General features: G+C 47.5%; 1 protein-coding gene across 1 annotated transcript; it reads right to left on the bottom strand.

Moving 5' to 3' along the window:
• Positions 1 to 11,997: 11,997 nt before the first annotated feature.
• On the bottom strand, positions 11,998 to 68,837 carry Nsg2 (neuronal vesicle trafficking associated 2). The gene is made up of 5 exons (XM_041676576.1): positions 68,628 to 68,837; positions 67,570 to 67,720; positions 53,004 to 53,087; positions 16,294 to 16,404; positions 11,998 to 13,817 (listed from the first exon to the last, which is right to left on the bottom strand). The coding sequence occupies exons 2-5, from the start codon at positions 67,696 to 67,698 to the stop codon at positions 13,626 to 13,628; spliced, it is 516 nt and encodes a 171-aa protein (XP_041532510.1). The 5' UTR covers positions 67,699 to 67,720; positions 68,628 to 68,837; the 3' UTR covers positions 11,998 to 13,625.
• Between the last annotated feature and the right edge of the window lie 3,252 nt (positions 68,838 to 72,089).

Here is a 72,089-nt window from a genome sequence, read left to right as displayed (position 1 = left end):
TATGTGCCATGAATGCATAGTGCCCATGGAGGCCAGAAGAGGGTGTCAGAGCCCCAAAAGCTGGAGCTATAGTTGGTTATAAACCATCTGAGATGGGTGCTGGGAAACAAACTTGGGTCCTCCAGAAGAGCAGCAAGTACCTAACTGTAGGTGGAGAATGCTCATTCATTTCCCGGCTCCTCAGACCCAAATAACAACACAGAAACTATATTAATTACAACGCTGTTTGGCCAATAGTTTAGGCGTATTTCTAGCTAACTCTTACATCTTAAATTAACCAATTTCTATTAATTTGTGCATCACCACGAGGCTGTGGCCTGCCGGTAAGGTTCTGGCTGGCTGTTTGCGTTTTTTTTTTTTCTCCTTCGGCAGCTACATGGCATCTCCTTGACTCCGCCTACTTTCTTTCTATATCTCTGTTCAGATTTCCTGCCTGGCTTTACTGAGCCATTGGCCGAAACAACTTCTTTAATAACCAATGGTAATAAAACATATCCATAGCATACAGAGGGGAATCCCACATCACCTAACCTCTGAGCCATCTCTCCAGCCCAGCGCCACATCTTAAAAATGAGATTTACAGATTAATCATCATGGGTGCTCCTGTGCACGGGCAGAGGTCAGGGGCAGATAATGATTATAGCCTTTCCATTTAGTGTGCAATAATAGGAAAATGTACAATGGGTCATTGTCCCATGCAGTTAGGAAGAAAGGGCAAGTGCGTGGAGCCCAAGTTAACTTACCAGAGTCACCAGAACAAACACTGCTGATGTTGACATCAGTTAAACAGGAATTCACTGAGCCAGTTCTCCCAATCAGAGTGCAGAATCAGGCTGCCTGCAGGGGCCTTTTCTTCTGAGGATGGTGAGGCAGGATTTATTCCACCTCCCCTCCCCACAGCTTTAGGTGGTTTCACAGCAACCTTCAATAAATGTTGGGCGTGGAGGCTGTGCTGGTTAGGTTTTTATTTATTTTATTTTATTTATTTATTTTTGTCAATTTGACACAAACTAGAGTCATCTGGGAAGAGGGAGCCTAAATTGAGGAAAAACACCTCCATCACTGACCTATATGCAAGTCTGGGGGCAATGTTTTGGTTAAAGATTGATGTGTGTCGGATCTAGGCAGGTGATCTTATGTTCCATAACAAAGCAGGCTGAGCAAACTATGGAGAGCAAGCAGTAAGCTGCATCAAGCCTCCAGGTCCCTGCCTCCAGGTCCCTGCCTCCAGGCCCTGCCTCCAGGTCCCTGCCTCCAGGCCCAGCCTCCAGATCCCTGCCACCATCTAGAATCCTGCCTCCAGGTCCCTGCCTCCAGGCCCAGCCTCCAGATCCCTGCCACCATCTAGAATCCTGCCTCCAGGTCCCTGCCTCCAGGTCCCTGCCTCCAGATCCCTGCCACCATCTAGAATCCTGCCTCCAGGTCCCTGCCTCCAGGTCCCTGCCTCCAGATCCCTGCCACCATCTAGAATCCTGCCTCCAGGTCCCTGCCTCCAGGTCCCTGCCTCCAGGTCCCTGCCTCCAGATCCCTGCCACCATCTAGAACCCTGCCTCCAGGTCTCTGCCTCCAGGTCCCTGCCTCCAGGTCCCTGCCTCCAGGTCTCTGCCTCCAGGATCCAGCTTTCAGTTTCTGTTCTGACTTGACTCAGTGATGGACTGTGATCAGGATTATGTAAGTCAAATAAACCCTTTCCTCTCAAGTAGCTTTTGGTCATGGTTTATCACATTGAAACTGAACTAAGACAGGTAGCAGAGATATTATATTACCCCAGTGTCTGCCTTCACAGGGAATTTACTCCTTCTTTCCCACTGTCTTTTTTTTTTTTTTAAATGAAGATACCATATTGTAACATGCCTGATAGTGGTCAAGATATTCTCAAGAGACAGTTGTGTCCCTAGTTTTGACTACCAGACACTTGAAACAATTGACTCGAGAAATTGGAATTCCCCTAAAAATCTCATGCTGGAAGAAGAGAAAACCAAAAGTCTGGGCCAATGAGTGGTGGGCTTGTCTCCTGCAAAGAGATTTGTAATTTAACCCACCATCTCACAGGAAAGTGGAGCCAAAGGAAGCAGCGTGCCCGTGATAGTGGACCACACCTTGGCCAGCATTGCTTAGATGCACCCAACTCTGGCCTTCTGCTCAAACCTAAACTCATGTCAGGACCCCAAATGAAGTATGGGAAAGGTCAATGGACCAAATGATCGGTTTGAGGGGTCGATGGATACTTCTGTGTCTCTTTTCCCAATGTAGCCACATTAAATGAATCACCTTTTCCTGTTTTTCACCATTAATTGGACTTTTAAAATTGAGTCATTTAAGATGGGTGCCAAGCCTGGCTTGTTGGGGCACAGGCTGTGAATCAAGTCCAATAACGCTATATGCTAGCCCACTCTAAAGCCCCACTCTGGGATGCTGGGGGGTCAGCATTGCAGCATATTTGTTTTCAGGAGACAGAATTCGGCTCACAGCAGAACCAGGAGCTCCAGCTGAGGCGTGACTGAGTTTCCAGCAGTGTGTCCTTGAGAGGACACCCACGGACCAAATTTGCCGTCGTAAAATTCTATGTAAGGGGTTATTCTTCCCTTATTTTCAGAGGACTCTGAATCCCCAAAAGCGTCTGTCTACTCCCTCAGAGGAGCCTCCAGCAGTTCTAGAAATAAGGTAATGTGCTTATGTCCGACAGAGGAAGAGGCTCAGGTAGAAATGGGGCCAGCCTGAGAGCTCACAGCCAGAGCTGCGACAGCTGCGTCTGTCTGCCTCCAAGTCCAGGCTTCTCTGCATGCTACCAATTAGCTAACAGCTTCTTCCTTTTCTCTTTCAGGAGATCACTCATCTGAATTGTGGGTTTTTTTTCTTTTTTTAATTAATTGGGCAATTTGCATAGAAGGGAATAAATTACTGACATAGAAAGGCACATTCTCCTAATCAAATGTGTTTATTTAAAGCTGCAGGGGAAAATCTGGTAGGGAGAGAAGTCAGTGATGGTTGTTGGTTCTGGAGGGGAGCAGGGCTTGTGGGGGAGGGGTGCTGGGATGCCTGAGAGGAAGAACAGGTGGGCAGGCGTGAGCGTCACAGCAGGGTGCAGGGCACTTGGCCAGGTCCCGGAATAGCAGAGCAGGTTACCAGTGCTCTGCCTGCCTCAACCTTCATCTTTGAACATCTGTGAAGCAATGTAACAACGCCACTCGGGATGGGCGAGCGCTTGCCTAGGGTGCACAAGGCCCTGGGGTCAGTTCCTAGCACTTTAAATCAATAATAATTAAAAACAACAACAACAACAACAATAATAACACTGGCAGCCTGTCAAACCCAGTGTGTGGTGATGTCATTAGCCAACTTAAATGATACATAAATAAAGCATACTTTTTGGGGGGGAATAGAACGAAGGTTTGGGGGAATGTGTGAAGTTTGAGGTAACAGATGAGAATTTCTTTAGACATAACCAACAGAAAGAAGTTCATGGTTGGGACTCCCATGAGAAAGAGCAAGGCTGCAGTTAGACAGTTAGGGATTATTATTGGCAGAACTATTTTTTTTTTAACGCATAGGTTCAACCATCCATTTTAGGAACTAACAGGCAAGCAATTCTGTGTCTATAAATAGACCGCTAGAACTCAGTGACAATGGCTACAGAAGACCTGGGAGGTCGGCAGAGAAGAGCTTACCTGTCTGAGGGGAGAATTTCAGAAAAGCAGTGAATTTTAAACTGAATCCTGATTATGAGCTCAGATGTGATTGGTAGATTCCACAGTTTGGAAACTGAGGAAACCCTGGGATAAATCTAGCACAGGGAAAAGTAGATCCGGGCCTTGTGAGTCAAGCCATTGTTAAACCAGTTCTAGACTAGATCTAATGTCCTGACGGAAAATAGGGTTCTGTTGTACGTTGTCAAGGTAATTCTGCTATGACAAGCGGACCCAACATCCCACTAAGCCTCAGGTGGACAGGTGGCTCTCTTCGACATGAGCATCCAGGGACCCACGTGCCCTTCATCATGTAGCTCTGTCATCCCAGAAAGCCCCCAGCTCCTACATGTCGAAGGATGGACCGATCAGTGAGGATGAGCAGAAAAGCCCACTTTCCTGAAAGAGCCAACCCAGACACGATGCATTCCACACCCACTCACAAGCGGGCAATGATGACTGGCATGCATGAAATCGTGGACACGAGAGGCAACCTGGTGACAACTCCCAATATGAGACCGGAACATGAAAGACTGGGGACCTGGCAAGCTCTGTCAGTATTAGCAACAACTGAGTAGCAGAGGGAGCATTGAGCACCGTGTGTAGCACAGCGTAGAGGGCCCCCGGACGGCAGCAGGGCTCAGTGGGCCTGGGCAATGTGACTGATTCTCTGAGTGGCTCCTGGGTGCAGATAGGAGCAGCTGGGGGTATGAAGGCCAGCTACCTACAAGTCAAGCTTGACAGCTGCCACACAGTTTATTTGGAATATGGCACCTGTGCGTTCAGAAATGGGTTCCATGTGGTACAGGACAGAGGAGTCGGGCACAGTGAATAAAACAGAAACAGGCAGGGATTATCCGGTCCCAACTGCGGGAAGTGAAGATGAGGTGGTCCTGCAGCAGGGCCCTCAGGAGTGAGAGTTGAAGGAGGCAGAGAGAATCTCTAGTTACCCCACGGGAGTGGCTGCTGGAAACTACAGGGATGCCAGGGCACCCATGGTGCCTCCTCGGAGTCTGACATCATCGGGGGAGTCACAAAGGTCAGCAGAGCTCAAGGGTCACATGTTCATTCTCTAGCAGTGTAAGATGAAGAAATCCAGGTACCTGAAACAACTTATATCTAAACTAGAAGTGAGTTAGTGTATTGTAGGTAAGACAGCATCACTTCCAACTGTCAGAAACAAGAGACAAGCAAGCAGAGAAGGAACACTAGGGTGTTCACTAAGAGAGGTCAAGACAGACTTGTGTGTTCTTGAGGCAGATGAGAATGGATGAGCTAGATAGATAACAATGGAAACACACATGCACACGCACACACACACGTGTGCGCGTGCACACTCCATAGGTTATGCCAGTAGGAGCTAAAACCAGCATAGCTCTGTACTGGCGAGCGTGTTTACACCTAAATCTTGGTTTCTGACTTTCTTGCTGCAATACAAGCAACTAAGTCTTCTTAGGGACACAACAGATTTCGGGACAGGGAAAGGGAAAATATAAGATGAGCCTGCAGTATCAAATGAACTGAGAAAATGAGTCCTGGAGGTGTGGCTCAGGGGCAGAGCACTCACCTGGCATGTGTAAGGCTATGGGTTTGTGCAAAATACACACACACAAACACATATACATACACACTAGTATACATACATACATGCTTGCATGCATACACATATCAACACATATGTGTACATACCTATACATTGACAATACAAGCATGCGTATACACACATGTACAAATATAGACAAATGTATATGTATAAGCATGCACACACAATACATACATGTATGCATCTATATACTTATGTTTATATAAATATACATGTGTAAATACATACATCTGTATACACATATATACATTCACATATACAATTACACATACAAATGTATATACACACATATACACATATTTATATGTATATACATAATGCCATGTGGGATTGCAGGGCACATCCTGCATCTGAAAAAGGATCTTAGTGGAAAATCTGGTGACATTTGCATAAAGTCTACATATTTATTTTAAAAATAATCTATGTGAACATCGTTTCAGGATTTATGACTGTGAAATAACATTTTAATCTTACCATTAAACATTATACTTCCACACAACTAAACTCAGGAATAAAAACTGTCCCTAGCGATGGGAAATGGGGCCACCCCTGGTTCCGACAGGCTGTAAGTGGGGACCAGGGAAGGGGCCACAGCTGTAAGCTTCCTAAATGCAGACAGGAAGGAAGCAGTTTCTGTTGTAGGGCCTTCGAGGCAGTTAACATATTTAACCCTCAGCAGCCCTGCAGGAGACCGAGGTGCTCATACATAATTCCAGGCTACAAGCAGGGAAAGCCAGGCAGTGAGAGGCCTGACAGTGGAGGCTGTTGGTTGTGTGTATGGTAGGTAAACCGCTAAGCGTCCTTTCATGGAATTCTCGTAAAATGAGGCAAAAGCAATTCAGATCTCCACTTGAAAGATGAGACTGCTGCTCTCTAGGGAGAAGGGGCTGGCAGATACAGACTGCTTGCCTTCCCCTCAGGCCCACTGTGCTGCCAGCCCCCTGTAGGCTCCACCGGGTACCCAGCAAACGGCTCACCAGGAACCTCAAATGAAACATAAATTCAGCTCTTTCACAAACTCTATTCGTGATCCCTCTGACTGAAGGCAGAGAAAGACAAAGACTGACAAAGGGGAGACCTCGGAGAAGGTGGAAGGAGACGCAGTAGGATTCCAGAGGGCAGCCTGGCCAGTGGAAGGCAGCTGTGACCTACTGAGCCACAGGTCTGACTTCCTGGGGAGGGAGAGACCCTTTCTGACGAAAGGGCAGGAGTGGGGATGGGGGGTAAATACCATGCTATGCTTGACTAGTCTGACATTGATGTTGCCTTGGAAACCAGCCTTTTCCTTCAACCGTTCAAGCTTGCTAATTTTGGAGGCTTCTTGGAAACATGATGAGGAATTTATCTCCTCTTCTACACAAGTCCCCAGTCAGATTTGAGTGGACTGTGGGGGTGGCACGGGGGATAAATGGATCCATGGCAGTTCTAAGAGGTGGTCTCTCAATTCCCCCCCCCCCAGCATCTCCCTAAAATAACTCTGTCCTGATCTCCTGCTGGGGCCCCCTCCAGCGTCATTATCTCTTCCCCCTGCCAGGCAGCAATTACCCACTCACTTGGCTTACTCCCTGGCTGTCCTCCAGCCTCAACTGTGAGCCTCAGGGAGCAGGATAGCTTCCTTCCAGGTTGAGGCTCTGCCTGTAGCACTCACTAGGCTAGGGAAGAGATCCCCGCAGCACCAGTAAGAACTTCCCCCCCTCTGCATCTTAAAGACGCTATTCCAGTGACTTCAGAGGGTGTCTCTGCAGAGCCTCACTCCCAAATTCTTTCTTCTAGCTGGAACCTGTCCTTTACAACCTGCCTCTCAGGCTGCCGCCCACCCTGGGACATTTAACCCACTCTTAGGGAACTCAAGTCACTGTCCCCACACAGCGGAGCTCCCCCTCAGAAGAGGTCGTGGTGTTGATAAATAGATTGAAAAGTGTGCAGAGGCCACAAAGGGAGTCTCTTCCACTAACCTAAGTCCTGGTTTTTTGATCATTGCTGGCTCAGCAGGGCTCTGTGAAAAAGGAGGTTTTCTTGACTAAATCTTTGGTTAAGTTCTTCTCACTGCTCTGGCGCTTCTGCTCATCCAGGGGTTATATTCCCTTTATTCTGATGAGAAAATTATAACCCCACTAGGAAAAATCTTAAGGTCACCCCTAATAATCAAGATCCCATTGCCCCTCCATTGCCTCTTCTCTGTCTTTTCTCCCATCGTATGCATATTGCATGTGGCAGCCAAGGTGGAGCAAAGATAACTTCGGTGGTTTCTCTTTCTTCTTTCTGGCTTTATTTATTATTTTTTGGCAATAGAGTAGCAAATCCACTTATGATAGAATGTTTGAACATGTGCTCATTAAATCTTTAGTTGATTGTGTAGCTGAATGATGCATCTGGTGTTTACATGTTGGCTGTATGGATCCATGGCCTCTGTCAGTGGGATGCCAGCTCACAGCCCTGCCTGGGCCTCCCAGGCTCACTGTTTCCAAAGATGGGCTGGCTACCCAGAGCTCTGGGGTATGAGTAGGGTTGTCTCTGCCCTGGGCTTACAGCTTGCACAGCCCCTGAGGGTTGGGGCAGGGCTGCCTTCCTTCTCTCTTCTAGTCAAGCCTGGCTGGTCCCAATCCCCCAGTTTTACGATCAGTGTAGTGTGCCTGTTTCCAGCTCTATCTGGCCCGTCCTGCCCTCCTCCCCGAATGGCCTGCCATCTGAGGCAGGAAGATGTGCGGGCACAAACTGCACAGCGTCGAGATGCGTAGCTGCTGCTGCTGGAACGGTGGTTAAGACGGGAGCACTAAGATGCGTGGGTTGGAATCACAGCTCAAGCACTTACCACAACACCTCACACAAACGGCTTCGTTGCCTTTGCTTGTGCAACAATGACTGCCGATGGCAGGGATGTTGAAGGTAGGGGAGGTGCCTTCCTGGAACTGCCGAGCACTTAGCACTTGGCACAGCAAAGGGCCTTTGCTATTCTTAGCGTTAAACACTTAGGCTGAGTTCAAGCTAAGAATAAACCAGTTCGCTTTTTGTGAGAGCCGCAGTTTGATGTTCTGAGAAATGAGCAGTAATTGTGTCTGTGTTGCCCGGAGTCTGAAACACAACAGAACTAGTTTGGGGCCAAGAAATCAACCAAACCTAGATTTAAACCCGTTTGTCTACTGGGGCCCAGGGCAGCCTCTCCTTGCCTTTGAGCTTCAGTTCTTCATCTGTCTAATGTGGTCAATAACTGTCATCTAAAGCGGCTAAGACAATAGCGGCATTGGTGTTCTCTGCCTCCTTCTGCTGGCTGGCAACCAGATGCATCGTAGCAAAGGCACCAGCAGACCCCGCTTCCGCCACTGTCTGTTTCTGTATCTAATTTTTGTCTCTAAACTTCAGGGTAGCGACATGTGTGGTAGTATATGCTATGGTTTGAATCTGTGACCCAAAAGTATGTGTCGGAAACTTGGTCTCCAAAATAACATTGTGGGAGGCGGATCCTGGTGAGATGGCCATGGGGACTCCAGCCTCATCAACAGGTTAATGCTGAATACGAGTGAGGGCTTGCTCCTGGAGATGGATTCCTTGCTTTCTTATACTGACTCTTGGCCTTCCTAGAAGGAGTCGCCCACCTTCTAGTTCAATCACTTCCAACAACCAGACCTGTGAGAAAGAAATTTTATTTCTATCTAAATTACTCAGTCATGTCAGGACCTCAGTACAGAGCCAGGCCCTGAGTATCATTCCAGGCTCTCAGTGTAATGGAAGGAACTTAGTAATGTGTTAGGATTTCAGTATCTTATCATGCCCCACTCAGTATGTCAGGACGTCAGGATGGCATCACTTTAGGCCTTCAGGAGCCATGTTAAGCCCTCAGCAGCATGTTAAAACTTCAGGATCATGGCAAGCACTCCATGTCAGTATCATGTTAGGGTCATACTATGGCAAGCACTCCATGTCAGTATCATGTTAGGTCATACCATGGCAAGCACTCCATGTTAGTATCATGTTAGGTCATACCATGGCAAGCACTCCATGTTAGTATCATGTTAGGTCATACCATGGCAAGCACTCCATGCCAGTATCACGTTAGGTCATACCACACATCCAGTAACACCAGGACCTCAGAATCTCTTCATATCCTCAACATCAGGTGGGACCTCGGTGTCCTTCGATTCATGTCATCCTCAAAACTGTCAGGACTTTGGTATCATGTCAGGCCTAAGTACAATGACAGGACCTCAACATTATGTGGGATCTTAGCAACACGTCAGGCAATCTGGATCATGCCAGTGCCTCAAAATTACGCCTGCATCCTGTGAGGCCCTTAGCATCACATGTCCTCACTATGATGCTGTGACTTCAGTGGCGTCTCAGGATATGAGCCTATTAGCAGGCCCACAACAACATGTCCTGATATTAGCATCTCTGTTACCGTGGGAGTTCCTGAGCATTATGTGAAAATATCAGTGTTACCCATTCCCCTTGCGTTATGCTATTTCCTATGTATCATGCATGATCTTGTTAGCATGTTGGTGTCAGATTCTTCTATCAGAACCTCAATGTCGTAGCAGAACCTCAGCATTGTGTTTGTCAGTCAGGATTCTATTAGGTCCTCAGCCTCATGCCAGGTCCTCAGAAAAATAGCGTTAGTCTAATGTCATGTCGGAACCTGTGAATTATGTCAGGATGTCAGCAGCTTAGTAGGTCTTTAGCATCATAGTGTTGTTCCAGACCTTGACATCACGTCTTCACCTGTGTCATGAGTGGATCTCTCATATCATGTTAGGTCTTCTCTGTCATGACCTGAGTGTCATGTTAGACATTCAACATTTTATCAGGGCCTTAGCAATGTGTCAGGACTTAATTTCATTGCAAGCCTTCAGCATCATGCCAGACGACTGGTGTCATGTCAATCCTCAGCATGATGCCAGACCACAGTGCTATGTTAGCCCTTGGCATGAAGTCAGGACCTCATCACAAAGCGTGGACGGTGGCACCATGCCTTCCATCAACATGCAACCTCAGCAGAATGGGAGGACCTTAGCATCATTTCAGATGCTCAGCATCATGCCAAGGCTTCTGTATCAGGTCAAGCTTTCCCTGTCAAGTCTAAGATCAACCATATCAAGACCTCAGCATCATAGCAATATCTCAGCATTGTGTCATTTTCTCAAGGTCATGTCAGGTCTTTTGCATCATACCAGAAACCCAGTGTATCAGGCTTGGATACCATGTCTGGCTCTGAAAATGATGTAATCACCAATTACACCATGGTATGTACTCAGAAACATGTCAGTGTGACATCCACACCTCAGTGTTAGGTATAAGCCTCAACATCACGTCAGAGCCTCACTATGAGGACTTCACAGTCTCGTTAGGACCTCAGGACCACATGAGGTTCTGAGCATCATAGGTGGGCCCTCATCGAGGCACTGCCTCAGTACTGTGTCGGGTTTTCTGTGCAATGCCAAGGCTGCAGCATCATATGAGCCCTTCAGAACCTGACTGAACCTGAGTGCCACTGCAAGCTATTAGCATATATCAGATCTTTCCACAGTATCAAAACATCTAGTCCTCAGGATCATGCGAGGCCTTCGTCATCGTATCAGGACCTCAGCACCATTATCAGTTCCTTGCTGTCAGGTCATGACTTCAACATCATGTCAGACTTCAGCTATCCTGCCAGTCTTTAGGTATCATGTGGGTACTTCAGCTTCACGTTAGGCCCTTGGTATGACACAAGGCATTATGTCAGACTCGTGGTGCCCTGTCAGGTTCTCAGTACCACGTTACAGCTTCAGCACCAGATACCACCTCAGCATCATTTCAGTTCCTGTAGGAAACTCACCAGCTTGTTAGGACCTCGACATAATATCAGGCTTCCAGTTTCATATAAAGACCTCAGCATCGTGCTGGACCCCAGCATCATATCAGGGACTCAGCATCATGTTACTGCATTAGTACCATGTGGACACAGAGCATCATTTTATGTCCTCAGTATACGACAGAACAGACCATCATGTGTGGACATCAGCGTGACATCTGGACATGCTGTCACTGTCAGAGCTCAGCGTCGTTTCAGGACCTTATTTCAGTAACCTATCAGGACGTCAGTATAGTGCTGTGACTTCGGTATCATGTCGTCAGCCACTCACCCCCGAGTCAGGCCTGCAGCATCCTTTTGGAAACTGAGCAGGTCCTCAGCATCATCTCAGAACTTCAGTATGTGATTGGGTAGCGAATACAGAGTCAGGCTCTTGCCAGCATGCTGGCTCCTTACTGGCATGTCGGAGCTTTAGTATGACGACACGGCTGTAACCTCAGGTCAGCTTTATGTAAGAATCTCAGCATCATGTCAAACCCTCTGCATCATCAGGATCTCTGTGTCATGTATCATGTCAGGCCTTCTGAGCCAATCAGAACAGCGGCAGCACACCATGACCTCAGCATTATCCGCCTCTTGGTGTTACATGCTCCGTATCATGTCACACTTCAGCATCCTATTAGCTCCTTAGAAACACATCTGGACCTCTGCCCGGTGAGGACCTAGTGCCATATGACACCATCATTAGGGTCTTAAGGCAATGGTTACTTTAAGGTGGAGATCCCCCAACCCGTGCCCCCTGTGCCTCCTCCCACCTAACAGGGCACTCTGCTCCTGGCCTCCCAATCCCCTCTCCTGTACCCCCAGCCTCTCCATCAGGCTCTGAGGAGAAGGAGAAGCTGTAAAGGACAGTCAAGACGCTCAGACACATCTATGTTTATTTTTTTTTTCCTGTCAGAAAATCTCAAGAATTACACCAAAAAATACTTCAGCCTCTGCTACCTACTGACAAAAATACACCACAAAATTATAAAGCGCTCTGTGGTTTTGCTAGGGACAATTTGTTGATCCGCTTCAGATGACGAATGAATTTACAGGTGACTCAAGGTGATGGGAGGACGGGCGGGGGGAGGGAGGAGGGAGGAGAAATCAGATGAGCCTGTTTGGCAGGATAGCTTGAGCTACGCTACTCCTGTTACCCAGCTGCTGTGTAAAATGATTTCAGCAATAAAGCAAGCCACAAAAAGCACTCTTACATGGCCTGTTGGAGAGGCACTGGGAAACAGAAACACATGTCAAATGAACAATTCTCCTGGCCAGTTCTGGTCCTCTTGGGCCTAGAGCCAGCACCTCCGCGGAAAAGGGCCTTCTTGGAATTCTCCTGAGAAGCAAGAGGCTCCGGCTAGCTTGCCCTGTGCCCTGGAATGGGAAGCCTAAGAATGCTGGCCACGCCCCTCCTGCTTCCCCCCAACCCCCATCGGTGTTTCTGGAACCCAGCTGGGGAGTTTGGGTGCACATCCTCTGTCAACACAACGAAGTGAACCGAAGACAGCCACCTTCTCCAGCTTCTTTTAGAAATGACCTGCCACCATTGCAGGCCCAATCTTCAGATTTCCTCCTGGCTGTCTCTTGGATTTCCTGGCTAGGCTCCCATGGTCGCTGCTGCTGTCACGAGCATGTTGGGAAAGAGCGAACATGTGAGACCTAGGTGCCTGAGCTTCTAGCTGGGCCCAGGGGCGACCCGCCTGTGTCCTTGCCACCCCTCTTCCTTTCTCTCCTTTTCCACCCCTGCCATCTTGAGAACACAGGCAGCGTCTAGGGATACACCTAGAAAAATAAAAGAAAGACAACATCTACCCATGTCTGTGTTTGCTGATTCACAACAGCTGCCCTGTGAGCTGCCCTGGGTGGAGCATGGATGCCTCCCCCGTGGCTTTGTGCTCCTCTTGCAAACTCACCACTAAGTGGTACTCTAGGCATTCCTGGTTTAGAAACGCCAGCGTCACCTTTCTCTCCAATTCAGCCTTCTCTGCCATGCTGTGCTCCTCTCCTGCAGACCACAGGCAAACCAAACGGCCCACTCTTTGCCACACAGATACTCAGTCACCCACACTGAAGCCACCGGTGCCTTGTCTAAGAAGCCCAGAGAGGCTGTGCTCTTTCCTGCTCTGCTGTGTCTTCCACACAGAGCCTGTTTCAGGTGCCTTTTATTCATTTTCTCTGGTTCCCCTTCCTGTCTCTAAATTATCCTAACAAAGAATAAGCGGGGGCGTTGAAAGTGTCTTACATGGGAACAATCAACACGAAACATGCCTTTGTACACGAGCCTGACTTGGGTACGAAGGAACAATACGAAAGGACAAAAGGAAAGATCGATTCAGACGACTCCAGTGCACAATATTTTCAGGGGGTTCTCCCCAGACCCCATCCTGCCCCGCCCCCACCCCGTACCCCAGCAGTACAGTGTTGTCTTGTAGCTTCAGCTTTGCCTAGCCAGTCGGGGGTTCCCCTCTCCACCCACCACCCCCATCCCGGCTGAGGCGGGCCTCTAATGGCCCTGGGTCTTGGGCGGCTTGGGCTCGTGGATGACGGCGGCTGCCGACAACCACGGCCCGATGGCCCGGGCAGTGCTCTGCTTGGCCACACTGTAGTGGCTGATGACTGTGTAGAAGCGGCTCCTGGAGCTGGGGTCCTGGGCTGAGTAGTAAGCGTCCAGCGAGGCCGGGATACAGCGCTTGTGCTGGGGAAGAAAGAGATACGAGTCAAGAGTAGCCGGGTGGGCTGCTGGCACCCACGGACCCACAGACCCACGGAGACACTGCTGCCCTGCACCGGAGTTTCAGGTTCATCCAGATGTCAGTCACACCACAAGAGACAGTGCTCCTGGGCTTGGCCTCAGCAGACCTTCCCCAATTATACCATTGCCGTCTTCAGAGCAGAGGAGATACACCTACTGGTACTGAGGTAAGATCAGACTCATCTGCTTGATGACCATACGGCAATAGTAGTTCTTGGTAGCACGACATCAGGTCCTCTTACCTGGTCCCAGTGCCTGTCTGGGCCACTGTCCAGAGATACTGACAATTTCCCGTCCTTTGTTTAATATATGCATTTCTTTTCTCTTATCAAGGTTGTTGGTTCCTAACATTAATATGAATTTGCATTATGCATTTGTATTATTCCACCATATATAGGATAATCATAAAATACTACCAGTTTTAGCACTCATAATGAATTGTGCATTGAACGGATGTTGCTATGTCTTAATGTCCTGGGCATTTTCAACTGTCTAATGGTACTAATGTGTACCTAGATAATTCTGTTTCTCGATCTAGCACAGTAGCCAATAAACTGCACAAAATGGTCACTGTTACAAAGTAGGCCTTGTTCCAGGCGGTTTTGGCCAACTGTAGGCCCGTGTAGAGTTCTGACAACCGATAGGTCAGATGCCCTTAAAGGCCCTCTGCCCTCATTATGGCTCCAGCCTTTGCAGGGTTCTCCTGTTGTCCCCACAGTGAGCCGAGGAGCAGCCACACAAGCTAGGGAGATTCTGCAGGCAGTGGCTATTTGAAATACTAGCTTTCTTGGCTGAGTCTCTCCACTTGATACAGAACTAGGTTCTTTGCTTAGCTTGTTTTCAATCTGCTGGGTTTGCTTTTTCTTATTTATTCATCAAACAAGTCAACAATTTATGTATTTTAAGGAAAATATACAGTGAGCTAATTCTGGATGATATTGCATCCCTCCTTGACTCCTTCCTCCTCTCTGAGTATCCATATTTGATATTTTAAATGTTTATCTTTTTAGAATTTAGAAATAAGCCTCTTTCACCTCCCCACTTCCACGCACAGGGAGAACTTTCTTCCTTTGTTTGCTAATATTATCTTGGAGGGGAATCGATGTCACGAAGCAGACAGCTTTTTCTCGCTGTCATACTTCTGAAGGGTCGCCTTGTGTGGAGAAAGCAGGGTCTGTTCAGCTGTCTCCGACGCTTGCTGTCACTGTCTCCGCTCCTTCAGAACCTCAGCTTTTATCCAACAGGAGCATCACTCCATGGAGACACACAGCGACATCAAAAGACACACACTCTCAAGTTGGAACGGCTCTCATTTGATCCCCCACTTTAGAACAGCTTCCTAGCTGTGAGGCATTGGGAAACCCTCTTAACTAAATACCCCCAATTTCTGTTACTTCTTATGGAAAACAGGGACAAAAATAATCCTATTTTCAGAACAGTTGTGTGACTTTGTAGAGATGATGTTTATGGAAATTTCTAGTAAATAGCCTGACAGAAAATAAGTACTCAGTAAACTGTGATTATAAAAATTAACACTGCCAGGCAGTGGTAAATCCCAGCACTTGGGAGGCAGAGGCAAATGGATCTCTGTGAGTTCGAGGCCAGACTGGTTTAAAAAGCGAGTTTCAGAACAGCCAGGACTGTCACACAGAGAAACCAAAAAAAAAAAAACAAAAAAAAAACAAAACAAAAAAAAAAAAAAAACCCACAAAAAAAACCACAAAAAAACCAACCAAAAAAAAAAAAAAAAAAAAACCAAAAACCAAACCAAGGAAAAAAATACATCACCTGCTTCCAATTTAAAACAGTTAACTTTATTGCAACTCATATGTATTGAATCTGTTACCCCATAGGCTTGCTTGCTTTATTTATTTATTTATTTATTTATTTATTTTTGTGCTAAACTATTTGACTGTTTGGGCATACATAATTCTCCAAAGGAATAAGAAGAGCCCTAGGTCACCCAACGCTTTGAAGGAAGGAGGGCAACTAAAACAATGGTCAGGAGGAAAAGGACCCAGAGGACCAAGGGTCTGGACACAGGCTGGGAGGAAAGCTCAGAAGCGCTCTGCCTCGTGTCTCTTCAGGGACACCCTGAGGTAAGGAATCAGCAAGGTGGTCAGAAGATCCACGTCAAGTGGAGCTTTCCGAAAACAGCGAGCCAGTGTCAAGTGTAGTGGGCATCCTTCACTGCTCATGCGCAGTCTGGAGGTGGTCCACTTCCTGACCTCGCTAGAGCGCTCTCGTGCCTGTCTGAGACTGATCCTTCAGGAAGCCATGATCACTCCTTTTCAGCTGTGTTTCAGTCCTTGGGGAGAGTGCTATACCCAAATATGGCCACCAGGGAAGAGACGACTTTGCTAATGTCTCCGGCTATTGCCAATCACCTAGGGCTGCGCACCTGCCCCAAGCCCCTTACCTTATAGACAAATCCCTCAGGACAGCTGTGGTCATAGGTGAAGGCTTTGTAAACCACCAGGAACACAATGCAGGCGAGAAAAGCAAGGGCCAGGCTGACAAGAATGGTGACCTGAAAGAAGACAGAACTGAGCGTCACACAGACTCAGCGCATGCGCCTTCAGGCCACACATGCAGCCTTCGGCACCTGGAGTCAAGAGGCTGGCTGGTACGTTGGGAAGGGGAGGGGCCAAGGACCCAGGGAATTGAATATGTCTTGGCTTTGTCACTAATTAGAATGTAACATGGCCCTGTGAAAACTTGCCCTTCAGGAGCTTCAGATTCTCCGTCCTAGGAGAATCCAGGAAGTTCTTTCTTAACTCTACATATGCTTTCCCGCTACTCTTCCTGTTAACACGAGGGTGGGGGCGTGGTTAGCCATCACATCCTGGGCTTCCTGCTTTCCTTCACCACCCCACCCCTATCGTCAGCACGGTGTTCTAATGTCAGGCACCAGTTGCTGGCTTTGCCTCTGCTTGGACCCCTGGCACCATCTTGAATGCCCCCCCATCCACAGTTCTCCCACTCCAACTTTCTTCCCACTGCCGGAAACGGCAGCTCCACATGGTCAGTAGTGAACACACACCTTCCCTTCACACTTAACTATGTCCCCCTATATTGCACATCAGCTCATCAGGAAAATCCGCCTTGACATGAACTCACAACCTGACCCCTTTTGACTGCTTCAGTCATTCCCGGAGTGTCTGAAGCCATGCCTCCTCTCCCCGGCAGTACTGACGCAGCCTTTAAAACTGTAAAGGCTGCCGGGCGGTGGTGGCGCACGCCTTTAATCCCAGCACTCGGGAGGCAGAGGCAGGCGGATCTGTGTGAGTTCGAGACCAGCCTGGTCTACAAGAGCTAGTTCCAGGACAGGCTCCAAAACCACAGAGAAACCCTGTCTCGAAAAAAACAAAAAACAAAACAAAAAAAAAAACAAAAAAAAAAAACAAACTGTAAAGGCTTTCTATAGCATGGTTGACACAGCTATAAGAAGACTTGGAAATTTTAAGTTTTTCTACCCCCAAAAGCATGTGATCATCACCAAACAACCAGCTCAGTGTAAAGAATTGACTCCTGGCGGTGAGCAACAAGCGAGTGTTTGTTTAGTACCTGCCATGCCAAACCGAAGCAACGCCAGGACTTATTGGAAAGGAGTAAATGGTTAATTACAAGCTCACACTGTGTCCATAACACTGCATATGTACAAAAGGAAAGGTACTCTCCCCCGTGATACTGGGGTCTGCCGAGTTCTTGTCAAAATTTGGGAGTGTGTATTATTTTTAAATGCTAGCCAATTGAATCAGTTGGCCTAGAAATTGGGCACAGTTCCTCCCAGGAAGAGAAAGTTCCTTTTGATCCAGGAGAAAATTAAATCAATGTGTTTTTTCTGGGGGGGGGGTCCTCAATTCCACATTTCACTCTAAGATATGGGGACAACTGTAGGAGGAGACAGGAATCTGCGATGCTCCAATTGAGGGGAGTTGCCTGAAGACCCCTTTAAATACCGGATGGGAGGAGTTTGGAAGGGGAAAGACAGTGAGGAGAGAATCAGGCCGAATCCTTGGGTGAACACAGTCCACAAGAGATTTCTCCACTCGCATGGGTGTGAAATCCCATTTTAAGTTATTGTGGAAGCATTGTGCTCTCTGGCTACTCTTTCCGTTACCCAAGGCCTCTGCTGAAGCCTATTGCGCACACGCCAGCCTCCAAGGCAGGGTTAGGCTGACTGTGCAGGAGGATGAGATCTGACTCGGGTCCTTCAGAAGGGCATGGAGCTGAAAAGCCGCAGAAGCCCATGGAAACGGAACTTGGAGAGATGCTATGCTCCCCCAAATTAATATTAATTTATTAGGAAAGCAGGTCACCCAGGATCACCACTCACCAGTCCCAAGAACTCAAAAGCGCTGGCCAGAGAGTGTCTGCATTACAGATGTAAAGAAACTAAAAAATTTACAGATTGTCCAAGACTCGAAAGACAGAAACAGTTCAGAATAACCAAATATCATCTTATCAGCCTCCCATATTTAATGATTTCACATTAATGGGTTCAATTAACTAGAGACCAAAAAATTTGTGGAAAAGTAAAATTTTCTGTACTGAACACACCAGCCTTTTTTTTTAAGATCATGATCCCCATATAAGGCTATATGGCAATTAGTAACATGGATTTATATTGGACTACTTTATAAGAACTTCAGAGGAGAGCTAACACCCACAGAAGATGAACAAAGGTCATATGCAAATGCACGGGAGGGAATCGCACATCAGAGGAGTTTGGTACCCCAGGGGGTCCTGTGTCCAGGCACCCCGATCTTGATAGATGATGTGTATTCACATAACACCACTCAGTCATAAGAGGAATAAAATACGTGTTGACAGATGTAGACAGACCTCAAAACCATCACACCGAATGAAAGAAGTCATATCTAAAAGGTCACCATGAAATACTGAGAATAGATTAAACTGTAGCGATAGAAAACACATTGCCAGGGGCTTGCACACACACGTGTTGGTGGGGGGTAGTGGGGAATGACTGATAATGGATACCAGGTTCCTTCTAAGTGATGAAAATGTTTTGAAATTAGACAAGGATGATGGTCACAGTGCTGTAAATATTCTAAATGTCATTGAATAGTTTGTTTTAAAGTGACTAATTTTACAGTGTAGAAATTTTTACTTCGGGTTTGAAATGCTAAAACTAAGGGAGCATGCAGACTCCGGGGTGGGAGCCATTCCTGTACGTGGTGACTCCATCAGAGAGCTCTAAAATGCTGCTAGCATCCCCGCAGGCCCAGCTAAGAGGGCTGCCCACGTTCTGGATGCAAAGAGTTATCTGTGCAGTATCTTTGGCAACCACATGGCTGGGGATGTCATGCATGCAAAGGAGAGAACAATGGTCCACAGGCCCACCTAGCCAATATCAGCGGTCACAGGCAGCTCAAGGGGGCCCTGGGAAATTCCCCCATCCCAGTAACCACGTGTGATCTCAGCCTCTGACTGAACTGAGCCCGAGCCTTCTGGCAAACCTAGCAGCAGGGCAAAATGTCTAAAGACAGTCACGGTCCCAGGGAACATACGTTTGGGGTGGGTGCTCCCACCCCAGGGGTCTCTAGCAGGTTAGAGAAGGGTGCCCAGCCTGCTCACCCAGGGTTAGCCTCCCCAGACATGGAAGGGCTCTCCCATTCCTAACCTTCTGAGAGAAGCAGGTGAGATTCACCAAGGTCACCGAGGCTTTCAGAAAATGCCACCAGGAAAAGAGGAGGGAGGAAGGAAGGAGGTGGTTTCAAGTCTACTGCTAGAAGCATCTGAGGGACCTGAGGATGCTAACATCCAGGTTTCCCTGTCCTGTTGCAGGCAACTTAATGGACAAGGAGCGAATGGGCCCAGGACATGGGCCCAGTTTTCAACCTTCCAGTGGACTGTAAGGTACACCCGTGGGAAGATTGGCCCCTCCTGTAAGCTGTTTGGATTTGGATCTCAAGCTGGCTGCACATGTTATCATCATGTGGCAAGTGTTTTAAAAAAGCCCCATCTCCTGGCTCCACCTGGGTAATGACCTCAGAATCTCTGGGGTAGAGTCCAGGCTATAGGATGTCTGAAGTCCCCAGCTCCTTAGAGCAGGCAGGGAGAAGGGCATTGTGTGTAGAGCTTGGATAGGGCGGCTTGTGGGAATGCTGAGTGGAGGCTGGGGAGTAGCCTGGTTGTGTGTGATTCTGCCCATCAGGCTAGCTCGGGTTGGGGTAAATGGAGGATGTGCTGTCTGAAAGCCTTCGCTCTTCTCCTGAAGTTTGGTAGGGATTTCTCTGTGACTGAGGCTGCCAGCACAGAGGGCTCTGGGACTAACCTGCGGTAGGGGATGTGACATTATGGATGTGACATTATGGGCAACTGCAGAGAACACCAAGTGGGAGGGCAGAAGGCTCTAAGTAGAGGACCGTGCATTTCCCAGAGGGCAGCTGGAGAAGGTCGAGGCCGTCCTGGATGCAGGGTAGGTTTGACTCAGAGGAGGCAAAGAAGGAAGAGGCCTGGAGCGGAGGGGTGGGGAGTGGACATACTCAGCACGGAGCCTTAACTCAAGGGTGGCAGGGAACTATTGACAGTTTTACTCAGGCAAGTGACTGGATCAAGATTAGCCTTTGGCAGGACGCTGGGGCAGGGCTGGAAACAGGGGGGGGGGGCAGTGAGAAGGCTGGTCATAGGGGAGATCTCAAATGTTGTAGTAGCCTGGGCAGTAGAGTGGAATGACCCAGAGACTTGCTTAGCAGCTAGGGATTTCTGACTTGGCTTGCAGTGAGAGTTTCAGGCACATAGAGACCTGGTTGCCCTGGGCCAACCTCTCCCTTTCTAGAAGATCTGTGGAATTCAGAGGCCTCCAGAACCTGGAGCCTGTAGCTAAGTCCCCCCATGGAAAGGTGAGCCTCGGCCTGCAGGGAAGGACCTTCTGTTTCTCCACACACCATCATGCCCTGAGCATAGAAACTGGGCTCCATGTCAGGATTTACCGACTTACTTATGGCCCCTGGTTCCTGGAATTGAACGATCTGGGACTAGCAGTGAATTACACTTTTCTTGCGCTAGATTCAGCGCGTTGTGTGACGTGATCATCACCACCTGCCAACACCTGTCCCTCTCTTCTGTTCATTTCCTCACTCCCTGACTTCCTCATCACAAACAGACTTCGGCTCTGAGCCAAACGCCATGAGGCAGGCAGGCTACTAGGACAGTGCAGCGAGCAGTCAGGTATCAGCTCAGCCCCTGACTGAATAACCTCACAGCATGCCACAGGGCAGGGTGTGGGGCCGAGCAAATGGAGGACAGGGGTAGGCTGGAAGGAGCCAGACACTGTGATTCTGGGCAGAGCATTCCAGACTGCCCAGAGCGTCTGCAAAGAGCTTGGGGGCCCAGAGGGCCTTTTGCTGAGGTGACAGGGACCAGGGCCATGATGCCCTGGAGGCCCATGCCATCCCAGCCAGGACAAAGCACCACTCTGAGACTTTCCACAGATCTCCGGCCCCTCCCCCACCCACTGGCCAGAGTCAGACACCCAGTCTCCCAGCTGCTTCCTTGCAGAAAAGAGCCCTTCCACCATTATGTGTGCTCAGCAGAGCGGACAAGGCCCTGACACAACCTGCCTCCTTTCCTCTGCCTGGTCACCAGTTCTTACCTCCAAACTCACTAACTTCTCAATCTATCCTAGACGCCCCAGATCAAGGAGAACCCATCCATCCCCCAATCTCCCCTCAAGTTCTCAGGCAGCACTAGCCCCTCCCCATCCACTCCTCCTCTCTGAGATGCTTCTGTATCAGAAAGAATCTGTCCGTCTGTTGTCCCCCTTGGGAGGCAGCGTGGGTCAGCTCTCACTCCCGGAGTTGGGTTCTGTTTGATTGATGGCCCCTGAGGTAGAAGCTACTGGATCTTTCAGACCAGACTAGGCACAGAGAGGTCATGCGCTTTCCCCAAGGACGCACAGCTCACTGGGCAGTGTACTCCCAGGAGCTGAACTATGTATGGGACGTGCCACCTGGGTGCTGGTCTGCTCTGCTCCTCAGAAAGTGTGGCCTGAGCACGTGTTCATCTACTGCATGCTGGCTTGAAGCTCAGGTCAGAGGCTAGTTCTGCACCCCGGGGCAGACGGTGCTAAATGTGCAGACGAGGGTCTTGTCCTGTGGGCTCCAGCTTTGATCCCCGTGGAAACTTTCCTTCTCCACAAGAGGAGGTGCAGGGGTCAGTTAGGGCGCACGTGAATCCCTGGAGCAGGGAGGGGACTGGACCCTGAAATGCATGCCCACATCTTCTGCCATAAATGGTACCTTGTTTGGAAGGATGGGCATGGCAGGTCTTGAGGTGAGATCCTTGTGGCTAACCCAGGTGGGTATTACAGTCCAGGAAACATTGCTTTATCGAAGAAACATAGTCTATAGGGCATTTTCTTAACTAGTGATGGGTGGGGAGGGCCTTGTGGCTAACCCAGGTGGGTATTACAGTCCAGGAAACATGGCTTTATTGGAGACACATATCAAGAGAAACATGCAGAAAGGAATGGGAGGCCCTGGAGGGAGCCCCAGGAGCTAGGCCAGGTAGAGGGAAGACTTTTTGAGGACTGTGCTAGCTAGCTTCATGTTAACTTGAAACAGGTTAGAGTCACTAGGGAAAAGGGAGCCTTAATTAAGAAAGTGCCTCCGTAAGATCGGGCTGCAGGCAAAAGTCTATCGGGCATTTTCTTAAATAGTGCTGGATAGGGGAGGGCCCAGCCCAGCCCATTGTGGGTGCTGTCATTCCTGAGCTGGTGGTCCTAGGCTCTGTAAGAGAAAAGGCTGAGCAAGCCATGAGGAGCAGGTCAGTAAGCAGCACCCCTCAATGGCCCCTTCGCCTGGTCCTGCCTCCAGGGTCCTGCCCTGACTTCTTTCAGGGAAATGTGGAAGTGTAAGCCAAATGACCGTTTTCTGCATTCAGTTGCTTTGATCATGGCGTTTCATCACAGCAATAGTAACCCTGACTAAGACAGGGTCTAGCCACATGTTGGTTTTGAACTTCTGGCTTCTGTAACTGTGAGAGAATGAAGCTCTGCTGCGTTAAACCACAGGGTTTATGGCCCATTTATCAGGACAGCTCCAGGGAACTAATAGTGTCCTCCAGTAGTGCCCAGCATGGGAACTACAAAAGCTTTTCCTCCACACCACCCGCCAAGCTCCTCACTACTTCAAAAGACCCAGATACTCAGGAGGACGGCGGTTTGTCACCATGTATGGTGTGCCATGTCATTCTCCTCATCCCCACCCCCATCCTCACACTCTTAAGCCTTGAGGCCCAACATAATACACATCACCTTCTCTTGCTATGTGTGTGTGGTGTGTGTGTGGTGTACTGTAAGCATCCTGACATCACTTCACAATCCAGTTCCTTGTGACACAATTCTGTACTGTGTGTGTGTGTGTGTGTGTGTGTGTGAGAGAGAGAGAGACAGAGAGAGAGAGACAGAGAGACAGAGAGAGAGACAGAGAGACCCAGACTCCTCAGTCCCCTCTCTACAGCCCCAGCTTCCAGCTCCGGATCTGGCTCCATGGAGAGGACGTATCATGTGCACAGCACATTCCCCACCTTACAGCTGTGTCCTTGCTTTTGGCACAAAGCCCTCTCTGCTGTGGCGTCTCACATCCCCTCTGTCTGTCATCTGTCTGTCTGTTTGTTAGCAGAGTCTCCCCATGTAGCTTCAGTTGACCCAAAATTTACATTGGACTCTGGCTCAGTCCCTCTCCAATTCCAAGCCTGTTAGTAAGAGAAAAACCCAGAGTTTCTGGAGTTTCTGTCTCATGTCAAGAGCCATGATATGGGACAGAAAGAAATATGAGTTTAGAAAACATCTTTGCTTTTCTTCATATCTATCATATTTTTCATTGAATATATCTATCATGCCTTTCATTGAATATATATGCATGTCTATATATGTCTATATGATTAATGTTTAAGTTTTTCACAATGAACAATGAGTTTTTCCTGAAGTGACATTTGAAGTTTCCAGGAAGAAGATGGGGCCCCACAACAACAACTCTACCTGGTTGATATGACGTCATGATACTGATAGCGCTACTACAAGACCTGTTTTGGATACCAGCTGCACAAGACGATCCCAACTTGGTTAGCTGAAATGGTGCACATCTTGTACAACATTCTGGCCAGACCTCCACAAAATACTCAGAGACTATTTGCAATTTTAAAAGACATTGATCTTGAAATTTAACCATCATTTTACTTTCACAGGATCCCCCAGAAAGAACGTCGCCCCCATGACAGCTGGAAGTAATTCTAGAGGACGACGTCCCCTCTCCCAGTAAAGTTTACCCCTGGGTTTAGGGACATCATTTAGGGGTTGGGAGGTTGGGGGAGGAATTTTATAAGCTCAAGGATCATTTTGAAAAAAAAAAAAAGAGGGAATGATGGGATAATAGATTTATAATTGTGAGTTACTGCTTTTAGACAAATATATTGGTATCAATTCTTGTATATTGAAACAAAGTTAAATTATATGGACTTATTGTATGCATGCATGTTTCTATGTCTGTTTAAAACATTTTTATGTATTGACATATATTGTATTGATATATATATTGTATATATTTACCATATTGCAATGTACATTTCTACCTCTGATTAAGATACTTATATAATGTTTGTGTATTGATGTATATTTGCTATATTGCAATGTATATTTGTACAGTGTTTATATTTGGAGGTCATTATCCTCATTTGTTACACAGTTGTTTATTGTCTTAGTCTTTAAGTTAGATAGATATTGAGAATTATATAAATAAATAGTCATCTAAGTTTGTCATTTATAATCAGACTAATCAGGTTCTTTAGATATATAGAGATTATACTCAGTATAGATAGATAATCTTCAACCCCTTCAAAGAGCTGTAGAAAATGGCCTTTAATCTAACTCAGAGTTTCGTGATAGTGAGACACAATTGCTCCTGGCAACACCGCTCTATTCCCGAGAGAATGTTGAGCACCAAAGACACTCCACCTGGAGCCTTTCTATTTGGCAGAACTGGCCTTTGGGCAAAGAAATGCCCATACCTCAACCACTGACACAGATACAGAGCGTGCATCAATGGATAAAACAGGACTGTCATATCCTGCCAAGACAGGGTAAGATAGTTTTGAAAAGTTCCTTGCCTTTAATAATGGTATGTCAGTTATGTTAGGGCTTAGCCAAAATTGGTTGACTCAACATTGTAAACGAGACTTTGGGTGATTGCCCAGGTAGTCAGTTGTCTCTGTCAATTGTTGCACATTTTGGATATATCTCGTTTGTTGAGTAGTGTTTATTCCCTTCTCAGATCTTTGACTGAGTTGAAGATTATATAATTGTAGTTACTCTTTACATTATTTGGACTCCTTGAGATAGAATGTTTAGCAAAGCTTTTGTTCTCAATATTGTTTGTTATATTTATTATTTGTTGTTATTGTATGTAGCTGTATTTGGTTTAGTTCCGTCTTATTTAGACAAAAAGGGGAGATGTAGGGATAAGTCCCGCCCCTTAGGGGGCGTGTTCGCCTTGGGCTAATGTCTGCCTATAAATTTGGCGAGCAAGCTCCGAGCGCTCGCTTCTGCTTTCCTGGTCTCCGCTGGAACGGTGGTTCTGTAAGTCTATTTCTACATTAAAACTATATATATTTTTACAATCTGTCTGCATTCGTTTACGCCGCTACAACTGGAAACAACCCTTGTGGCAACAGAAGCTCTCATTGGGGAAACTAAATTTTGTGGTGACACAAAACCAGAGTTGCCCAATACGTGTGACGTGTACATGGCGGCTGCCCACAGAAGAGATGGAATTGTGGCACCTGGTGCCTTCTCCCTGGATTGGCCCTGAGGTCTGACAACAGTGGAACAGGAAGGGGGCTCAGAGCCTCTGCGAGGCCACCGAGACAGTTCTGGCTTCCTCAGCACTCTCTTTGGTACCAGGCAGAACAGAGAACACAAGATTCTTTGAAGCCGGGTCATTTAGATGGAAGCCCCAGAGCTGTCTGCACCTGGGTGGCTCTCCTGCTTCTTGGGGACCTCAGTTTTCTTCTTGGCTGAGGGTGGTATTGTTGGCATCCTCGTAGTGACTGAGCCCTTGGGTAAGCCTGGGTCAGGGTAGACGTTCAGTGTCTCACAGAAATGACCTCGGCACATGGGCCAGCTCTGTACCCATTTTACAGATTTGTGTCAGAGGCAGACAAAATGACTTGTCATATGCAACTGTCTTCTTGTTCCTCTTCAGCATCCTACACAAAGCAGAGATTCTGGTGGTTTCTTTTCTCTCATCCCATTTGACACACTGTGGTCCCTCAGGGTTTCTTGAGGGGAGGACACATTAACCTTTCTTGCTAATTCCAGGCTACCTGAGAACCCTTGACTTCTCATGTAAGATGGCTCTAAGATGTTACATTAATCTATACTAAGTGCCCTGATACAAACAACATGGGATCGTGGGAGAGGAAAAGCCATGAGAGGGAAGGAACCAGCTCAGCTCCAGGAAATTCTATTCCTTCTGGCCTGGGCCCCACCAGGCCTGAATGTGACTCAGTGGCTTCTTTAACACCAGGACCCAGGATGTGGCACCGTCACCACCCTGTGTGCTCTTGTTTCCTTCAAGGGCAGGGCCAGCTTCTCTCTGAGCTTCCTTGAGGCATGGGGTCCCTTGAGGACTCTCTGGTGGTTCCTGTCCTCTCTGGCTCTTCTGTCTCCCCTGCCTAGCCCATTCTTCCCAGGGCCGCCGAGGGCTCTTCCTAACTGACCCTTCTGAACACTGTGGAAATGCTGAAAACCTTCCTCTCACGTCTCACCCCCAGGGCCTGCCATCTTGTGGAAGTGGGTCAGGTGGAGTGCCGGGTTCCCGCCTGTAGGTTCTGACAGCCTCCATCCCACCCCACCCCTGGAAATCAGCCTAGTCCACATAGACCCTGGCAGTCTGGAAGCAAGTTACCCAGAGCTGTCAATAGTTTGTGATTGTCAGAATACTTTTTCTCGTCTCGAAAGAGAAGAGGAGAGGGCTATTGTTCAGTGTCTGTGAGGAGCTGGTTCCAGAACCTTTGTGGGTCTTGTCACTATGCCCGTCTCTGGCCGTACTGTTCTTTACGGCCAGTCATGTGGAGGATGAGGGATTGACCTCCCAAATAGGTGGCTAGGTTTCTTCTCTACAGAAATATTAAGACCCATGACCCCAACCCTGACCGATGAGACAAGAAGAATAGGAAGAGATGTCAATGGGGCTCGGAAAGCAGAAAGGGAAGATGGAGGGAGGGCTGAGACCCTGTGTTCTGTCTGAAAGCACAGGGCCTCCGAGAAAGCCTTGCTTACCATCTTCGGGGCACCGAGAAGTGAAACACATCAGAGGACTAGTTATGATGTGTGTGCCTGGCTGTAGCTTATCACCGTCAAAGGCTAAAATCAAAATCACCAGAAGAGTAAGAACCCATGGCCAAGTCTAGCCAGGCGCAATCTCCCAAAGCTCTCCTGGTGGGGCCACACAAGGTGTGCTTCATCCCCACCGAAACTTTGTTGTTGTTTTTATTTGCCTGCATGTAGGAGAGTTACAGACAGGTGTGAACTGCCATGGGGGTTCTGGGAGTTGAACCTGCATCTTCTACAAGAGCAGTAAGTGCTCTTAACCACAGACCCATCTCTCCAGGATGCATTCCAACATTACAGCATGTCACATGTCTCATTAGAGACTTGGTGCCTGGGGATTTGTGCTGGGTGCTCATCATGACGTCACCCTCAGCTGAGCACCTCCCTGAGTTTTAGACTGCCAGATGGAAGGCAGGTGTGCAGCACACACTGTATTGTGTGTAAATCGAGGCACAAAGAGGCCCCCATTGGTTCTGGGAATGGTGGATGACTCTTAAAATCTAAGTTCCCAGAGGCTAAACTTAACAAACATCTCTCTCCAAGGGGGAGGGGGTGCTCTATCTTACTCTATGAGTGCTTTTTTTATACAAACTGCTTCCCACGCACCACCCCAGTGTGTGTGTGTGTGTGTGTGTGTGTGTGTGTGCGCGCGCGCGCGCGTGTGTGCGTGTGTGTGTCTGTCTGTCTGTCTGTTTGGGGCATGTAGAAAAGGAGATATAAGGACCTAGAAGATTCAGCAGGGAGTTTCTCCACCTCACAGAAAGGGCCAATAGTATGGAGCAGAAGTGTGTCTCCCTTCTGACTAGTTTTATGTCTATGTGACTCAAGCTGGAGACATTAGAGAGAAGAGAGCCTCATTGGAGAAAATGAGATCCAGCTGTAGGTAATCCTCGGGACATTTTCTTAATTGGTGATTGATGGGGGAGAGCTGGGTTGGTGATGCTGGGTTCTATAAGGAAACAGGCCGAGCAAGCATGAGGAGCAAGCAAGTAAGCAGCACCCCTCTACGACCTCTACTGTATGAGCCTCAGCTTCTGGGTTTCTGCCTGGTTTAAGTTCCTGTTCTGACTTCCTTTGATGATAAACTGTGATGGGGAAGAATAAATTAAATAAGCCCTTTCCTCCCCCAATTCTTTGGTCATGGTGTTTCACCACAGCAATCTTAATCTTAACTAGGACACCTCTGTGTCCACAGAGTCCTGTTGCCAATGCTGACTACCTTGTAGACAGGAATGGCTGCTTACCATTCTGGGAATTAAATGGACATGTGCTCCAGCCTTGCTGGCTCTGGAGCCTCCACCGACTTGCCTAACAACCCTGCAGTTCTGTTTGTTAGGATTTGGAACGGAAACTAAATCTCCAAATCAATTTTGCCAACCCGATTTTTTAAAAATCAAATTTTCTGCCAAGAAAGGGGATTGAAGAATGAAAGCGGCTGAAATAAAAGAAGGTATTTGGACTGCAGAAATTGTTCTCATCCGTGGAGAGGAGAACAGTGGCTGCACGGGACCAGCAAGATGGCTGGGTGCAGGAAGACAACCGTGCACCTCCACAAGAGGACAAGCGCTCACACTTGCACAAGCGCTGAAAGATGAGCCCAGACCTTAAAGGCCACCTGCCTGGCTTTGGCATGAAATGGTGCCTGCTCAAAAGTGGCATCTAAGGGAATACATCAGAATGATCTCTGTAGGATATAAAGGACAGAAATGCCAGCCCTAAAATGACGAGACAGGTCTGGAGTAAGTATCTAGGGGAAGATCCTGTCCACTGCCCATCAGTCTGTCACGTCTTCAGTTGGAGCCACTTCCTGAGCAGGGAATTGGCTTTGTGTCCCTCCCCAAGATTCCATTGGCAAGGTTTAGGGCACCATTATAAATTATTAAGCATGATAAAGGTTTTTTTTCAGTTTTATTTATTTTTTTACACGTGTGTGTGTTTGTTTGTTACATGTTCTGTGTGCAGGTGCCCACTGAAGCCAGAAGAGGGTGTTGGAACCTTGGGACGGCTATAAAAGGTGGTTTGTGGGATGTACACTCTGGGTGCTGGGAACTGAACCTGAACCCTTTGCAAGAATGGAGAATGAATGCTCTCAACCGCAGAGCCGTCTCTCCAGCCCTGAGAGGCAACTGTTTAATGATTCGTAAGTCTGTCATATCAGGTAAGCCCTAGCATTTCTCCCAAACCAAATTACTATGTCATCATGATGTTTGACCAGCTTCCCACAGAGCCCCCATCAAACCCATTACAGAAGATCTCTCTCTGGGGCCCCGGTGAAATCTGCTAAGTAAATTGCCTTTTGAAGGTAGAAGAAAATGAAACATCTGTGGCCCTCAGACTTCACACAAGCAATGCTTGGAGGATCTCTTTCAGAACTCAGGGGGAAATTCCTCATGGGCGGAGAATGGCGTGAAAGTGTGGCCCCACGGCACAGGACCAGGAATTCATGAATATTTGTGGCATCCTTGAAAGGGAAAAGACACTGTTTAGATTGGAGCGTTCCAAAGCAACCACTCATTCCCCAATGTAATGTGCTATTGGCATAATGATTACAAAGGGGGCAGGGATGGCCCTCTGCAGCTCGGAGAGAAATCTCTGGCTTTCTAAAGAAGTTTTCATCTTAAAAGCTAAAGCTATAATTTAGCCCGGGTCAGGGGATATTGAGAGTTGTGGCGGAGACCCTCTTACAGGCGAGAGAAGCTGAGGGGCCTTAATTCACACAACGGTGTCTGTCTATGATGACAAAGGACAGCTAAATGTGAAATAGTTCTAGACAAGTTCCCTGTGTCTAACTAGCCAGCTGGTCCTGGTCACCTTCCTGAACAAGTGTGGAGCAGACGACAGGAATATGTGACAATGGCCAAGAGGAAGGCAGAGGGCACACTGGGGACTGTGGGGGTCCATCCCATCATATGCTCTCTCCAGACAACATACTGACAAAGACAGAAAAGCGTTCCTATAGAGGCAGATCTTCTGATTTTTCATACATACACCATGTGTTTTTCTTCACTTCTAGACTCGGGAGAGCAGACCAAATAATACATTCATTACCTCCTTGATATTCACTTTAGCCTTCCAGCAGTCCTGTGAAGTATGGCTTTTTAATCTTTATTTTACAAGCAAAGAGATTCCCAAAGCGTGTAGTTTGGGGCTAGAAAACCAGACGTCACCTCTAGTCTGTTTTGGACAAGGTCCTGGGGGAGGCAGGCAGTGTGATTTGGTCTAGAGCTAAGTATAGACCCTGTTCCAAGGTGGCGCTACAGATACCTGTAATCAGTTATGGTGTGTGGCAAGGCAGGAAACTGAAGGAAGGGGTCTGGCCCACACATCCGAAAGGCATCTCCATATAGATGCAGATCTATGGCATATCACAGCGAAGGAAGTGAGGAAGTGAGGAGGCCTGGCCTGAGCAGCCAATAAAGTCAAACCCTGAGCTTTACACACATGGCTTTAAGTCCACGCCAATAACTGTCAGATAAAGCTGTCATTACCCTTGTATTCTTTACTCCGTGTGTGTGTGTGTGTGTGTGTGTGTGTGTGTGCGCATGTGTGTGTGTATCTGAGTGTATATATCTGCACCATATGCATGCAGTGTCTGTGGATGCCAGAAGGCATCAGATCTCTTGGAACTGAAATTACAGACCAGTGCGAGGCACCATGTGGATGCTGAGAACCAAACCAGTATCCTCTGCAAGAGCAACCAGTGCTCTTAATCACTGAGCCGTCTCCCCATCTCCCATGGTTCTTTTCTTAATAAAACGAAGTCAGGGGCTCCCCTGAAAGCCCAGAACCCAGCCTGGTGGAACTCCCCTGGCCTTTTCTCTTAATCCCCCCCTTGACTGTTGAACATGCATTTCCCTCAGGTCACCATTTTGATTTCAGACAACAGTCAGGACAAGCAAACACGAGCACACTGACCAGCGTAGTCATGGATGATGCCCGACTCAGCAAGCCCAGCAGACCACAGTCTGGCTGTCTCTGGAGCTGGTGATCACAGCTACTGATCTGCTCACCATGCAGGCAGAAACGCTCTGAGCAGCAGGACCATGGGCTCTATTAATGCTGCCTGGCAATGACTTTAAATTACGACTAAGAAGATGAAAAACTACCAAGCATTTAGGATACAGGCAGTGTGGTAATTCACTTCTGCCCACCCACAGGCTGGGATGCAGCTGTTTGAAAGGGAAGCCATAGAAAGGAGGAGGGAGGAAGGCCAACACACAGTGTTAACAGTCTGTTCCAGCGTTGAGCTGTGTGTGACCTCAAGTGTACGGCAGCGCTTCTCTGAGCTCCCATTTCCTTATCTGCGAAACAGCAGCTAGTTCTGACACTACCTGCCAGTGCAGTGGAGCATGACACCCTGAGGCACTGGATCACGTCACTGTCATTCACCACCAACCAACACCTTGACATCCTGCCCCTGCAGTCACTGGACAGCTGACTTTGTTTCATGGAGAAGATCGGGTGGGTGTGTCACAGCCCTGGTGAACTTTCTCACAGCTTCACTGGGCATGTGTGAGACTCTCCCTGCCTGTGAATAATGAAGACCATTTTGTCTCCTCATGAACGAGGAAGTCATCTAGCAGGCTCCAGGTTGTGCACACAGCCAACCGGTGAGTCCATTGTGCCATTGAGATGTGGGCCTGGAACACGGGGCAATGTCTATCCAATTCAAGTTCCCACAGAGGTTTCAGGACTTTGAAGCCCTGGATGAGGGGGCAGCATGGCACCAAGTGGAGACTCTGAGGCGGTCTTTGTACAGGGCTGTGTTTGGAAGGCTATGGACAGACTGAGGGGTCAGAAGTGAGGCTTGGGCCAGGGAATCTTCCTGGATATGGAAAAATGAGGCCCCCAAAGGGATGCAGGCTCTGCCCTACTCCAGGCTGAGGAAGCCTGCTTGATGTCTGCCTGTGCCAAGCAGGCTTTGCCCAAACTGCTCTCTGAGAGCCAGAGTACACTGAATATTATTACAGCACTTCTTGCATTTGGCCAAGGCTCGCTACTGTGGGTGCTTGGCAAGTAAGTCTGTGTCAAGGAAATAAATGCCACCTAAGTACTTCTGTCATCTCTAAAATTTATTTATGTGCAGGGGTGTTTGCCTGTGCGCGGTGCATGGCATGCCCAAGGAGACCAGAAGAAGGCATCATGTCCCCTGGAACTGAAGTTAAAAATGGTGGCTGTGAGTTGCTGTGTAGGTGCTGGGTCCTCTTTAAGAGCAGTCACGGCTCTTCACTACTGGGTTTTCTCCCTTATCTTGTTATCATGCCTCATCATGGGTTAGTAGCTCCTAATGGTCACTGAAAGCATAACTTACGTCACGCTCTGCCCAAGCACTTTGCACAGTTCCTCCATGTGTCTGAACAATTCCCACAGGCCAAGCATCACTAATCCTAGAATCTAAAATCCAGAACATTCTGAGCACTGAGGTGATACCATGAGTGCAGAATTCCTGACTCAGATGACAGTCTGAGTCAAGATGCAAACAAACCTGGTCAGAATACTCTATAAAGTGACCTTCAGGCTCTGCACAATGCATACATGAAACATAAGTGGATTTCATATGTAGACATGGTTCCCAGCCCTAAGACATCTGAGCGGAAATATGTAAATATTCACAATCAATTTCAAAGACTCCTGGTCCCAAGTACGGCTGGACAAAGGCTCCTTAACCATCTGTGTGGTTAATCATATTATTTCAGTGAATCCAAAGGAAGGAACAAAAATGACAAATTGGATGCATGGAAGATAACAGGTCTCATGTTGGAGATGAATGGGCAATCAGCTGACTCAGTGTTTTCTAGCTGTTTGACCAAAGAAGGCAATAGCTTTGTGATAACACTCATAACACAAAGAAAAGAAAAACAGACTGATTGCTTACAAGATGTACAGATGTCTTCTAGTCGACCTGCTTGGCCCCAAACAAGTAGCTATTCTCTCTCATTTGTTTTCTATCCCAAGAGAGTGATTCCAGCAATGTCCCTGTCACAAGGTACTTATGAAATCTGACAGAGATGGCAACGGTAGCAAACGGTGGAACCAGCCCCCAGCTTCTGTCACCCTGAAGTCTACTCCTGGCCTTCTTTCTCTCTTCGTACTGAGGCAGCCATTTTGGAGTGCGGGTGTTTAACTGTCAATCACTGGCATTGTCCAGAAAGAACGAAGGGGCTGCACCGGAAGGCTGGCAGCTTTGCAAGTGCACCTGCTCCTGAATTTCATGAACCACGGAGAATGGCTGAGCAGTTGGATCTCCAGGCTTGGTTGGAAACACTCATTAAAATAAAATGGGCAGTGGCAGTCAGAGATCATGCTCACCTGATGGGTACGTCAGGAAAATGAAAGTCAAAACCCCAGCTAGATACCTAGTTAGAATGAGCGTTCTAAATAATAATAATGATAATAATATAGATGTTGAAGATAATGTACAAAATGAGGGCAGGAATATAATTAGTGTGGCCACTAAGGAAAATAATATTGAGGCACCATCAAAAGTTGAGCATATCCCCTAAAGCAGTAACCACCATGAAGAAGAGATGCCGTGTTTTCATCCTCACGGCAGTGATGCTTCTACCAGTCAGGCTGTGGAATCAATCTGGGTGTCTATTAACAAGCAAAGAAAGGCAATAAGATATTTATGCATGACGGAATACAACCCTGCCATAGAAAAGCACGGAATCTTGTCATGCGCAGTAGCATGGGTCGATGTGAAGGGTGGTCTGTCAAGTGAAATGCCAGCAGAGAAAGGCAACGGTCACTGGTGTGAACTCCTGTGTGGAGTCAAAAATGGTTCATGGCGCAGAAATTGAGACCAGAGGCAAGGGTGGTCAGTAGGGTCAACATTACAGAGGGAGGAGGAATAAGCTCTGGCAATCTGTTATTCCAGGGCGAATATAGTTCCCCCCAATATACTATATACCTCAAATAGCTGCAAGAGGGGTTTTAGTGGAATAGCCAGAAGGAAATGATAAAAAGGAAAAGATTGCTAATCATCCTGAAATGATAATCAGAAATCAGAACATTGAGATTGAACTTCATAACAGTGCTCAGATATTATGTGTCAATCAGGAGATCAGGACACTGATTTAGAGTAGTTAAGACTATATGAATAAATGATATCCAAAAGATTTAAACCTTTCTGGTGGAATGAAAATAATTAAAGGAATCTCCAATTCCCAGTTACAGTGCCTTGCCCTGGGGTCTTTTAGGAAATTCATATTTTCTCCTCTTCTACAGCTGAGAAATGCAATTGATTTTCTTGGCCCATTTTTGTTTTAACAAACCATTTCCCTGGGATCCTCGGAGAACAGAAATGGCAAAAAATGTCACTCACATGTGATTGTATAACTCAGAGCTGACTGCACATCGGATCGCAGACATGGGCTGGGTGTCTAATTCAGGACAAGCTCACTGCCAGGCACATGGGGTGTAGGGTAGGGACGGACAGCTAGAAGGCCAGATGAGAAACGGTAAGCTGGAGACAGACTCCTGAGCCAGCCTGGCAGGAGGGGGTGGGGGGATTAGGAGAGCAGGCAGAGACTCAGCCTGAAGTCATGGAGAAGGTCGGCAGGAGCTCCACTGTGAATAAAGGCTGTGCCGTGATGGCCAGGCACAGCAGAGGAAGGAACCTGAACTAGAAAGCTTGTTGAGAACACAAGAGAGCTGAACGGTGGCCAAGCACCCAAGATTCACCGACCTGATTCCACTCGAGTCCTAAGAAGCACTCTGGCAGTTTAGATGGAAATTGATACCAAGAGGAGTAAATCCATAAGCTAGGGACACCAGCTGCGGGCTTCAAACACAACCCAGATATAACTGAATCCTACAGCCGCCCCAGTCACGGTCCAAGACTGAACCAGGTGTTTGGATGGACACCAGATCAATCAGGAAACAATAAGAAAACATCAAAAACTGTATTTCATGATCTCATGTGCATCTACTCTGTCTAATCGTCCCACAAAATAAGATCAGGGACTCCATCTTGCAAACCAGAGACCTAAAGTTCAGAAGTCAAAGAGAGGTGAGCCAGACCAGCAGGGCAGGTCTGTGCCCTGTGACCCCGAAGGCCCTTGTGGCTTCACTCTGTAGACCTGCATCAGAGGCCGGAAGCAGAGACACAGGCACAGGAAACAGTTTGCTGTAGGTGTGTGCAGCCTGGAATTAGATGTTTTTCTCCAGAGCCAAGGATAACTAACGGATCCCTAAGAATTACTCTGTAAATATGAAGTCCCTCGTTTTCAAATATTCCAGGATAGAAAAAAGATTCACCTAAACAGGAGCTTTCTCTGCATGGCAGCATCCCCGGGATGAGGGCTTGTGCTCCCAAGAATCACCCACCCACACCGTATACCCCAAGGCACTGGACAGGGTAGGTGCCCTGTAAATACGCACCGACTGAATGGGGCCACTAGGGGAAGAATGGCTCAAGGGAGTTACAGTGGGCACAGGGGAAAGGCAATGGGCACATCTCAAAACACAACCTTTCAGAGCTTTAGAGAGACAGCTGGGTATAAACCAGGTTTGCTTGTTTATTTCTTCACATATATACTGAAACCTATCATACCCCTGACAACGCTAATACAGATGATTTTTTATGGTCTGTTTCTGTTTATAAAAAACATCCTGAAAGAAAGATAAACATAATTTTTGTACTCTGTTTTCCCAGAGAATAAAGAAAAAAAACCCATGAACTCCTTTTCTCCCCCAAATGCAGAATAGCACTCAAGCAAAGCTGATAAAGATAACACACACACAGAGAAAATATAATCTCATAATATTCTTTAAGCTTAAAATAACACAATAGCAATAGAAGTTGGAGGTATATAAAATAAAGGTGTGTATTACAAAATGTGTAAAAATTGGCTTCATATTTGAAAATCTAATGGTAAAATATACCATATTTGTCAAAATTTTATCAGTGAATAAAAACAGACAAATGACAAGACTTGTAGTTGATAGGGGATGTCCTGCACATGTCTCCGTTTACATGTCCTGCACATGTCTCCATTTACATGTAGTGATGAAATATGCTGTGTCCTGTATGTGTCTCCATTTACAAATCCTGCATATATCTTCATTTACATATCCTGTATATGTCCCCATTTACATGTAGTGATGGAATGTGCTGTGTTCTGTATGTCTATGTTTACATATATCTCCGTTTACATATCCTGTATATGTCTCCATTTACATGTAGTGATGGAATGTGCTGTGTTCTGTATGTGTCTATGTTTATATATCCTGCATATATCTCTATTTACATATCCTGTATATGTCTCCATTTACATGTAGTGGTGGAATGTGCTGTGTTCTGCATATGTCTCTGTTTACATGTAGTGATGGAAGGTTCTGTGAAGGCTGCTGGACCAAGTGTGGTCCCTCCATGCTATGATACAGACCTGTCAGGCAGGAAATGCCTGCTGGTACCATCATGGCATGACAATTTTGTTAGTAACTCACCACTTTCTGATTGGATTTAAAGCCTGTTCCAGGGGAGCATGCTTGGTACTATGAGCCTGTCAAAGTCTGTGGCTGCTGAAGAAGCCACAGATTCTACCTGGATGTTTGTCGAACTGACTTATAGATATTTATTTATACCTATGTTAGTGTTGCTCTCAGTCTTGGCCAGAGATGCTTCTTTTTGTAGCAGGAGGCAGTTATTACAAAGACCAAAAACCAGTCAAAGTGTTATGTATAAGTGACTATTGAGCACTCACCCCTAAGTAGGACATCTTTATAATCACCCTCAAGGCCCAGAGAGTATCAAAGAGTGGGAGGAAAGAGGGTGAGAGCAGAGAATAGGGAGGAGTGTTCCAGAATGCTGCCTTCCAGATATGGCCTGGCTGTTACAACCATGATCACAGGGCAGCTGCACTTCTGTGCACAAAAAAGATGTGAGATATGAGGGAGTAGTGGTGAAGAACAAGGGGTCACCAGGAGTGGGACACGCGAGGTCACCAGGTGATGATGAGCACAACACATTGTACACATGCATGAAACTGAGCAGGGAGTTTTAATTAAAAAAAAAGAAGATAAAACATATGATCATCTCCATAACTCAGAAAGGACATTTTGGGGGAAAACCCATTACAATTTAAGCGATAAACTGCTAGAAACAGCAGATCTGAAATTACTGACCAAGGCAACTAGGAAAGAAAGGGACAACAGGAGTTTAACATAGGAAAGGTAACCCAAGAAAACAAAATACGGAAGAGGGATTGGTCATTGGCATTAGGAAGTCAAACTAAACCTGTCAACAAATCACTAGCAACAATAAGAAACCAGCTACTTGATGGCAAAGAAGTGTAAACAGAGTATGAACAGACAGACAGACAGACAGACAGACAGGCAGGCGGGCAAACAGGGCTTAGGGGTTTGTGCTCAGTGCAGATACGAGCACAAACAATAACACGATGTCCAATCCACTCTTCAGTCAGAGGCAAATTCTAGATGGATCAAACCACGAAACACAAATAGCAAAAGTGTGGAGCAAAACACAAGTTCAGGGTGGGAGAAGGCCTCAGTTTAACAGAGTGAGATGTGTTTTCTCTTGTACTCCTGGGTTGATGACTAATTTGAGTTAAATTGAAAGGGAAAATCCTATAGTATCCAAAAAGAAGAGGAGGAGGAGGAGGTGGAAGCAGCAGCAAAAGAAACAGCCCATAAGCAAAACCAAACATAAATAACGAAGAAAAACAACTGAGAAAGATGACATCTGTAGTTCGGGGTGCAGGACTTGGCTGGGTGGGAGCCATAGCCAGCCTAATGGCACAGGAAGCTCTCAGGAAAGAATCAAAAGTCAAACAGTCAATAAACCCACACAATATTGTGAAGAAAACAGAGCTGCTTATACTGCCGGTAAAAATAAGAATGAACACAATTATGAAGAACAGTATAAAGATTTTCAAGAAACTAAAGATAGATCTGCCGTGTGAGTCAGCCTTTCAGACACAGCCCCGGGGAATAAAACCAGCATCCAAGCCCCCCCCCCCAACATGTGCATGTCCACGTTTATGACGGTGCTACTCATAGCGGTTAAACTGGGGGTTCAGCTGAAGTGGCTGCCAGTGATGAGTGAAGAAAGAACAAGCTCTCTATCTAGAGAAAGTAGTGTTAGCCAGCTGCAAAGAAGAATGAAATCATGCCATTTGCAGCAAAATGGGAGGAACCAGAAGACATTATGTTGACAGAAAAATAAGTACCGCATGTTTTGCCTCATTTGCAGAAGCTGGAAAGATAGCATGAGAGAGAGAGATAAAGAGAGAGACAGAGACAGAGAGAGACACACAGAGAGAGACAGAGAGACAGAGAGACAGAGAGGCTATATGAATGAAGAATAATTGTCACAGACACTAGGAGATGGGTAGACGAAGAGAGATTGGATCTGACAGGACACATATATGCATGTATGTAAATATCATACTGAACCTAATTAATCTGCATGATTAATACATGTTAGGCAAAAATATGGAAAGATCAGTCTTATTGATAATGATAAGTAGAGTTAAAAATCAAATAGCATCTCCACCCACGTTATTGGTAAAATAAACTATCTTTTACCTATGTTGTGGTACCGTTTTTGAAGTTAGTCGGAAGCTGGTGCTGGCAATGTGAGGAGAGCCGCATCTTTAGGAGGAAGTAGATAATTGGGAAACGTTTATAAAATGGAATGACTGCGTGTCCTTGTGCCCTATAAATATGAATGTGTGTAAGGTGTGCGTCCATGCACATGTGTATACCATAGGCCAGGGAGCTTGCAAACAGTGAGAATATCTTTCTGCTGTCTGAGGATGGAGAAGCCCATGTTCAAAGCTTCTGCTGAGGCTGTCTAGTGGAGACCAGTTTGGGCTCATGCATGGCAGCTTCTCCATCTGTGGAAGGGACAAGCAAGCCTCCTCAGGACCATTTTATTTACTTAATTTAAACCTTTTAATTTTTGAGAATTGTGTACTTGAGTACTGTATTTATATAATTTCCATTCTTCCTCTCCCCTTCCAGCTCTTCCTTGTTCCCCAGTCTTTCTTAAATTCCTGATCTAGCCACAACACACACACACACACACACACACACACACACACACACACACGCTGTATAAATATACCCTGTTGGGTCCATTTAGTATTGCATATATATGTGTGTGTGTGTGTGTGTGTGTGTGTTTATGCATATATACATACATATACACACACATGTATTGCATTAGGGCTAACCACTTGGGCTCGTCCCTGGAGAGAACTGATTCTCCCTCTCTCAGTAGCCATTAATTACCTGTGACTCTCCATCTAGAGGTGGCGCCTTGAGATGTTGCCCCTGAACACTGGCATGCTAGTTGGAGCTGTCATCACGCACATCTTGTCTAGGCAGTCACATTGTTGAGAGTTCCTGGGTACAGCTTCTCTGTCATGTATGAAGACACTATTTCTCAGTGTGTTCTAGTTCTCCAGCATTTACAATCTCTCTGCCCCTCAGGACTATTTTGTAAAGGTAGTAATCCTCTTTGTGAGGGTTCCACTCTCATGATCTAAGGACCTCCGCAGAGGCCCCACTTCCTAATACTGTTATCTGGGGGTTAAGATTTCAACATATGAATTTGAAGGAAAAGCATTTAGACTGCTTGTGGTATGTGAGTGTGGTGTGGGTGTATATGGTGTGGAGTGTGTGTGTGTGGTGTGTGTGCATGGTATGCTGTGTGTATGTGGTGTGTATATGTATATGTGGTATGGAGCATGTGTGTGTATGTGATGTGGTGTGTGTGTATGTGTGCATGGTATGCTATATGTGTATGTGGTGTGTGTGTATATGTGGTGTGGTGTGTGTATATATATAATGCGGTGTGTGTATGTGGTATGTACGGTGTATGTGGTGTGGTGTGTGTGTATGGTATGTGTGATGTGTAGTATATGTGTGTGTATGTGGTGTGTGTGTGGTGTGGAGTATGTGTGTGTGTATGTGATGTTTTGTGTGTATGTGTGCATGGTATGCTGTGTGTATGTAGTGTGTGTATATATGTGGTGCGTGTGTGTATGTGGTGTGGACTATGTATGTGGTATTGAGTGTGTGTGTGTGTGGTATGGAGTATGTGTGTGTATATGTGGTGTGGTATGTGTGTATGGTGTGTGTATGGTGTGTGTGTGGTGTGTGTGTACGTGGTGGGGTGTATGTATGGTGTGGTGTGTATGTGTATGTGGTATGGTGTGCATGCGTGTGTGTGGTGTGTATGTGTGTGTATGTGGTGTGGTGTGTGTATGGTGTGTGGTGTGAAGTATATGTGTTATGGTATGGAGTATGTGTGTGTGTATATGTGGTGTGGTATGTGTGTATGTGGTGGGATGAGTACATGTGGTGTGGTGTGTGTATGTGGTGTGGTGTGCATGTGTGTGGTGTGGTGTGTGTATGTGGTGTGGTGTGGAGTATGTGTGTGTATGTGTGTATATGTAATACGTGTGTATGGGGTGTGTATGTGGTATGGAGTATGTGGTGTGGTGTGTGTGTGTCTGTAGACATAAACATGAATTTTGTTGCAATGTTTAGCATACAAGACTGAAAGGCAGACCAATAGCAACATAATTGGAAGAGATTATGAGACAGCCTCAGGCTGCAGTAGCAACGAGAACAGGAGAGAGCTCAGTGTGCAGCATGAAAGGTCTCTGAGGTGTGTTATCACGAGAAAGAGAACAAGTCACAGAAGACGGCAAAGTGTTCGCTTCTGAGACAATGAAGGGAGGTGTCAGATGCACACATGTGTGCTCACATAAGTGCAAACGCTGCCCGCAGAGGTCTGAGGGAGAAGCTAGGAGAGGACTCCTGAGCAGTGTCTGTGACTCTCAGGCCTGAGGGCTGTGGTGTGGGCTGCTCTCCACTCCTGTGGCTTCTGAGCACTCTGACCGTGGCTCAGGACTATGGAATCAAAGTCTGAATCATATTCATATGATGGTTAATCTTGATGGTCACTTGATGGACTCTTGAGTTACCTTGGAAACAAGCCTCTGGGTGGTTAACAAGGAGGATGTGAGCTGAGCTCCAGCATCCACACCCTGACCCCTGACCTGTGGATTCCATGTGCTCAGCTGCCTCCAGCTCCTGCCACCAAGACTTCATCACCGCTGTGGGCTGTATTCCCTCCAGCTGTAACATGGAATAAACCCTCCCTCCCTAAGGTGCTTTTCCTCAGGTGTTTGCCACAGCAGTAAGGGAGCTACCTAATGCACCCATTGGTTAATCCAGTTGTATTTAGCCACATGTGTCTAGAACTTTCCAACTTGAATGGCACAGACCCACACAATGGGTATTTCGGGAGCAAAGGACATTGAGGGGGAGAAAAGGGGGGTTGACATTTCAGCTTATGTTCGTTTCTTCATACAGTGTGTGTGTGTGTTGTTTCTCATACTAAAAGATAAAAACAAGAAACAAAACAAAACAGAGCAAAACCCCATGGGCTGGGAAGATGACTCCACAGTTGAAACATTTTGTCCCATAGCAAGAGGACCAGAATTTGGATCCACCCAGAACCCATGTCAATGCCAGGTGGGTGTGCAGTTCCAGCCTTGGAAGTCAGATACAAGGGATGCCCAGAGCACGCTGGCTGGCAGAGCTCTGGGTTTGACTGAGAGACCCTGCCTCAAAGGAAGGATGACCAAGGGAGATTCCTGACATCAACCTTGGGCCTTTGCCTGTGCGGGCACACACACTTAATTACACACTCTCACATACTTAAACACACACACACACCACACTGTTACACACACACCATAATATACACACACTCTCACATACACACATGCTGACGCTCATTCAAGCATGCGTACATACACACACACCATAGACAATGCACATAAAAAGAAGAAATATTTTTTTGTTTTGCTTCAAAACGTTACTGACCATCCTATTCATAGCTCCTAAACATGTAGCCCCATGGTTAGGAAACTGAACTGGACAGTTCTGCCCTGGAGAAGCCAAGCTGCCTTAGGATCATGGAAATGCTGTATGCCAGGAAATAGCTGCATGGAAGGGGCGAAGGTGGCGAGGCTGGTGGTAGACATGGTCTCAAGGAGGAAACCACCATTCCTAACCTGCCAGTGGGAAGACAGGAGCGGCTCTCAAGAATGGACGAATTTAGGAGGTGAGGCTTGAGCCAGTGTTACCAGATGAATATTAAATGTCTGTCAGAAGTGAAGGAAAGAAAAACACTTGGTGTGGGAAGGGGAACAGAGGCCAGGAGGATGCTGAAATGGGATTGGATGGGCGGGAAGAGCTGGAGGCAAGCAGGAGACTGAAGAAACTCAAGCCCTGATTATACAGCTATTTTTGGACCTGAAGCATCTGGAGCGGTCTTCCTGAGGGATGACGCAATCACATCTGCCTCTCACAGTCAGGTAGGAGCAGGGAAAAGAAGGAAGAGGCAGCTGCTCCTTCCCTGCAGCATCTCATCCTCACGAAAGTCCCGCACCCTCCAGCCATCTCCTGCTCTTTGGCTTCACTGTGTCTTTTAAAACCTCTTTTTATTTTACGTGTGTGGGTCTTTGTCTGTATGTCTGCCAGTGGACCACTTGCAAGCCTGTTGCCCAGAGAGGTCAAAAGAGGGCAATGGAGCCCCTGAGACCGGAGTTACAGATGGTTATGAGCCACCACGTAGGTGCTAAGGAATAAACCTCGGTCCTCTGGAAGGGCATTCAGTGCTTTTAAACACCGAGCCATCTCTCCGGCCCCTTTGTTGGATTTATTGTTGCCTGCCATTGCTGTTTTCTAGTGTTGGGGACTAAACCTGGGACTCAGGGCCCTGCTAGGAAAATAAATTCTTTTCTGCTGAACTGCATCCTCAAACCTGGGGTGTGGCTTCTTTCCTTTCCTTCCCTCCCTCTCTCGATCCCTCCCTCCCTTCCTTCTTTCCCTCTTTCCTTCACAACATCTTATATACCCCAGGCTGTCCTTGAACTCTGGATTCTCCTCCCCCAGCTACTATACAAATGCTAGAATTAAAAGTTTGAGTTAGCATGTGTGTTTACTAACCCCACCCTGTTTGCGAGCACCAGAATAAGAGAAACAGCAGGAAAATCTTAGTGGCGGGACTGTGGTATGATCCTGTTTTGACACCGACCATAGAGCAAGGCTGCTCACTTCCTCCCCACTGGCACCTTGTGGGTGATGGGTCTTTGCTGTAGAGGGTGGTGCTGTGCATCAAGGGATGTTTAGCAGTGTCTGTGGCCTCTTCCCTCTATATGCTTCTAACACACACACACACACACACACACACACACACACACACACACACCAGCTCACAACCTCAGAGTAAAGGAGATCAAGAAGTTGTCCGGTATCTCGCAGGCACGACTGCATGCAGGGAAGCCTGGTAGTCACGCCACACACATCATTACTGCCGCTCTCTAGCGGGTGTTGCCACCCCATTTTACAAAGAAGAAAAGCGAAGCTTCCAGAAGCATGATGATTTGGCCCTCGGCCCCACAGCCAATGAGCTGTAGAACTAACATTTGAACCCTGGCCTGCCAGTAAAACGAGGAATTAGAATGAATTAATGATGGCCACCCAAGTGAGAGATGAAGCCTCCATAGAGAAACTCCCTCCTGTCAAGGCACTCCTGACTGTCAGCATCCGAGGGAGAACGGGGAGGGCTGTATGGCAGTTGCCACGACAACTAGTTTCTGTATAATTATGGAGCTCAGTGGTGACAGGACAAGCTGCACACAGTCACTTTGTTAAGGCCTGTCTTCCCCTGACTGCTCCAGGAGCTTAAGCATTGTAAATTTAGGGGAAAAATTGATATAATCACTCATTATACCACCAGCAGCAGCAGCACAGAGACCCAGAAAATCAGAGAGCAAAGCCTCCTGCCTTGTGGTGCCGGGATTGGGAAGCAGGTGGGGGAAATGTCTGCCTTTCTTTGCCTTTCTTTTCCCCCGTTTTGGACCAGAGCACTTCAGGATTTGGCCAAATGGTGTACTCAAGGAAGAGGAAGAAACTTAACAGGGATGTGCAGTTAAAAATTCAACCAAGTTACCAATCTCTTTAGTTTAGTTTAATTTAGGACACTTCCTAAATATGCTGTCTTTTCTAGTTTGGAAGATAATAGTGACAAGAGGGTGCTGGCGTATACTTGCACACACATGAACACACCCAGACACAAAGCCCTCTTGACCCAAAAAGCCTATCTCCGTTCCTCATTGGCTGTGTGACTCCCGCTACCCTCAGCCAACATTCTGGTCTCCAGCTTCCTCATCTGTGCATAAAGAAAGAAAATGTACCCACTTCCTGACTACAGTAAACAGAAAGTGGGAAATAGTTAGCAAGACACTGGTGTATCATAGAAGTTTGAGCAAACAGAGCCTATGACTATGAATCATAAGTAACGATATTTCAAATGCTGCTCTGCTTTCTGCATTCTGGTTTGTCTGACGAAACCAATGAAGGGCATGGGGAAGTTGTCTGTGGCCCCTGGGACCACCCAAGCATTTCAGCAGGCAGTAGGGCTCCAGGGAAGCCCCGTGATATTATCAGGGAAATAAGTGTGGGTACAGAGGGAAGGGCTTCCACCTGGTTTGGAGGGGTACCCCGGAGAGAAGGGGACTCATAGAACTAAGAACAAGTTCTAGGCGGGAGGGGCCAGGGAAGATCTGAGCTGGGTCACCGTGGAACAAACATGGGATGGTAAAGGAGGTAGGGCTACTCTGACTTTGCTCATCCTGAGTGGAGGGGTGCAGCAAAGACGGAAGGTCCAAGGGTTCACAAGGAAAGACTGAGGGTCTAGCCTTCCCCAGATACCCAACAGGAAGGATGCGTTTATCCAGCCCAATGACTCCACTCCTGGGATGAAGCTCCCTGGAATGGAGCCATACCGCGAGTCTACAATGCAGGGACTGCGGTCCCACTTTACAACCAGGAACACTCATACACTGTACCCTAAGACACTGACCTCCACCATCTCCGGCGTTACGCGTTTTCCACAGCACCCTCCACCCTTGTCGGAGTAAAGCAGCTCTGGACAGAGAAGGGAGCTGGTCAGAGGCTCTGGTTTATCTGGTGTAGACTCGCTCTGTGGTGGGCAGCCTAAACTTCCAACAGCTCTCCCATTGCTCTGCCCCTCAGGACTGGGAGGGAACCGGCTCCAGCTCCCCACTGTATGTGTGCCATGGAGACGGAACAGCCACAAGAGTCTGGGTTGTCCTCGGCTAGATTCATTAGCTGTTCCTTATTCTATCTCTGCATTTATTGACACAGGTTTGCTCCAGTCACGGAGACTGAGAAGCCGGCAACTAAAATACGGCTCCGGGAGTCTGGCTTTGGAGCCACTGATTCCCACATTGCTTCATACAAACTACTCTGGTCTATTCCTCAGAAGACTTTTTTTCTCTCTGGAAAATAAAAAAAAAAATCGTATTTGATGCCCAACTATTAATTAGTAGTAGCACATGTTCTTTCTTAAAATCTGCTAATTAAAAATTTTACATGCAATATATTGTGATCATATTGTCTCTCCCCCAACTCCTCCCTGATCATATTCAACTCCCTGTCATTCTCTCTCTCTCTCTCTCTCTCTCTCTCTCTCTCTCTCTCTCTCTCTGTCTCTCTCTGTCCTGGAGCAGTTAGTTGGTTAATACAAAATGGACTCCATGTTTTGTTCTGGTTTTGTGTGTGTATACTTTTTGTTTGGTTTTAGTATTTTTTTAATCTTCCTGTTTTTCTATTTATTTGTTTGTTTGAATGGCACATGTCCTTGAAGGTGACTCTAGCAAGACACTTATCCAACTAGAAACAGAGACTTTATTCTCATTTTCAATGACGACCTAGCCATAGGGAAGCCGTGCACTTTAGACGCCATGGCAGCAGCCTTTGGTATCTATGGCTCTCATGTGCAAATTCCTTCCGAGCTGGATAATGACTCTGCCCTGAGCTCAGCAGGCAGTTTTTAATAACGTGCCTAAAAATGTTCCCCAAAATAAAAAGGCAGCAATAAAAACCAAGACAACATATACTAAAGTAACATTTTAAAACTCCACTTGCTGCTGTCAGCAAGTATTAGCATCCCAGCCATGAAAGGAAGTCCCTGTGGTTCGATGAAAATTGGTAGCTGCAAATGACTGTGCTATAAGCGCGATCCCATCTCTCGAGGAGCAGGGAAGGATGGTGCTGTTGGTGAGGCGCTCGGGGACAGAGAAAGCCCGGATTGAGATGAAGATGCTGACAACAAGGCCACCAGTGTCATGATGTTGACATTGTAGAGTTCCTCGAACAGCTACAGGGATTTTGCTTGTTTGCTCATTTATTATATAGTAATTTATTTTCTATATAATAATATATATTTATATATAGTCATTTAAGAGTATCTTTGCACACTTAAACAAGACTCTTCTGGGGTACAAGGATGAAGAGGATGGGGGAGGGGCAGTGAAAATAGCATCAGGGAGGCTGAGAAGGGAGACAAATGGGCCAGGGAGGGGACCTGACAGGAAGGAGCTGTTGGAGGAGCTGAGGAGTGGAGGTGCAGAAAGGACACCTCTAGGGACATTGCAGCTGACATGGGGTGGCCGGTTCTTCTATTTCTCCACGTTTCCTGCCATGCTAGTATTGGCGTGAATGCAGAAGGCTTGAGGCCTGAGACAGACTTTACACTTGACTTTACAGTATGGAAGAAAAAAGATGGCAGGAAGGTGAAGTAACCTCGGTAGAGCTGGGGCTTCTTTGCCACTCGGCAGGGGCTTGCCCAGAGCAGGCTTCTCAGCACTGGATTCCCTGGGGCGGGACCAGTCTTAGGATCTTGGGGGATATCCAGATTCACAGCCTCTCAGTGGGGCCCAGGGTAAGCAGCCTTGCTTCTCTGAGTATGGAGGAGCTGTCCCCTGGGTTTACAGCCTGTCTGCCCAGAGCAGCCTTTCTGTAGGGGACAACAGACAGAACATGCCAGACGCCACTGGAACCAGGGAAGAAACCTAACGCCTCTAATGGCCTAAACAGTAGAAAATCAACACTAGAGAATATTTGGGTCTGAAATGTCTATTGGGAAGGTTTTATTTCAGTTTTGATGTGTTTGCTGTGGTTGTTTGATTTTAATAAGAACCTCCTATACTGGCTCTTCAGGAGAGACTGGACCTCTCACGTCTGTGGTTCCCCCATCTCATCTTTTAATGTTTTTGTCTAACAGGCTTGGTTGATGCTGGTCACCGCTCTGGCTTCTACTCACCTGGGCTACTCTACTGGTATCCTATGACTTTCCTCCAGGTACTTGCGCACCCTCCAATTGAAGCTTGCCTAGAGCAAGCTCTGCCAAGATCATGAAGACCGCCTGAGAGAACTGGTCCACACTGCAACCCATCCAATCACTTCACGCCTAACTCTGTCCTGGGAACTGGAAACACAGCAATAGAGCAGGCATTTTCTTAGATCAGAGATGGGGGGAGGCATGTATTGGGCATCCCTGGGAAACCAAGTGGAAATGAAGATCCAACATAACCCTATGTAGAACCCAGAGAAAGCCCTAGACCAAGCTAAGATGACATGAGAGGCTTACACAAGAGGTGGCCTGTATGTGTGCATGTGTGCGTGTGTGTGTCTATTCTATATTGTGATAAGTGCTTGGGAAGCACTTTGCTCTCCTAACCCTTTGTGTCTTCCAGGAACAGATTTTGAGCCAGCCCACAGTATATCATGAGGACAAAGAAGAGGGAGAAAGAGAAGGAAGAGAAGAAGCCGGTGTGGCAGGGCCATGGTAGGACGGCATGGAGGTGTGTCAGGGACTGTGACACACAAGGCCAGCAGATGGGTTGTCTGGTTCAACAATTCCTGCTTAACCACTTTGGGATTGTTCTTCCATTCTCCTGAGCATTGTTTTGGGATAGTAATAGTATCTAGGCAACAAGGCTGCTGGAGGGAAGGTGGGCTAAAGAAACACCTTTTAAACATGTTGTAATCATTCATGTTGTAACATGTGAAAAATAGCCTACCCCAAACAAACAAACAAACAATGCTGTTTTGTTTTGTTTTGAGACCTATTGAGTTTAACAAGAGCCATTTGTGTGACCAGGGGTTTGGGACATGAGTTCAGTGGGGTGGGGGGGTCACAAATGAGGAGAATGTCTGCCTTGCCTGGGATCCATCAATATCCCATAGTTCAGCAGGGAGGGTAGGGCCATGTGCCATGTGCCATGTGGTCCCTCCCCTGTGTAGACTGGCTGCTGATAGACCTGGTATTATCCAGTCCATCATAGGTGAAGGGCTCTAGCAGTCCTGAGCATGGTAGACATGGTGTCTACAGGCTTTGCCCTGGCCCCCTTTCATTTGCCTTGCTATTAGATTACATTCCTAAAGCTGGTCTCCAAGGTCCGTTCCTGAGTCAAAACGCCAAGGTCCAACAATCAATATTAATTATTTGGCTAACATCAAACCAGGATTTACCAACTCAATCTAGCACAGACTCCCCCTTTTCTCCTTAAAACCTACTCCTGTAGAAACACGTCACTGCTGCATCCTGCCTGCCTTTGTCCAATTCCGAGGCACCCTCCCCATCTATGCTGGCCTCTCTGGAGTAATAAATCTCCTTTGTGCTGAGAATTTGGTGTCTATGGGGTTTCCAGTACCGACTCTAAGGGGCCAACCTTTCTTACTATTGGTGGTTATGGCTGTTATGAGATCATGGCTATATTGTAGGGAGGACAGCAGGGACGGAGGAAGTAAGGGAGGTTAAGGGTAAAAAGAAGGTACTACATGTAGGCATGAAGTTGTCAAAGAACATATTTAATATAAGGTAATGAAAAATAGCTTCGTCTTAGGAAAAGACCTAACTCTAGAGGACACTGTTACAAAGTGGGGGTCACCAGCGAACCTTAACATTGAACTGGCTACAGCCTTCCATGACTCCTCTATATCTCTCCAGATACATCCCCATGGGAAGGAAGAGAAAGGCTCAGAGCCCAACCAAGAGACAAATCCAGCTTCTTAGGCAGGAAGCTGGGAACCAAACAGAAGGGCAAAGGCCACACCACAGAGAGAATAAATGGGCATTGCTTAAGTACCCAGAGTATTCCAGAATCTCGAGCTCTTTGTCATCTCAAGAGTGTGCCCTGTGTTCACCCGTGAGGAACTAGAGAATGTCGGAAGGCTAAAGGGATTTTCCTAGGTCATGAACTGCATCCTCAAGGCCCCGGTGTTGCTCTGAATGCCCCTCATCCCCATAATATAATGGTTTCCAAACACAACAGTCAGTTCCCACTAATGGACTAGCCCTGGAACAAACAGGCTTGGTGCATGGGTCCCTCCCACAGCACAGCATCTTCCACTCTCCTAGCACGGCTGCAGTGCTAGTCCTTCCAAGGCACTAGCACCTCCTATACCACTAGTGGCCTCCATAGAGCAATAACCTTCCATGCCACCGTGACCATTCATAGTGCCAGTACTGTTCATGGCACCAATGCCCTTTGCAGCACCAGAGCCTTCCATAGCAACAGTGCAGTCCTTAGCACCAGCACTACTGATAGCGCCAACATCCTTCTTGGCACCAGCACAACCACAGCACCTGTCTCTTCCTCAAGATCACTACTTTCCTTAGCACCAAGACTTCCTGTAGTAACAGGACCTTCCAAGGTACTGCCGCTTCCACAGTACCAGAATCTTCCATAGCAGGAGAACCTTCACCAGCACCCTCTCTCCATAATACCATATTCTCCGTGACACCAGAAGCCTTGGACATCACAGTGCCCTCCTTGTCATCATCATCTCATAGCCCAGGATCCTCTCCACCACCAGGACCTTCCTCTAGAGCCCCAGTTCTTCCAGAGTGTAACTGCCTTCTGTGTCACCTGCGCCTCCCATGGCAGCACCACACTTCCCCGTGGAGCCCTGACCTATGTGCATCGGATGCCCCTATGCCACCAGCACCTTCACGACGCTAGAGCCACCCAGAACACCATGTCTGTGACACCCATTCTCCAGTGCACCATGAACTTCCACAGCACCAGCTCCTCCATAGTTCCAGAGTATCCACGCACCAGACAACACCAGAATGTTCTAGAACATCCTTTTACATTCTGCAGCAAAGGCAGTTTAGCCGCATCCCCAGGTCCCAGGGCGCAGGAAGGAAGGATTTGCTCCCGGTAGCCTGTGGACACTCTCCTTGCATTCTGCAAGAACTGGAGAGTGCCTGGGGTGGGGTGGGGTGGGGTGGGGGTGGGCAGCAACTGCTGGTTAGCACCAAGTTCTCTAAGGCTATCTGCAATGATGCACCCCCAGCTCTGCTTCTCTAGCTGAAGTCTCCATCCATAACTTCAGGGACACCTAAGGATGCAAGGCTACCTCCTCCACCCACCACGACTCTAAGCTCAGAACATCTTCCCAGCCTCTTGCCTGCTTGGAAGGTTCCCCTTGGGTCCAGCCAGAGGAGTTCAAACCTCCTTTCCCAGGCAAAAATAAGTCTCACGAGTCTGCTCCCACAGCAGCCTTGGTGTATCCCTGAGCCCCAGAGAGCTCATTCATGGAAGACCCTCAGACTCTTCTTAATTACCACACAGCCTCCTCACCCTCCTCCCGCACCACCCTCTAGCCAGCAGATGCAGCCTCTGCAAAGCCCAGAGGAAGCTCTCTGAAGAAAGATGAAAACCAGGCTAATTAACACTTCAAGCTTTACATAAGCAAATGAGAATTTGCTTCACCCCCGCCCCTTTGGTTCCAAAAAGGCAGAGCTTGTCCCCACCTACACTTGACAGTGCTCAGGAAAGGCTGCTAGGGAACCACAAGCCTTTTGTGACCCACCAGGGCCAACTGGGCCAAACTGCGTGAGGGGCCTTCCGCAGACCGGGACCCCGGCAGAGTCACCCTTGTTCATTCTCTTACCTGACTCATTCTTGCTCTATCTGGCAGTAATGAACTGCTGGCAACATGGATGGGCAGAAAGGCCAGACAGGCCTAGCTCTGATGCTGGCTTTGACATTGGTAGCGGGCCCAGCAGATTTAATCAATCCCTGAGCCATAGTTTTCTTTTGATGAATGGAGGTGGGGTTATACCAATCTTAGCCCCTCTGTCTGTCTCTGTCTCCGTCTCTGACTGTCTTGTCTTTCTCTCTTTCTCTCTGTGTGCATACTAAGGCAAGCATGTGCAGTCAGGGGACAACTCTATGGAGCCGTCTCTCTCTCCTTTATGTGGGTTCTAAGAGACAAACTTAAATCTCCATGCTTGTCACATGCTGAGCCATCTTGCCAGCCCGAAAAAGTAAACCTTGAGAATTTATAAAATAGTCTATTATAGAGATATGGTTTATTTATAAAATCAAGAGGAAGAAAGAAGGTCTGTCTAACCTTGTCTAATATTTTGATTCATATATAGTTCTTCTGTAAGAATTCGTATGTGTGACTCTGGGCATTTTGTTGTGAACTCTGCTGCCAGGACAAGTCAGCTTTGTCCCAAGGCCAGATATGTCCACATCATCACCACAATCCCTGCTTTCCCCTCAGCCCTCTGTGCTCATTCCTGCAGGTAGCCACGCACAGCAAGAGCCAGTTCCACGCTCACTAGGTCCACACTGCACAGCGGAAGCTAAGGTGACGGTAAGTGAACAGTCCCCGCCTTCTCAAGGGAGCCAGCCTCCAGGCTCACACCCCCAGTCACTCACATAGAGATTTAGTGTAAAGCGAGATTGTCAAAGGCAGAAAGGAGCCCACTCCAGCCCCCAGACGATCAAGGGCCATGCTCACTTTCAGTCTTTGGCTCTGCTTTCTTCGCTATCCGTTTACTAATCTTGTTGATTTTCACTTGGACAATTACAGTGACAGTCTCCCATTTAAAGTCTTGCTACCACATGTCATTATGTGACAGATGATACAGTTTTTCTAAGAGCGAAATTCATCCACATCTCTCCTCTACTGACAGTCCTTCAGAGCCTCCCATAGCTTTCCCCATACAACCTAAGTTTTACCCACATGGCCCACAAGACTTGAGACTGCATATTACCCACATCTGATTTATCTGTTTCTCCCCTATTTTTCTTCTAAAGCACAGCCTCATTGCCCTTGTTCCTATTGGTGCTAATGTTCCTATAGCCTTGGGGCCTTGGCACAGCTATTCTCTCTCGGTCCCCAGCACCCTTGTTCCTGCTGCATGCTGGGCTTCTCTTCCTGTCAGTTCCTAAGAGACTCCCCAGGCGCTAACCTTAGCTTCTTTCATCTGCATGCAGCATGCATCGCTGCTGCTCTCTCCACTCCTAGTGACTCTACTCCCTCTGCACACAGCATGCATTGCTGCTGCTCTGTCTACTCTCAGTGATTCTACCCCCTCCGCACACAGCATGCATTGCTGCTGCTCTGTCCACTCCTAGTGACTCACCCCCTCTGCATGCAGTATGCATTGCTGCTCTGTCCAATACTGGTGACTCTACCCCCTTTTCAAAACAAAAACAAAAACAAAAAATCCAACCCACTGGTTTGTATCTGTCAGCTTCCCTTTCCTGGTTTTCTGTGGCTTATGGTCAAAGCCTCTGACTAAAATTTGCCTTTCTTCATATGTTCCTGACATATCTCCCGAAGACTGTAAAGAAAATGCAGGAAGAAGGGGACAAGGAAAAAAAAAAAGAGAGGCTGTAGATAGATAGCCTTTATCAATTATCAAATCTGATGAAGCCCAAGAACCTGGGATGAACTCTTGTCCTGTGATTAACCTCAGTGGCAGAGCCCATGTGACTTCCAGAATCCCTCCTGAAATAGCCTGTACTGCTTCCCTCTTCCCCACTGTCCCCGTGCCACCAGCAAGCCCCTCCTTTCTTCCCTTCTTGTCACTCTGCCAAGGAACTGACCGTAAATTCAGCGATCTTCGGCACCCGGAACTTCCCTTTGTTCCTCTGCTCCGGCTGGTACTCTGTTCTTGTCTTCACGATCACCTGCAATGTTGGACCAGTGTTAGCACAGAGACAAGTGCTTCCCTTTCCCTTCCCTCTGGCCACCAGGACTTGCTCTCCATCTCACAGACATCAGGAATGATGAGCCCCCTTCCAAACACATGACCCTCATCCCAGCAAGCAGGGTGACGATGTTGACTAGACCTCTCCAGATGTTTGTGTATTATGGGTATTCCTGCCCATAGAAATGCATAGCTCACTTTGACAAAGGGGAATCATTGATCATAGGTTTATAGGCCACTCTACCAGGCAATTCATGTTCTTTTCCAGTTTTCCACTTTGCCAACAAACGTGTGTGTGTGTGTGTGTGTGTGTGTGTGTGTGTGTGTGTGTGTGTTAGGGATGTAACTCAGAGTCAAATGTCTGCTCAGCAAGTGTTCTACCACCGAGTTAGGCTCTCAACCCTTCATTTTGCCCTTTCCTTTCTTCCGTATTGACCAAATGCATTCTTTGACGATTTCCATCACTGATTGCAGTGCATTCTGCCTAGCCTCCCTCCTCCCGCCCTGCCATACCTCACTCCTCCTGGCAGGTCCCTTCCCGCACTCATGTCTTTTTGTTTTGTTATCCACTTATTTATCCAGGACCATTTGTGTGCCCATGGGCTCAGACTGGCCCTAGGATGCTGGAGGGCTCACTGTTTGATCCACAACTGAAGAGGGTCACCATTCCCAGAATCCACCGGTTTAGTCGGTGGAACTATCCACCAATAGTTCAACAGGGAGGAGTAGGGCCTCTGTGAGATTCTCCTGGGTCCAGGATTGGCTGTTGATAGGCCCAATGCAGGTGGCCACAGCTGCTATGGAATCGTGTTTGGAATGGCTTTGCCGTGCCCTGATTATGGCATCTTCTTTTGATGCAGTGTGTTTCATATAGGTCCACTGCATCTGATATTTAACTTAAAAAAAAATTATGTGTATTTGGGGAGGGCATGGACATGCTGAGGTATTTGTATGGAGGTCAGGGGACAACCGGGGGATTCAGGGCTCTCCTTCTACTGTGTAAGTTCTGCGGACTGAGCTTAGGTTTTGATGGCAGGTGCCTTTTCCTGCTGAGCCATCTCATTGGCTCCACAGTTGATTCTTTTTTAATTAAAAGTTATTACATTTTTCAATTTTACACAGAGACACCACACGCTCCTTATACCTTATCCTTCTAAAGATGATACAAGGTAGGAATTGCTTTGTTTGACCAATGAGGAAACTGTAGTTAGAAGGTTACTAACTTTCCTAAGGTCACAAAGACACTGCCCACTAACAACTCTGCCATTCACACCAGGGTTCAGCAGACTCTAAAGCTGTCTGCAGCTGATCTTCCATTGGCAAGTGTTTAGGGCACTTCCACAGTCTGGGTTATAAAAACAAGTTATGATTAATAACCTATTGGTTAATCCTCTGCACACATTCTTAGTTGTAATATAATTTGGGGATTGGCACAAGGAAAAAGGAAGGCATTTGTTCAGCCCATTGCACCGTCTCCTTTCCCTGGAATCTATTTTGGCGGCATATTTTACCGAGGTGCGCTGCTACCTCACACGGCTTTTATGGACCTCCACCCCACTTTGTGGACTCAGAAGGAAAAAAAAAAGAAACCCAACAAATAGTTTGCAGTTATTGCCATGTGTTAAGGCACCGTGGACAACACAGAAACTGACCGAGCTGTGAGGCCCCACCTGAAGCTACAGACTCTGGCCACCCCACAGCCCTTTATGTCTCATACTAAACAGAGTACCTGGTACTGCCACAGGGGACTGTTTCCACTCCACAATGCACTGAACTTCTTGGTGCTCCTGATAGCAGCCTGAGTCAGGTATGTTCACAGGTAGGGCTTTCCTGTCCTGCCCGGGGTGGGTGGGTGGGGTTGGGGGAATGCTGGTTCTGTTCTCTTTATATGTTCCTTTCACAGACTGCTTCGCAGAGACCCTTCCGTGAGTGAACAACATCACACAACCCTGGAGACGGGGAAAAGACCAACCAGGGGCCTTGACAAGAGACCCTAACATGCTGTGACAGGGCCATGGAGCTAGGACCGGAGGGCAAGCCAGATCTGACAGCCAATGAGAAAAATGAGAATTTCAGTCCTGCAACCACAAGGAAGGGAATTCATCCAACAGCTCAAGTGAGCTTGGATGAGGATCCAGGGATAGATGGGGATGCAAGCCAACTACACCTGACTATGCTAAGACTGACTTCCAAAACCTCACAAAAACTCGAAGGTGAGAAACTTGCATTGGCTCAAGATAGCAGCAGGGAACTAGTTTCCCCACTCACGTGCCTGGGCCCACTCCCCACCTACTGGTGCAGGCCCATCCCTTCCACAGCCATGGCCAACAGCCTCCACTCGAGCCTCTTTCCCTCAGATGCCAGATGGGAAGGAGCATTTACTCTGAGTCTTCTTGTTGCCTCTCTGTTGTATGGACACCCTGCCCAGAGCCCCCGATAGAGCTTAAGGCCTTCTTCGTTGTTTGGTGTAAATGAGAAAGGGCCTATACTCCTGCCATCACATTGAGCACTTAGAGGTTGCTTCTCTAGTGTCTCTTTCCTTTTCCTTATCTTTTCCTGAATCAGAAGCTCCCTGGGTTCCTTTCAGGTGCTCACTCACCCCCCTCCCACTTGTGATCTGGTGGGATTCTCCCCCTCCCTTCATGACTGCAATGGTATCTAGTTAGACAAAGGCAAGCAGGAAACACTGTCTTGACATCAGCATGTCACTCAGTTCAGATAGATGCATTAGATACAAGGCACCACTATAGCCTTATGGGAAGAAGCCCCCCCCCCCCCCCCATTTCCATGGGTTCCCTGAAGTGCTGTTTTCCCTAGCACGATGCTGTAGGGACTTAAGCCCTGAGGGAGCAACTGTTGCTACTCCAAGAACAACCCGGGGGAGAACGAGGGTGGCCACATGAGCAGGGCAACACCACAATACCATGGCGCGTCCCACAGATGTCATGTTAAACACAAGAAATCAGACCCCAGCAGGCCTTTTAGACACCGTGGATTTTGCTGATGTCTTCAGGTAAGTGTGGAGCTAACATGGAATGAACTTGGCCACTACAGAAGTTATTTGTTTTAAATATGCACACGTCTCCCTTGGCGGTGCTGAGGGGGCAGAGTTGGGGCCAGAGCCCTGCCATCTGCATCTTGTTCTGCTCTGAGTGCTGATGAAATGCTCTAGGTGCCCTGGGTAATTTTTTTTAATGAAAAAAAATTATTTTATATCGGCTTCAGGGACCTGCCAAGGGATGGTCAGGTACCTCTGCCTGGTATGTGAGCACTCTCAGCTATTCCTTTCTTTTTAGAAAGGCCACATGTTCTCCAACATGGTCCCCACAATTGATCTTCTTAGAGCCCAAGTCTGTTTCAAGCACATAGGCCCTTCTACCTGGAGTAAGTAGCCAGCGTACAGCCCTTAGGATCCATCAGTTCTGGTACCATCCTGGTACCACTCTGGTGTATCACTTAGGATCCATCACCTCTGGTACCACCCTGGTACCACTCTGGGGTATCATTTAGGATCTATCAGTTTTACATGGTCAATGGAAACAAAATTGGAAGCTTCCATTTGGGTCTTTCCCAGGATAGATCCCTCAGCTGCCTGGACCCAAGGCCGGAGTCAGGAGCCTGAAGAAAGAATGCCACAGAGTACCATGCTGCTCAACTAGGCCACGCGGGATGCTACACAGGTTGTATGAACATCTGACTTAGGATATCGTCCTTCCAGATCTGGAAGCAGTCCTATGAAGTTCCACAGGCCTGCTGTCCCCCTTCTCCTTGAGACTTTCTGCTCCCTCGGTCTATTCTGATCAGCCATCCTCGGCTTTCAGCCTCTAGCCTCTCCCCTTCCTTCCAGGTTCTTCATTCTAGGGTGTCACTGGGACTTTACAGAGCAAGTTCTTCGTCACTCTCAGTCCTTGCCTGTGCCCAGGCCTGTGTGTCCCCCTTGTGCCGTCATGCCTAGTGCATCTTTCGTTCTCACGACTCTCAGTGGACATCTCTACCCAGCTCGCGGAGACTCAGCCTACCTGATGCTCTCGGATCTACACACCCACATTTGCCGTGGTCACACTCAAGCTGCAGGGCTCTACCTCACCCTTCTCCTCTATCCTGCACTCTCATGCCTATAGAATCTGGGCTGGAAAACAGCATCATTCAAACTGTGCTGGTCAGTTTTATGTCAATTCGACACAAGCTAGAGTCATTCGGGAAGAGGGAACTTAACTAAGAAAGTGCTCCCATCAGATTGGCCTGTGTGAGGGTCCAGCTCACTGTGGATGGTGCCACCCTGAAGCAAGTGGTCCTGGTGCTATAAGAAAAGAGGCTGAGCAAGCCTGGAAGAGCAGGCCATAAGTCAGCACTTCTCTCTGGCCTCTGCATCAGTTCCTATCTTGAGTGTCTGTCCTAAATTCCCTGGATAATGGACCACAGCTGTAAGACTCATTGAACCCTCTGCTGCCCAAGTTGCTTTTGGTCACGGTGTTTCATCACAGCAACGGAGACTTTAACCAAGTCAATACCATTGTTTAGTTCGGATGAAATGTAGGACTCTCGTTCCTTCTGTTTCCAAATCCATTCCATCAAGTCATTTGTTTCAGCTGCTATCTGTCCAAACCATCCTCAAAGAACACATTTATCTCGTGATACTTCCTTGCACCCCCTTTATCTCTCTTCAGTTTGGCTCTAAACATGTTTCTTGCTTCTATTCTGGCCTCCCTAGACTCAAAGAAACCATCTTTCTAGGTGGAGGGAGGAGCATACACTGGCAAAGAGACCCAGGAGGCTGACACCTGGTGGAACCACACAGGCATCTTGGAGTGGCCAGAGAACAGGGTCACCGGGGGAGTGATAGAGATGAAGTTGGAGGGGCAGGCAGAAGCTGAAAGGGCTCTCTTATCACCATGGAGAGATGGCCCTAAGGGCACAAGGAGCTGAAGGAAGGTTAACAAGGTAGCCTCCCTAGGTCCAGCCACTGGGAGGAAGCTGTGGTGGGGGCAGAACTGGAAGCCCCTCCTACAAAGTTACAGAATTCGAGCTGCTATCAGGAGTATCAGGAAGATGCTCAGTGCTTTGGTCCTGTGGAGTAGAACCAGAAACATTTCCCTCTGTCTTGGAAGGGGAGGGGGACGTGAAAGGAGGGAGGGAGAGAAAGAAAGAGAGATTTCACAAAGAACGCAAAGAAACGACCTCTGCATCATCGGCATCATCATGGATAGCTGCCTCCTGGCCCCAGTTAAAACAAGACAGGGCCCTGGTGCCTTAACTTGATTTGTAAAAGAAATGGGCTAGAGGTGGGGGTGGAGAGGAATGAAAAAACTGTCCTAGCCCGTTCATTATTAAAAGGATTACAGCCATTTAACAAACGAGGCTCCAGGGTTTTAAATATTGTGGGTATGGACAAAGTCACTTTGTTTTGTCTCCTGCTTACACATTGGTCTCCCATTGTCCTTTCAAGCTGCTAATATGAACATAATTTAATATAACCGACACTGGGAAAATGGGATAAATTATTCATTCCCAGAGGATGCCCTTTCCCCCCGCCAGTTTCTATTCCTCACCCCCCCCCCCCCCACTTCACCAGCAAGGCTAGATCACAGACGGTGGTTCAGATGGCTCAAAGTGCAGATCATAAAAATTTAAACTAATACTTCCCCGAATTATCAATAATGAAGAGGTTCCCACACGGAGAGTCCCCAGGATTGGCAGGAACAATAAATGAAAGTGCAGAAGAGCTGACAAGGAGCAAAATTGTGTTTTTATGAGTCGGAGTTGCAGAAGCCAAATATAGACCTTCACTGTAGTCACGGCTCATCCCTGCAGCAGGGCGAGGGCAGCCACGGGCACATCCATGCTGGGGACGCTCTGAGGAGGGCTGCTCTAACTTCCTTCCTTTCCTCCTTTTCTTTCTTTCCTTTATCTTGGTTTGTTTTTTGAGACAGGGTTTCTCTGTGTAGCCCTGGCTGTCCTGGAACTCACTCTGTAGACCAGGCTGGCCTCGAACTCACAGATCCTCCAGCCTCTGTCTCCCGAGTGCTGGGATTAAAGGTGTGCGCCACCACTGTTGGTCAACATCACCTTGGGAGGTAGCGCCAGGTGCTTGGCACTGTGCCGAAAGCCTGCCATCCTGAGCTTCAGCCATCTCGTGACCTCTGGTGTGGGTGACACTTGACAGGAGAGACTGAGGCCCAGGGAGAACTGTGACCTCAATCCTCACCTAGCTGCTAGGAGGCAGTGCTGAATCAAGTCACCTCAAACATCCTGGTCCTGAGGGTCCTGGATGTTGCCAAGGCCCCACAAACCTGCTGCCAGAGGTGAGGGCAGAGGGAGGGAGGCTGGAAGAGGGCCAGGTGGGGCTGAGTCCTCACTCAGATCTTCCCTGTTTCTCTGCTCTTCACCTCATGTGTTCTCCTTGGATTAGATTTCCCCTGGGATCCTGAAAGCTGAGGTAGGGTGGAGAGCGCAGGTCAGACGCCAGTGCCCAGAGAGCTAGTGGCGGTCTATAGGGCCCCATCGATTTCACATTGGGAGACTGGAGCTGAGAGAAGGCAGACATTTGGCACACATCACACAGTGAGGCAAGTCAAAAGCAGAAGGCTAATATGAAGCTGCCACACAGGTCTGGGCTCTCTCCAGGGCTCTTTGCTTTGCCAGGTTTTTGCTTTCTTAGAGACAAAATATAAGGCAAGTGTGGCCAGAATGGCAGGAGCTCAGCTCCCAGCTTAACAACCCTCTGCAGGGGCTCACGAGGGGAGGAGAGCAAGGCAGCTGGCCCGTGCTGTTTCACCTTTGGTGAAATGGGATCAACATTTTAAAACAAAAGTCACAAAACTGAAAATCACGGACTTAAGTCTTTAAATGGCCCCCATTCTCATTCTCAAGCATTTAGCAGTTGAGACGCACACATCTCGTTTGTCTTCCAAGACCACGTGGGTTGTCAAAATGACAAGATTTTAATCTCTTATGCTAAATAATATTCCATTACGTATATTTTATGCTATAATGTATACATGTGTCAAAAGATCACATTTTGGGGGCCTGAAAGACGGCTTGGTGTTTAAGAGCACCCATTGCTTCTGCAGAGGACCAGAGCTTGGTCCCCAGCACCCACATCAAGTGGTTCACAATGTCTGTAACTCCAGCTCCAGGGGCTCTAGTGCCTTCTTCTGGCCTTGGAGAGCATGGCGTTCATGTACCCTTCCCCCACCACACGCCGAATTTAAAAACCACATTTTCTTTTGCTTCAGAAATGTGTACCATTTTCAAGTACCAATAAAACAAAAAAGAGACTAGAATTTATGCATATTGTTTTTATATGTGAGACCACGTTAGAATATGTTCTCATGGAGCAAACCACAAGTTGTCTCTTGCCCCCTAAGGTGATAGTCGCTCAGTGTTTTCCAGTTCACACCAGCGTTCACTTAGCCAGCCCTTCCTCCTCAACAGCCCAAATCAGTCTCATTTTTTGGTAATATCTATCGGGCATTGTATAACTGAAAAAAACTATGCTCATAGGATACATTCTTACCAATAAGAAGCACAAAAGCCAGGCGATGTCACCAGTTTAACTTAATAATGTTATATATCCTCTGAAAGGCTTCATTAAGTTCTGCAGCCAACAAGAATGTCCTAGGAGCAGGAGGAAAGAATCTAACAGGAGAGGGCAGGGAGATAGAGAACACATACGACCTAAAAGCAGAATGGGGGAGGCTGGGGTTGGAGAGGTGACTCAGAGGTTGAGAGCACTGGCTGCTCTTCAAGAGGACTGGGGTTAGCTGGGCAGTGGTGGCGCACATCTTTAGCCCCAACACTAAGGAGGCAGAGGCAGGTGGATTTCAGTGAGTTTGGGGCCGGCCTGGTCTACAGAGTGAGTTCCAGAACAACCAGAGCTACACAGAGAAACCCTGTCTCGAAAAAACAAAACAAAGCAAAACCATAACAAAGCAAAAAGAAATCCTGACTCGAAAGACCAAACAGACAAACAAACAAACAAATAAATAGAGGACTGGAGTTTGATATCCTAGCACCTACATGGTGACTCACAACTGTCTAAAACTCCAGTCTCAGGGGACCTGACACCCTCTTCTGGTCTCCATAGACACCAGGCAGACCGTGGTGCACAGAAATACATGCAGGCAAAATATGCGTGCACCCACACACAAAAGAAAAAACAGCAGAAGAGAGGAGAGCATAGAGGGAAGAAGAGTTAGCAGAGGAGAGGGCAGCCTTGGGGAGGATGGTAGAGAATAAATAAAAACAAAATATGAGGACATGTTTGCATTAAAGTGTCGCAGTGAGACTTATCCCTCTATCTGCTAACTTAAAAAGAATGGGAAAAAATTACTCAATTTAACATTTAAAAAAGCACATACTGAGGCTGTTTTTCCAAAACTTACCAACATGAGCATCATCGATATTTTTTGTTGAAAGTTGCTTTGTTTTTAAATTACAGAGACTTTGTACTCTGTGTTTACTGGGTAAAGTAAACCTTTTTTTTTTTTCTTTTTTCTTTTTAACCTATTCACAGGCACTTCCTGAGCCTCACCCAGTGTGGGGGATCAGAGAAACTTCTAGGAGCCTCTGTGTAGAGCAGGGTCCCAGGGAGGCTGTCCTGGGGAGGGGCTGGGGGTGAAGCTGCTCCCTGGGAGAGCCTGACAATTCCATTAAGGAGAAAGGGAAGACAGGAAGGCTGGGGGCAAGGAGCACAGCCCCAGCTCTGCCCAAGTCCTTCCACCTCTGTCCTGCGTGAATCCCAGCTCTCCCAGCCCTCACCCTTGAAGCCCATCATGCTCCTTTACAGTTTTCCACATGTTTTCCATGTTAGGTGACATTCTGAGTGTCCAGGGAAAGGAAGGAAACTGGGTCAATGAGCCCTCTCTGTGTTGTGCCTGAGCAAGGCCCTGGATACTTTTTACATTTTTTTCCTCTGATGGTAAGCTGTTAGGTGGACGCTGGGCCCACCTTCCAACTCCGACAACAATGAAGCCCTGAGTGGCTGAACAACCTGCACGAAGCCTCACGGCAGGCAAGCAGCTTGGCAAAGATCTGAACCCAGCTCTGTAGGATTGGAGAGTGTGTGTACTCTACCGTCAATTTCATTCTTCACAAACCATGAAGTGTGGCAGATGACAACAACTGATCTCAAAATCTTTCCATTCCTCTTCTCTAAAGGCAGGTTAGCCACCCATGCCCAAGACTCACAAAGACTTAACAACTAGCAGAAAGGAAATGGGCGTGGTTGGAACCTGGCCGCTAGCTCAGCAAGCACGTGATGGACTGGAGGCTTTGCCGAGGCAGGCATGTCTGTCTGTCACCTGCTGTCTGCAGCCCTGCCATGCACCTGCTGGCATCTCCAGGATCTCTGCGTGCAGAGTTCAGCTGCTTCTTTGGGTGAGACAGTCGGTCTAGTCTCTGAACTCACTTCTGCATTTGCAACGTGGGAGTCCTGGGTAGAAACCTCACAGTTTCCAAGGGTACCTTTTTGTAGTGAGAAGGCTCCAGAGGAGAACTGGGTATTCCAATTGTCTTAGTCGCCTTTCTACTGCTGTGACGAGACAGCATGGTCGAGGCAACTTAGAGAAGAGAGTTTGTTGGGGTTTACAGGTTCAGAGGGTGAGTCCATGACTGTTATGTTGGGGAGCATGGCAGCAGCTAGTCAGGGAGGTGCCAGAGCTGCAGCTGAGAGTTTACACTTCATGCACAAGTGGAAGGCAGAGAGAGAGAGAGAGAGAGAGAGAGAGAGAGAGAGAAAGAGAGAGAGAGAGGAAGAGAGAGGGGGGAAAGAGAGAGCTAACTGGGAAAGGCATGGGTTTTTGAAACTTACAAGCCTAGCCCCCAGGGACATACCTCCTCCAACAATGCCATACCTCCTAATCCTTCCTAAACATTTCCACCAACTGGAGGGCTGAGAATTCAAACATATGAGCCTATGGGGGCCGTTCTTTTTCCCATAACCCGGAGGATACTTGCCTGCTTGTCTCTGAGTCTATTTCCCCACACGCCTGGTGAAGAGATGAAGGGCATTTTTAAACACAGAAGGGGAGGCTTATTAAAAATTTCCATCTTCCTGCTGTGTGGCAGCACTAAATTAGTTCATGCAGAGCCAGTGACCTCGGGCTAAGTGACTAAATGCAAAAGAGCCAGGATAAGTTCTTCACAAGCCACAGCAGCTCCGGGTCTTGGTGAGAATCCACCCAGCTACTATTGCCATGGTGCCAGTCCCCACAGCACCGCTGCCTCACGCCCCAGCTGCGGGGTCTAGTCAGGCTCCTGCTTCTGCTCTTTTCCTTGTACCTTCAGGGAGCCTGGCCACCTTTACTGGGGTTAGGGACCATTGTGGGGCTGACCCTGTCCATCGTCCTTGGATGGCCCACAGCCTCAAGCATAAACCTCATAGAATGGAACTCCAGATCCTATTGTCTTCCTGAATTAAACTCTTTCCTTATGCTGGGGCCTACCTGACGCTCACCTCCTCATTCTCACCTCCTGCCTCCCCATCTCTTAGCATCTCCCACCAAACTCCTTCTCGTCTTATCATGGCCGTGTATACTTAGCTAGGCGCAGGATTTTCTGGGTGGGTAAACAGATGGAAGAATTGGTACCTTTTAGTAAGGTTGTTATAACTACAACTGAACTTGATGGTGGTCAGGGAAGGTCTCCAAGGGGCGTTCTGTCAGAACTTGGCTAAGGAAGATGAACACTGTCCTATCCAGCGCAGCTAAGAAGACTATGTTGAGGGAGGAATAGAGCCAGCATCTTGGAGAGCATGGAAAGTTGCAGGAGAAAGTTGGGATTCCAGGACACTAGGCCTTCAGTCCCGTAATGTACTCCTGTCTGTGATGTTTAGATATCCTGCTGAGTCTTGGTTTCTGTGTATGCATTTTTTTTTTTTTTTGGCATTTGGGGAAGGATAATTCTGTAGGGCATCAGTTCTGGCATTCTACTTCTTACCTGTGACATTTTGATATGTCACTTCACTGCTCTGAATCTTGGTTTCCTCACTGGTGAGATGTGTACACTAACATCTACCCCGGTGGAGCTTCTGGAAGATGAACTAAAATCACGGACCCAAGGCATGACTTCAGACAGGCTTACTACTATGATTTGGATATGGTTTGAGTGTCTCTCCAAGGACCATATGCTAAAACTGGGTCCTCAGGAGAGCTATGTTGAGTGATATGGAACTTTCAAGAGGCAGGGTCTAGGGAAGGATAATGAGGTCACTGGCGGCACTGCCTTCAGAAGGAATTAGTGTGGTTCTTCTGGAACTCATTCCTCAGAGAACCAAGGAAGACTCTTGCCTCCTGGCTCACTGTATGATCGATCTCTTCCCTTTCCACACGCTCCCAGCATGATGTCCTAGCCATGTTCTAGACCAGCCATGGCTGGCACTGTGCTTTCTGGGCCTCCAGTCTGGGAAACTGGCCTAGCTGCAGCTCTTTTCTTTATAAAGTGTCTAGCACCAGGCTTCTGCTATGACAACAGAAACTGACTAAGCAAGATTCCAGCATGGGTGAGGGAGGGGCTCATGGTGCCTCATCCCCAGCTGAGTGGGACTGGCAGTTGACGGTTGCTGGAAGAGGAGTCATTTTTCTTTGTGGGCATGGCCACTAGGAGGTTCCCTATGCCCGCAGTGGATGGTTTTATACCTATGTTCATATGGACAACATTAATTGGAATCTGAGTTATTTAAATAAAAAATTAAAGAAGAAGCAAATGAGGACATGAAATTGGGAGGAAGTCATTGTGGCGAGATCTCGGGGGAGCTGGAATGGAAATAGGGGTGTATGATCAAAATACGTTTCATACATACATGAAATTATTAAGGAATAATTAAAATATTTAGAAAAAAAGAAAGAAAATATAAATAAGGATTTGAATCCTCCTAAACATGTTTCTTGCAGTTTGCGATGGTAGCTGTCATTTAGAGAAACTGGCCTTTGAATCCGATTCTCCTTTAACACATTTGTTCTGCTCTCGGGGGGAAATTGTCTTCGCTTTTGTAAAGAACATAAAATCTGCACTGGAGACCTAGCTCGATGGAAGAGCACTTGTCTAGCATGTGTGATACACTCGCTCTAACATCCTGCCCTGAGAACGGAAACAAATCGTAATAAAATCTAAGTGATCAGCATGGAAAACCACTAAGACAATTCCTGCCTCAGAGAAGACGCAGGCCTAAGACACAGCTGATCCCTGTTGTGAGTTCCTGAGTGAGTCAGAAACAGGTCAAATCTGTGGACGCACAGACGGAGTTCATGCCTTGCTCCTGAAGTGGAAGGTTCTGGAATACCACCTCTGGATTCTGCATCTAGATGCTTCACCGACCTTTGCTTCGAGAAGGTACAGTTTCCTTAAACACTGGAACAAGAGAGATAGCTATTCCCTTACCAGGGTCTATTCACTAGTGAGAGGCTGAAGCAAAAGTGCGTGCATGCGTGTGTGTGTGTGCGTGCGTGTGTGTGTGCATGCGTGTGTGTGTGTGCGTGCGTGTGTGTGTGTGTGTGTGTGTGTGTATGCAAGAGCATGCGTGTGCTTGGGAGAGCACTTGAACATGTTTATTCTTGGCTTTGTTCCACTTGGCATCTGAGGCCATATATGATTTTGTTCTGACAGCCTAAGGTAGGAGCTTCCTCACTCCACAGAGGAGGAAGCTAACACCCACTTGATAGCGAGTCAGAGAGGAGCCCCAGAGGGAGCACTCGGTGTGCCTCTGCAGGGACTCCTGCATCTTTCAACACACAATATGAGAGAGATGATTAGTCTGGCCTTGGAATGACTCCCTGGTATGCCTGGACTGGTTGCTCGGTGGGAGGAAGAAACTCTCAGCGGGAGTTAGGAGAGTAAAGGGAGAGGGGGCAGACTATTCTCTAGATGGCCTGTAACTGTGTGGAAGGTTGTGGGGAGGTGGCCTCCCACGGTCCCTTGTCATTACCCACCTCTCAGACACATGCATGTGGCTACTAACTTGAACCTCAAGACACCTGTCTTCCTCAGAAACCTGCACTGGGGCCTAGATGGGGTTCAGACACTCTCACCTGGGCTTTCTGTGCACCTGGAGCCCCCCAACCTTGGGCTTGTAATATGAGTTTGCAATCCCAGACTCCCAGGTGTATTATGGGTCTGAAATCGAGTTTGCTCAACTTTGGCCGCACTCGGGGTTCTTGTGGGGAGACAGCATTTATGCTGATGGCTGGATCCCATCTCAAAGATTCTGTCAGAATTGCTTTGGCTGGGGGTGGGGGTGACCTCAACAATAGGAGTTTCTAAATTGCCTGGTGCTTCTAACATGAAGTAAAAGCTGAGTATGTCTGCCATGCCTGAGGCAAGTTCTCAGTGTGTCTCTTCACACTTCCTTAGCAGCCATGGCATTCAAAGCTCTTTTCAAAAGGCTTTATTAGTGTCTCAGGATAGCTCAACTGCTCTAATTCCACCACCCACCCTGACACATTCTTCTATCAGAAACCTCTGGGCTTTCAAAACAAATGACTCAGCCCCAGCCAATCAGCTGGCTCTTCATCTCGGTTTAGTTCCTCACCATTGATTGGATGGAGCCAAGTGGTTAAGACGCACAATACCCTCCTGGAGATGCCAATGAGAAAAATCGAACAGATGGGACGATCCATTGTTCCGTCTCCAGCCTGGGGGCAGGATCATTTACCTGCAAACCTCTCACGATGGGCAATAGCTCATCCCTTAAAGCCTCTGCGTTCTCGGCCAGACCTCACACACACTCTCCTGCCTATGTCTGTGGGATGACACCCCTCTGCCACCTCGGTTTCTTCCTTCAGGAGATGGGCCATCAGCCCGAGGCTGCTTCCCAGCCTCATTTCCCCAGACATTCTCCTGCAGCAGCACTGTCCCTGCGAGCTTCCCACACTCGTTTCCACCATTGCCTTAAATACGGTTCCTCCCCGAACCTGAAAGACTTCATTCACCTTCAAGACTAATCTGGATATTCTCCACTGTAGCTCACCTCTCCAGCCCTCCCTCTGCATCTCCCTGGCCCTCCCCACCCTTTGTGAGGCTTGGGTCCAGCATTTACCATGATGCACTGTGTTCATCTGAAGAAGGGTTTTGTAACTTAGTCTTTTTATAACCAATTCCTAGGACAGGGGCGACCTTAGCAGGTGCAAACTGCCGGACTGAATCCAAGTCTCTGCCTTCCTATCTGTACCAATCAATATTTGAAACACCTCAAGAAAATTGAGACAGGCTTTTTTTTCTTCATCCCCATGTAGAAGCTTATGTGTATGCACCTGCCATGATAACATCTTAACAAGAAAACATTAATTTGTTTGCCTGTATATGTAGAGATGAACAAACACCATAAATCTGCAATAACACAGGAGCTCTCGCTCCTGGATAGAGCATTTTCCAAGGATGGGAGCCGGGAGAATGAATGTGTTTGAGGGGTAAAATTTTTTGCTGGTTGGGGTAACCTGGGGGGCAAGGGAAGGAAGATCACCTATTACCTTCTCAGGAGCAGCCAGCTGTAAATGATTAACCTCCAAGGGCGTGATGAGGGGCACCGTCTGGAAGCCATCCTCCACCGTAGGTGGCTTGGCCCCCTTCTCTCCAGGGTTGCTGTTCAGCTTCACCATACTTCGGCTTTTATTCCCAGACCTAAGGCGAGCAGCAGGATTCTGGTTACGGCAGGAATGTGAGGGGCTGACGGCCGGCCACTACTGCTCCCTTCCAGCAGTGTCCAGTCTGGTGGTAACCGTCAACCACTCACTACATTTCCTGACGTGATTCCCATTGTCCAGGGAAACTTCCTTAGCCAGCAGACTGTGCCAACTGCCCACCGAGTTTACCAACCCTCAAATCAGGGAGCAGCAAAAAAAAAAAAAAAAAAAAGAAAAAAAAAAAGAAAAAAAAAAGAAAGAAAAAACCCCCCAGACCTTCATTTAAAAACAAAAAAAATACAAGCTTAGAAAAAAATAGCAAGACACTATGGCTAACACAGCTCTGGAACCCCACTGGCCAGCTTGTTCTCAGCACAAAAGGAAACTCCATTATTCTGGGTCCCCCTGCAGTAGGGTATACTTCACCTCACCACCCACACTGCTATTTTTGCCTTTTCTTCCTCGATTTCTAAAAATGTAATTAAATACATTCAGTATCTCTCTCAGTACCTTTTTTTTTTTACATAATATGTAGATCATACATGAGATTCAGGTTTCTAAATCAGAAAGAGGCTGTGTTGAACCTGATCTTGTTATTCAGCCATGAAATACCTCCATTCCTCAATAGCCAAGGGCTTTTTTTTTTTTTTCATGGAAAGTTAGCAGCCCCCATATTGCAAGACTGCCAACTAAATAAACAAAACACGTTTATTTTTCTCCGGCTCCCTTTAGAAGTCAAGCACTGCTTTCACCCCACCCTCCAAAGCCCAGCACAACTGAATCTCTCCTGTCAGTCCTGCGGGTGGGACATAACTGGGGAGGACAGGGTTGTCGTGGGGATGACAGGGAGGTAAGGGCTGGGAGGAGGCTGGGGAGTGGCACAACAAAAACAAATGCCTACTTACTGTGCCGCGCTGGTGGGGGTCAGGGCAGAGTCAAGCCAATATGCAGAGGAGGAGGACAAGCCCAAGTCCTCCCTCCACAGCCCGAGCCGCTGTCGCTGAGAAAGCAGCCCTCGCGTGCCGGGATCCGGAGCTTCTGAGAGCGAGGCGCCAGCGCTCAGAGAAGATCTCGGCAGCTGCCAGCCTGCTCGCCTGCTCGCGCCTCCCACCAGGGACGGCTCCCACACCACCTGTCATCTGGCACCACCTGCTGTTTCTCATGCATGGCCACAACCCCTGCATAGGACAAACGGCTTTGAAAAAGTGGAAGGGATTTTGGTTATGCCAACGATAATCTGGCTTTTAAAAATTATATAGTTACGTAAAATGTGATTCTTGAATCTTTGGGGGGGGGGCTGGAAGGGTCTCTCTTTCTTTCTTTCTTTCTTTCTTTCTTTCTTTCTTTCTTTCGGGAAGGGCTCACATTTTACTAAAGCTCCCCTAACAATATTATAAAACAGAATGGTTCGAATCACCTGCTCTGGGATTAGAAGGGAAAGTAAAAAAATTTCCCACTTCCCATGCAGTAACACCTTTCTGGACTCTTTCAAGCTTCCGTCCTCATTTGCAAATGTGGTTTCTAACAGTGACTTGGGAATGGGGGCAGCGTGCAGTGTGGACACCCAAGCACACAAAGCTTGAAGCGCTGCACAGGCTGGAGCTGTTTGACTCACAATTGCCCCAGGCTTGTCCAGGTCAGTTAAGGTCACAGAATTGGAAAAGACCAGACCCAGGATTTGAATCCTGACTCTCTGTTCCCAGACTCCATCTCCAGGACGAGAAAGTAGATGACACCCAGTCTGAAGACGGGTGCGAGGAGTGAAGTGGCCACGCCCGCCCTACCAACACTGGCTCTGCGGTTCTTGCACACTGTGCACGCTAAGCCCCTGCTTCCTCGTCTCTGACTGCGAATAATGCTTTCACTGCAGAATGGCAGTGAATACCAGAAGAGAGTATGCCCACGGAAATGCCTTTGCCTTGTGAGCAGTGTTCTGAATGCCTGGTCCAGCCATAGGGATGGTTCATATCCCAGTCGTGGCTCAAGTCACGGTTGGCTGCTGTCACCAGCTGCACTGCTGTTTGTATGTCTCACGACCCTTCTGTCCTGGCATTGAGCACACTCCCCACTTTGATTTTCAAATATCTTGTTCTGTGTGCAAAAAGTCACCCTCGCTAGTTAAAAGGCACAGGAAAGTGTGTCATCTGTATTATTTAGGAATAAAATATGTGTGTAAAGAGACTTATGAGGCCGTGAAGGTTGTCACACACCAGGGCTGCACACATTAAGATGTAGTATGTGAGAGGGAAGTGGTCTAAGGGATATTGGTCTTCCTTGCCCTCCTTTCCAGGATCTAAATGACTGAGAGTTGCAAGCATTGTACAAGGCCAACACAATATAGTCAACGACCACATATTCAACTGAGAACCTTTTTATCCAATCCTATTGCTGTTGCTCCAAAATACAAAGAAATTTCTTGTGATAGTTTTTGACCAATTGACAAGAAAAAAAACCCCACACTTTTTAAGCCAGAGGCTCCTAGAGTTTAGTAAGGTCCAGAAAGGGACTTGTGTGGAGCAAGAAGAAATCCAGGTTTGGTTAGACATGAGGCTAAAAGATAGGCTGCCAGGAGGACTGCAGTAGGTTGAAGGAAAACGGCCCCCAAAGGAGTGGCGCCATTAGGAAGTGTGTCCTTTTTGGAGTAGGTGTAGTCTTGTTGGAGGAAGTGTGTTACCGTGGAGTCAGTCTTTGAGGTCACCTATGCTCAAGCTACTGCCTAGTGTCTCAGACCACTTCCTGTTGCCTGGAAGATGTAGGACTCGCAGTGCCTTTTCCAGTACCACATCTGCCTGCATGCTGCCACATCCTACCATGATAATAATGGACTGAGCCTCTGAACTGTAAACAAGCCACCCCAATTAAATGTTTTCCTTATAAGAGTTGCTGTGTGATCATAGTGTCTCTTCACAGCAATAGAAACCCTAACTAAGACAAGGACTGTGTTGGAGTGACAAGTAGGATTCTTACCTTATTGGAGAATGAAGTTGAGGGGTTCCAAATAAAATAATATCATTTTGGCATTTTAAAAAGTTGAGGGTTGAAAACAAATGCTGTCATAAATTTTGGCGAGGTTTTTAGTGCACGTGACACATAATATAAGTCTGAACACACTGAACCCGATAGAAGAGAAAGTGGGAAGTACTCTACAACACATGGGCACAGGAGACCACTTCCTACGTATAACCCCAGCAGCACAGACATTAAGGGCCTCATTGAATAAATGGGACCTCCTGAGACTGAGAAGCTTCTGTAAAGCAAAGGACACTGTCACTAAGACAAAAAGGCAACCCACTGACTGGGAGAAGATCTTCACCAACCCCGCAACTGACAAAGGTCTGATCTCCAAAATATATAAAGAACTCAAGAAACTAGACCGTAAAAGGCTAATCAACCCAATTTTAAAATGGGGCACTGAGCTGAACAGAGAATTCTCAACAGAAGAAGTTCAAATGGCCAAAAGACACTTCAGGTCATGCTCAACTTCCTTAGCAATCAGGGAAATGCAAATCAAGACAACTTTAAGATACCATCTTACACCTGTCAGAATGGCTAAAATCAAAAACACCAATGATAGCCTTTGCTGGAGAGGTTGTGGAGAAAAGGGTACACTCATCCATTGCTGGTGGGAATGCAAACTTGTGCAACCACTTTGGAAAGCAGTGTGGCGGTTTCTCAGGAAATTCGGGATCAACCTACCCCTGGACCCAGCAATACCACTCTTGGGAATATACCCAAGAGATGCCCTATCATACAACAAAAGTATATGCTCAACTATGTTCATAGCAGCATTGTTTGTAATAGCCAGAACCTGGAAACAACCTAGATGCCCTTCAATGGAAGAATGGATGAAGAAAGTATGGAATATATACATATTAGAGTACTACTTAGCAGTAAAAAACAAGGACTTCTTGAATTTTGCATACAAATGGATGGAAATAGAAAACACTATCCTGAGTGAGGTAAGCCAGACCCAAAAAGAGGAACATGGGATGTATTCACTCATATTTGGTTTCTAGCCATAAATAAAGGACATTGAGCCTATAATTCGCGATCCTAGAGAAGCTAAATAAGAAGGAGAACCCAAAGAAAAACATATAGGCATCCTCCTGAATATTAACCTTCATCAGGCGATGAAAGGAGACAGAGACAGAAACCCACATTGGAGCACTGGACTGAAATCTCAAGGTCTAAATCAGGAGCAGAAGGAGAGAGAGCACGAGCAAGGAACTCAGGATCGCGAGGGGTGCCCACACACTGAGACAGTGGGGATGTTCTTTCGGGAACTCACCAAGGCCAGCTGGCCTGGGTCTGAAAAAGCCTGGGATAAAACTGGACTCGCTGAACATAGCAGACAATGAGGACTACTG

The sequence above is a fragment of the Microtus oregoni genome, unplaced genomic scaffold, assembly GCF_018167655.1.
Source record: "Microtus oregoni isolate MIOR12 unplaced genomic scaffold, Mior012 000027F_ref0000203, whole genome shotgun sequence".
Lineage (NCBI taxonomy): Eukaryota > Metazoa > Chordata > Mammalia > Rodentia > Cricetidae > Microtus > Microtus oregoni.
The sequence above is the reverse complement of the archived record's forward strand: the minus strand, read 5'-3'. Positions and strand labels throughout refer to the sequence as shown.

Bases quoted from the DNA above. Each gene is read 5' to 3' on its own strand.
- Nsg2 (XM_041676576.1), bottom strand. From the start codon at position 67,698: ATGGTGAAGCTGAACAGCAACCCTGGAGAGAAGGGGGCCAAGCCACCT. The intron at 53,088-67,569 runs GTAATAGGTGAT...CCAACATTGCAG, and splicing joins AGCTGGCTGCTCCTGAGAAG to GTGATCGTGAAGACAAGAAC. The intron at 16,405-53,003 runs GTCAGTTCCTTG...GTCTTCTTTCAG, and splicing joins CGAAGATCGCTGAATTTACG to GTCACCATTCTTGTCAGCCT.